This window comes from Onychomys torridus, chromosome 8, assembly GCF_903995425.1.
Source record: "Onychomys torridus chromosome 8, mOncTor1.1, whole genome shotgun sequence".
In the NCBI taxonomy this organism is placed as follows: Eukaryota; Metazoa; Chordata; class Mammalia; order Rodentia; family Cricetidae; genus Onychomys; species Onychomys torridus.
The window spans coordinates 63,772,182-63,823,091 of record NC_050450.1 but is presented as its reverse complement, the minus strand read 5'-3'; the positions used below and the strand labels follow the sequence as shown (position 1 = coordinate 63,823,091).

Genomic DNA, 50,910 nt, shown 5'->3' with positions numbered 1-50,910 from the left:
CTTCTTCGGCATGCTTCGACAGCGAAGAGAAGGGGCTCTGGTCTCACTTGTCTGTTTCTTTGCCTCTCTCTGGCTCCATCCAGACCTCCAGGTCTTCACTCCATGTCACTACCAGATACCCCTCCCCTTCTCTTTTCCCTCACCTTTTCTTTCCTTCCTTCCATCCGTCCATCCGTCTGTCCTTCCTTCCTTATCTCCTCTCTTCTCTACACCTTTCTCTCTCTGGTCTTACCCATCTTTCCACATTCTCTCTCTCTCTTTTGTGGGTGCTGGGAATTGAACCCCGGTCCTCTGGAAGAGCAGCCAGAGCTCCTAAGCGCTGAGCCATCTCTCCAGCCCCCTCCTCTCTCTGGTTGTCTGTCGTTGTGACTGGACTCAGGGGAGCATACCTTCAGCCTATGTTTCTTGCATCTTCTCTTTGCTGCTGTCTGCTGTCTCCCTGCCTCCCTCCTCCTAAGCCCTTGCCCTTCATCTGTCTCTGGAGCTGTGAAGTCTCCCCAGGCTGGCCTCACTACCTCAGTTACAGCCACACCTGTAACCCATCTCTGCCTATCTTGGGGAGACTGTGTTTCACTGTTTACATCTTCTGCCCTGCCTCTGCCTAGCTGGCTAGGGTGTGCTGGTCTCCTAGCCTGTTCCCCCCACTCCTTCTCTCTCTGGCTTTAAGACAAGGCCTCCCTCTATAGCCCAAGCTAGCCTCAAACTCATGATCCTCCAACCCGCTCCTCTGGCTTCAGCTGCTGGGATCACAGGTGGGCACCACCATGCCTGACTCTGTCTTTTTAAAAATTGGGCAGCTATTTCACACCAGGGCCATCTGAGTCCCTGGAGGTATAGTGATGACCAACAGAGGGCTCATGCCAGCTCTCAAGGAACATTCATTCTGGTGGTAGACAGACAGGACACCTGACAAAGAGCAGACCAGGCTGCAGGTGGGACTAAGTGGTGAGGCTCTTCGCCGGCTTGAAGCCCTGAGTTCTGTCCCCAGTACTACAAAAAGAAACCAAATAAAAACAAATAACCCCTATTACCCATGACTCAACTACCCAGCTGATCCTACTGGGCACAGGAGTCTGCAGGCTGGAGGGCAAGCTGCTGAGTATCCCTGACAATTCCTGTCACTAAATAGGGACTTTGTGCCCCTCAGGAATTAGATTCAAGTGTTTAACCCATTTACTGTCTTTGAACAGCATTCGTTATGAGCCAGGCTAGAAGAGACAGAAATAAATAGAAGCAATTAAAAAACAAGACAAACAAACCAAAACCCTTGTGATGCTGGAGGGAGGCAACATCTGCTCAGCCTGGCATGGCCAGGACGGAGGCCCTGGTGTCCCATGAGGCAAGGGGACCCTTCACCTCACCTCTCCTCTCACACCGCCTTATATAGGGTTAAAACAGATCTGAGCAGCTGTGATATTTTTCTTTAAAAACTTATTTTGAGCTAACATTTGAAAAGGGCGATATTTTATGTAAAACTCTCAGGATCCCTAGCTTCTCAGGGGAAAAAATATCAGAAGATCTGGCCCCATGGGGCACATCTCCACCTGACAGGAACTGGCTGCCTCCCTTAAGTGGGGGCTGCTGTCTCCACGTCCTGGTTCGTCCTTGAGGCTGAGGTCAAAGTCAAGCTGCTCCTGCCTGACCACAAAGCTTACCCTGTGGTTCTGCTTATCCTGGAGAAAGAGAGGTCTGTGTTGTTTCCATCCAAATCAGGATGGGGGTGGCAATGGTGTTCACACAAAACGGGCAGGGGCAGCGCCCACCTTCGACATTCACAGGCCTCACCTTACCTCCTAACATCTCTGCTCTGCATCACTTCCTGAGTGGGCCCATCCCTCAGGCTGCCCCCTCTGCTGGCCTTCAGGGCCCCTCCCTCACAGGCTGCAGTGAGAACCACGCTTCATACTGCGGGCGGGGAGTCTGAGCAAGCGTGGTGTGATCCCAGCAGAAAGAGACGTGGGAGCCAAGGCGTTCTCAGCCATTCACAGCATACATTTATTAAGTGCTTACTGTGTGCCAAGGAGTATGTTGGGGGCTAGGAACAGTAAAGTGACAGGGAAGAGCCAAGGTCAGCTCATGAGTCATCAGTGACACTATGAGACCCTGGTGAACGTAAGAAGAGCACACCTTCAGGCCTCGCTCTAAGGCTTGGGCTGGCCTTGGACATGGCCCAGATTCTGACCTGCCTACATGCTCCTAGTAACAGAAAGGGATGCAATGGGCCTTTCCTTCCTGCCTCCCGTTGTTACAACACACAGGCACTCCTATGCATGTCTCAACACACACATCCCAGAACACACAAATCCCAGCACACACACACACACACACACACACACACACACACACACACACAAGGCCCAGCCAAGCAGTCATTTTAAAAGGTAGTATAGAAGGGCGACCCCAGGACTGGGACTTTAGACCTCAAGACTCTGGCCAAGCCTCTTACCAAGGTGTGAAAGACAAAATGGAAAAGTGAGCAAGAGAACAACTTAAGGCTCCACTGTGGGAGTTGTGAGGGGAGGGGACCGTGGTCAGTCACCTTGTCAGTGTCCTGTTATATGAAGGAGGGGGTGCCTCATTCCCTGTACTGGCTGCCTTTCTCCAGGGCACAACGGTTAAGTTTCTGCCTCACGAGACACACACTGTGTTCATTTGATTTAGCTACAGGTCCCCTTAGCCACACTGTGAGAACATGGATGCCTCCATTGCATTGGAGGAAAACGACACTCAAGCTTTCCGGGAAAATGACGTGTGGCTGCTAACCTCTGTGCTTCCCTCAGAGGACAGTCAAGGAAGAGACCCAAGGTCCTATCTTGGAGCTGTCCATGTAAGAATGACTCACTGCAGGGACCAAGGGGCACAGATGGTGGCTGTGGGGGTGGGACCACGATGCCTTCCAAGAGGACACCGACTCTCCAGAACACTCGGGAGGCTTACACCCTAGGGTGGGGTGAGTTAGAGCCATGAGGATACAGTCTCACCTTGACCCTTAACACAGGGAAGGGCTACAGCCGGAGGATAAGCAAGCTCCCCTGAACCACTCAGGCACTCTTATCCGTGCAGGCCGCCATGGTCTGTGTGTGAGGGAAGTAGCCAATACACTTAGGCAGGCCCTGGTCACTCCCACAGCCAAGGGACCTCCCTGCCTCCAAAGCCCACAGGGACCTACCCTAGTGCCCTTCATTGGGGACACTCATTGGGAACAGCACTGAGGCTGTGATGCCCCCCGAAGCCTGGCTCTGTGGAGACACTGCGGAGCTCTGAACAGGACACCCTCACCACAGGCTATCCTATGCTTGTCCCCACCCATCACCGTCACTCCGGATGGTGTATCTGCCTAGGTTCGCACAGGCTGACAGGAAAGGGCAACAGATCCCACTGAGCAGGGCATCAAGCACTCAGGAAGCTGAGGCAGGAGGATGGCCAGGTCAAAGCCAATTTGAGAGACAAGTGTGATCCTGCCTCGAAGCAAAACAAGAAGATTCCCATTCCTCTAGTTGGCTGAATGTGTTTGTGCTACTGTCTGGGACAGCTGTCCATATGACTGCAATACTGGGTATGTGTCCCTCCACCCATTTCCAGTGTCCACGGGGCCTAGCCCAGTCCTTTTGACTGCCCAGGCTGTACAAGACCACAAGAAGGGTTTACAAACAAATGTTTTTGTTTGGTTTGGTTTGGTTTTCGAATCAGGGCTTCTCTGTGTAGCTCTGGCTGTCCTAGAACTCCACTCTATAGACCAGGCTGGCCTCGAACTCACAGAGATCCACCTGCCTCTGCCTCCTGAGTGCTGGGATTAAAAGTGTGCTGTACACTGCCTGGCTATGTACAAGTTTTGACCAGAACTTCTGGGTGTGGGCATGGGGACTCAGAAAGTAGCCCCTAAGGGCCTGTGCTTTGTCTTTGACCTTAAGGAAGGTTGGAGCCAGCTGTGAACAGGCCATTCTTGATGAGTGCCTAGGCCACAAAAGGAAAGGCTTCCAGAGGTACGAGTCTCTGCCTGTCCTCACCAAGTGAAACCACAGGCCAGGCATCACCTCCTGTTCCCTCCACCTCCAGAGCTCACAGAACTAGGGGACAGTCGAAAAGGCTGGAGCCACTGGGGCCTCTGCCTCTGTCTAGCCTGTGCTTCTGTCCCTGTCTCACCGTACCTCTCAAGTCATCGGGGAATTATTCTTCCAAGTACCTATCAGTCTCACCCTTGTGCACATAGCTTGCCCCATACCTGAGGAAGCTTTGGCTCCAAGACACGGCGTGCACCCCTTCTCTGGGTTTTGCTGCTCCACTGGAAGGCTGGTACCCCTTGGACTGTTGCTTCCAATGGGACGTTCTGGCCTAGGCGGCCTTGGCTGCTTTGGTGACTGAGAGGCACGAGACTCCTTGTTCTCACTGTGAGCAAGTCACTCTCCCTCTCTGGAACTGTTTCTCCAACTGTTCACTCCACTCTAGGCTGCTGCTGTGACTCAAAGACACTAGGAAAACACGTGGACCTTGTGCCAAGTCAGGGCAGAATGGCCTTTGACTAGGGAGTTCCCAGCTCATCTAGCTTGCCACACACTGTTCCCTGCTGCTGGTTGACGCCTCTGAGCCTCAAACCATGTTGGCTCTGGGCTCTTTTCCATCTGAATGTCTGGTTTCTCGATCCTAGGATATTCCCTTAAATTGTCATGCTCAAAAGGTGTGGCTCCTCAGTGCTGCCAGGGGCAGCTCATGTCATGTCTAACCAACCTCAGTATGTCCCATGCAGGGAGGGGCTTTGTCAGGCAGGGATTCCCTCAACCTACTTTCCTCTTCGCTTGTGCATCTGAACTTGGGGGAGGCACCAGAATCAAACCAAGAAACAGGTGAGACTCACGGCCAACTGTCTTTCTGTTTTTTAAAAGATGTATCTCCTGAAACCCAGGTTGGCTTCAAACTTACTATGTGACCAAAGATGACTTCAACACTTGGTCCTGATGTCACCACCTCTCAAGTGCTGGGACAACAGGCATGTGCCACCATGCCCAGTTTTATTTGAGCATCAAACTCAGGGCTTTGTGTAATAAGCTAGGCAAACATGCTACCAACTGACCTATATCCTCACCCTGCCCTGAAGTCTACAATCTTAACACTGCAGAACCTTCTGTAAGTAGCCACTGTGTAACACACGCAGGATGGGCATGGTTCCTATGATTAGTCACCCATCCCTCAGCTGCTTCTCACAACCTTGTATGTGAAACTCGGTTACAGTTCCGGCTGAAACATTCTGTCCTTTGCCTAACTGATTCTGGCATTACCGGCTTGTGCCGTATTTCCACAGCTCTACCATTCCAACAGCAATGCATAAAACTTTCAGTTCTCCTTACGTCTTTGCAAACACTAGTGGGTTTTCTTTTAAAAAGACAGGGTCTCATTGTGTAGCCCTGACTAGCCTCAAACTTACAGAGGGTCCTCTTTGTCACCACATCTGGCGCTACATCCCTTCTCAACAGTGATGTTCACAAACACGGGGGAAAGAGCTGTGGGTTCCCCAAACCTGAATACTCAACATCTGACCAGAAGCTTTCCAAAAGAAAATAGCAGGGCATCACAAACCAGTGCTCTAAGAGTGTTTCTGGAAAATGCCAACTCAGTTCTTTTGGGAAACAGAGCCTAAGGCCTTGTCCGTGCTAAGAGTGAGCTCTGCCACTGAACCATGGGAAGCCACAGCGAAGGGCTTCCAACAGCTCATTGTTGTGGGGGTATCGTTTGAACGGATTGGAGCCAAGACTTCAGTCCGCTATTACCATAGAGCCTGGACTTGGCCGGGGGCCTGGTCTCTGTCTGCCCTCACCCCATCCTAAAGTTATTTAGCCTATGATTCTCCTGGACAACCCTTGGGGTTATGAGTTAACAGGAAACAGTAGAGATGAAGGCTTCTGGGTCAGCCTGTCCAGCTGGAACTGAGGGCAGATGGACGGCCCACACTTCTCCACAGGCCCCATCTCCCTGGACATGTCACTCAGGACAGAGCACCTAGGGGCAACTGGGTTTATCATTAGCAGACCATCTATAGTCTCACTGTGTAGCCCTGGAACTCTCCATGGAGACCAGGCTGGCCTCAAACTCTCTTCCGGCTTCACCCTTCCAAGTGCTGGGATTAAAGTGTGTGCTACTACAGGCTTTTTCTCTCTGGCAGACCCTCTTGTCCTGCCTTTTCCCTCTCAGTCTTAAAACAAGCACATAGAGAGGTCAACTGATGTGAGGGTCATCCATTACCAACAGGAAAGTGGATTTATTGCTTCATAAAAAGAATCCTGATAAAACTTGAGAAAACCATAGCCTTAAAAACTAACCCACCCCTCTTGTCACTCCAAGAGGTCTCAGACAGGATCTCTGGGGGGCTGTCAATGTAAGTGGGTTACTGAGCCAGGCAGGCCAGCTAGGCTTCTCCCACAAACAGCTCCAGTGCCCTGATAAGTCTGCCAGCAGGGGGCACTGTGACCACATGGCCACACACAAGGTCCCCATCATAAAGCAAGGCTGACTCTCCAGTCTTGAATCTGCCTCAGGCCTGGTCTGGACCTTTCTCTCAAAAGCAGGCCCTGGGGCTCCCCTCCTAGCATATATGCACACTTGTACACACACATACACACACAAACACACACCCGATTACTCGCTAGCCCTCTTCCCCACTTAGGCCTGACTGACTCTCCATGCCCATCAGCGGCGGCGGCCTTATTTCCACCCCAGAAAAACAGCTGTGTGTGGGTGGAGGGGTGCCTTTGTGATGTCACCTCGGTTCCCTTCGGGATGCAGGCGGGAACAAGGGTGGCAGTAGAGATGTATTTTCCCCCACTCTGTGGAACATGCCTTGCCCATGGCTCCCGAGGCTTTGTGTAACTATTCTGTCCTCCATCCCTCCCCCAGTCTGTGGCAGGGGGGCTTCTCCACAGGCCTTCAAGGAAAGGGCAGGCCAGGGACTAGTCATGGGGGTGGGGGGGAGTGGTGGGATTACAAAGGGGTTAGCACCAACAACAGGAAGCGGGTCCTTCCTTCCTCAGGCAGCCACAGACTGGCCAGGGGAGGTAAGGGGCCAGGCAAGGGAGTGCAGACGGTGTGGCCTTTGTCCTCAGGTAGGCGTGGTCGGTGGGCATGCAGCACAGGGACAGGTAGTGTGGGGAGAGGATGGCAGACCCCTCTGCTTTGGCAAGAGGCAGAATCCAGATCAGTGAGGGAGAGCCTGCTTGCTGGGGGCCCCCCTTGGCTCCAGGTACAGGTCCCATGGAGATCCAAGACCCCAGAGTCCCTGGGCCAGGCCAGCCTCGTTTCTGGCAGTGGGAGGCTCATCTTTCTTGGACCCTGTCCTGTCCTTCCACACCAGCGCTCCATTGGCAGGGCCAAGGCTTTGTGAGAAGTATGGGCTCCAGTGTGGTGAAGGGCAGCATCCAGGGAGCGCATGGGATCCTCTGGGGCGGGGAGATGGCAGCGGTCAGTCACTGAAGCACAGGCAGGAGGCCACAGCTCAGAGGCGGTGGGTGGGCACTACACGAAAGCCTCCCGGTTGGACGAGCCATTGACCTTAAGGTACAGTTTGCTGTCTTCTCTCCTCTGCTGAAGCTGCCTCTCCAGCTGGCGCCGGTAGCAGATCAGGTAAAGTGGCAGGCAGAAGCCTAGCATGCTCATGACGAGCAGACCCACGTTCACCTGGGAGGGTGGGGAGGGGGCTGGCATAAGGAGCTGTCTTCAACACGGGGGCAGCACCCTCCCACACTTGCGCAGGGTGGAAAAATAAACAGGAAGGTTCAAGAGGTCCTGGGGCTGTTGACCCACATTCCAGCATCTAAGTTCCCCAGTTCTCCACGTGAGTGACACTCAGCAGCCTTCAGAGATTGGGCTGGGCTTGGGACAACTCACAACATCTCCATTAGAATGCTGAAAGCCTGGGATCCACCCCAGAATCAGGTCCAGAGAGGCCATTTTTCTCCTGCCTGGCCACTGTCCCCACTAGGGACCCCTGGACTGGGTTCTGTCCAAAGCTCCCAAACTACCTCTTATCCTTGGGTCCCCCTTTCCCAGGAGCTGAACAGAGAGACACCATGACTCTTCTTACCCACAGAGGGTCTCCTCCAAGAGGACCCATCATGGCCAGAAACAGCGGCTGTTGCAGGAGAGCAAAGAGCGCGCTGACCAGAGACTGGAGTCCTGTGAGGCTACCAAACTGTGTGGAGGGGTACCTGTTGGGGCAATAAGACCCGTCACAGCCAGCACCATTCACAGGCTTCCCAAATCCCTCACCGGCCTGGCTCGGGTATGCTAGTAACTGGGGCTGCACCATCGGTGCCTGTGGGAAGAGGCAGGACCAGCCTCAGGATGGTGGGGTGCCGGCTGGCCCCTGAGGCTTCAGACTCTGGAGAAAAGCCTCTCCCATACTCAGACGTGCCCTCAGCCTGGAGGTGTAGGGCTGAGCAGAGTGGAAAGCACGGTGCCAGCAGAGTTTGAGGCTTGGGAAACGTTCCCAGGAAGCAGGTTGGAGGCTGAGCCTGGCTCTGCTGTACCCCCCTCTAAGGGCATTGCACAATCACAGAAACTCAGCATTACAGCTCTTCCCGACTCCCTCACACCCTGCCAGGGCAGCCACAACTTCCTGCAAGCCTGGGGCAAGGGGACAAGGTGAGGGACAGGAGCACCTGGAATAACCCCTGTAAGAAGCTGCTCAAGGGAGGGAGGAGTCTTGGGCTTAAACTTGGGGAACACAAGGCTCTGCTGCCCCCGAGGTATGAGGGAGGCCCTGGGCAAGTAAGAGCAGCATTCACGGTCACAGACGGAGGATGACAGAACCTGGGTGACAATTTGTGGGCCAAGCCCCGGGCAAGAGGAGCAGCTGTATGGCTTCTTGGAAAAGATATAGATGTCACTGCAGGCAGGCAGGGTTCAAGGAGATCATGCCCTGCAAACGGGCCCTTTGAAGCCCTGGGTGAGGACAGCCCAGCACTTCTGGGACCAGTTATCCATGTCACTGCCCCTACTGAGGACTATTTACACTTCAGTATTTAGCTTCCGGCAGCCAGAACCCAACCCTGGCCCAGTGAGCAGCCAGGGACAGTGCAGGACTTGGCTGACCAGCAACTCCCCCCCCCCTCCAGAGGCCCTAAGGCACTGACCCCAGCTGAGAGACTGACTTCCTGTTAAATGCCATGGCTTGTGGGCACCCAACTGTCTGCCTACGGACTCACCTGCTGTCAGTACGTATGACGGCCTTTACTGACACAGAAACCCTAGTGCTTGTCCCTGACACCAGATGAAACATGCCAGAAAGGTAGGACAGGCCAGCTCAGGGTCTCCATGCCACCAGCAGTTCCCTCGGGTCAGGACCACCACACCACCCAAAGCTTCCAGGACTTACACAGCAGCATATAGGCCTCCTACTGCAGAGTGGATGAATCCTCGCACAATGGTGTGCAGGACGAAGGAGAAGATCTGAGGGAGGGAAGCAGGAAGCGGGTGAGCAGGAGACCCTTCAGGACCCCCTCTGTCCTTTCCTTCTGGAGTTGGCTGCTGCCAGCTCACCATTGCAGGGTGCTTTTTTTTCATGGGCGGGGGGGGGGGGGGGGTTGGTTTTTGAGACGAGGTCTCACTGTGTATCCCTGGCTGGCCTAGGACTCTCCATGTAAACCAGGCTGTTCTGGAACTAACAAAGATCTGCTTGCTGGATCCCTCCACAGTGCTGGGATTAAAGTCATGCACCACCATGCCTGGCCCTTGATAAAACTTTTTGTAACATTAAAAAAAAAAAAAAAAAATTAGTAGTCACAGCCTGTTAACCATAGGCCTGCCTGTGTGTGTGCACATAAATAAAATTAATGTGTATCAGTGTTTAGCCTGAATATATGTACACGTGCTATGTACAGAAGGCGGCACCAGGTCCTTTGAAACTGGAGTTATAGACAGTTGTGAGTCACCATGTGGGTGCTGGGAACCAAACCTAGGCCCCTGTACACTGGGTGCTCTAACCACTGAACCATCTCTCCAGCTCATTTTTTGTAATTAAAAAAAATATTACTAGAGAGATGGCTCAGCAGTCGAGAACACTGCCTGCTCTTCCAGAGGACCTGGTTCAAATCCCAATGCCTACATGGTGGCTCACAACTGTCTGCAACTCCAGTTCTAGGGGACCTAATGCCTTCTGGCCACTGTAGGCACCAGGCGCTGCACTTGGTACACAGACTTATACATGTAGGCAAAACGCTCAGACACACACAAAAAGAAATGTTAAACTTTCTTTCTTTAAAAAATGACATCTAGGGGCTAGAGAGATGGCTCAGAGGTTAAGAACACTGATTGTTCTTCCAGAGGTCCTGAGTTCAATCCCCAGCAACCACATGGTGGCTCACAACCATCAGTAATGAGATCTGGTGCCCTCTTCTGGCCTGCAGGGACACATGCAGGCAGAATATTGTATACATAATAAATAAATCTTTGGGTTGGGGCTTTAGCTCAGTGGTAGAGTGCTTGCCTGGCAAGCACAAGGCCCTGGGTTCGATCCTCAGCTCAAATATATACACACACACACACACACACACACACACACACACACACACACACACATATATGTATATATATACAATATATACGTATATATATACATATATATACATATATACGTATATATATATATGATTCTTTAAAAAAAAAAGACATCTATTTATTTTAGGTGTGCAAATGTCACGGTGTGTGTGGAGGTCAGAGGGCAGCTTTCAGGAGCCAACTCTCTCCTTCCTCTGTGTGGGTCCCAGGATCAAAATCATCAGGCTTGGTGGCCAAAGTCTCTCACAGCTAAGCCACCTTGATGAACCTTGCATGAATTTTGTAGCCAGTTGCTAAACAGTCATTATGAAAAATTATATAAACTGACAACTAGCTGGGGGGGGGGCTGAAGAGATGGCTCAGTAGTTAAGAGCACTGGCTGCTCTTCCAAAGGACCAGGGTTCAATTCCCAGCACCCATATGGCAGCTCACAACTGTCTAATTCCAGTTCCAGAGGAACCAACACCCTCACACAGACACACATGCAGACAAAACACCAATAATAAAAACATTTTTTAAAAATTCAAAAAAAAAAAAAAAGAAAGAAACTAAGCCAGGCACGGTGGTGCACACCTTTGATCCCAGCACTCAGGAGGCAGAGGCAGGCGGATCTCTGAGGCTAGCCTGATCTATAAAAAGAGTTCCAGGACCGCCAAGACAATTACACAGAGAAATCCTGTCTCAAAAAACCAATAAATAATATAAAAATAAGAAGCTAAATTGACTGCCTTAAAACAAAGGCAACCGGGCGGTGGTGGCGCACGCCTTTTATCCTTTTATCCCAGCACTCAGGAGGCAGAGCCAGGGGGATCTCTGATCTGAGTTCAAGGCCAGCCGGTCTACAGAGTTCCAGGACAGGCACCAAAACTGCACAAAGAAACCTTGTCTTATAAAAAAAACAAACAAACAAACAGAAGGCAATGAATGATCAGAGTTTATCAATTCCTAATTCTTTCACCAGAATTACTACTGTTTGTTCTGAAGGTATCTTCCATATATTGTATAATATCAGCCATGGCGAGAGCATGCATGACAGCTTAAGATTCCCTTACCCAACCCTAAGAATCTATATTTATGTGAGGATTTTCCCAGAGGTCTCCCAGAGGCCTGGTGATCCAGGCCCTATCGGCAAGTGGCTGTCTTTCTCTGCCTCATAAATCTCTATCACAGGTTTTGAAAGGCCTCTTCCTGTTAGCAACCTCTGAGAAGGCCTTGTTAGTTAATGATCCCTGAGAGGCACTAGCCTGCCACCATAGGACCAGTCCTGTGTCCGTCCTTTGTTTCATTACATCCCTGCCATCGTGCAGTAGCAGCTAGGACCTGCTGCCAGGACTGGGGGTGGAGGGGCCAGGGCTACTCCTGGCAGCCTGGAAAGGTCATGCAGATGTGGATTTACACAGCCCTGTCTCTTGCTTGGCATGCATTGCTGCCTTTTCACAACTAGCCTTCCATGAGAACTGAACTAAACAAAAAGTGGACAACTGTCTGCAACTCAGCACCGTCCCTCAACTGGACAAGATGATCATGACAGGGGTCTATCAGTGTCTCCTCCCTGGAACTGGTTCGAGTCTCCCAGGGCTTACTCTGGTCTGCACACCCAGTGCCAGCACGTATGTGAGACAGTACCTGTGGGTGTGCACACCTGTGTGCACAACGTAGCTCAACACCTGGCACCTTGTAAACAAAGAGCCTCTTTATTTCCTCCTGGGGCTGGCGTGAGACATATCTGCATTTGGGCTACACCCACTGGGAAGCAATGTTATCAGGTGCATCCCTTCTCCTTGTAAACTTGGGACCAAATGGACTGCTAGAAACGTCTTCACAGACCGAAGGGTGGGGCCAGGCAGGTGCAAAGTCTACTTGGCTAACAAACTCTAGCAAGTTAGGCTTCAGAACTCAGAAATCTTGTGCAAGGCGACCATGATGGTACAATCTTGTAATCCCAGCATTTGAAGGGCCAAGGTAGGAAAATCAAGTCTGAGGCCAGCCTGGGCTACACAGAAAGACTCTGTCTCAAAAGACAAAAGAAATCTTGTACAGCTGGATGGTGTTGGTGGTGCACACCTTTAATCCCAGCATTTAGGAGGCAGTGTCAGGCAGATCTCTGTGAGCTCGAGGCCAACCTGGTCTACAGAGCAAGATCCAGGACAGGCTCCAAAGCTACACAGAGAAACCCTGTCTCAAAAAAAACACCGCCAGAAAAAGAAATCTTGTACAAAGGAAGTAAGCCTTTGAACCTTGACACCCAGCCAGGACCTGGGCCATTCTCTGTTCTCTCTAGGATAACAGTCATGTGGACACTGTTGTCTCTGCCACTAAGAAGGCTGGGATTATAAGCGTGTGTCACCACACTCAGCCTTGGCCAAATCTCTTTAGATATCAGATTTCCAGTGTCTGAAAAAATGCAAAACCGCATAGTTCCAGGAAACAGATGGCAGTGGTGCCTATGGTGTGCAAGGTGCCCAAGGACAGAGAAGAACAATGTGCCTTCCTGGAGTCCTAGGAAAGAAAACTGGTCTTCTCAGCTCACTCTCCTCTTCAGCCCAGAGTTGGGGAGTGGAGAAGGCCAACCAAACAGACCTCCAGCAGATGCTGGCAGCCGGCCAAACTGAACGAACTAAGTCACATGCATGTTTTAGCCTCTGCACATCCCTCATCTGTGTCCCATCCCCTACATGATCTCTCCTCAGACCTACCTGTAGAGGCAGATTAGGAATGAGGCAGGTCACCCCAAAGCCCACGAGCAGCACATTTGTAAAGGCAAAGGCCCGCATGGCGTTTGTAACCTTCTGGACCTGCCTGTCCCGTTTCTGCTTCTTTTCACCTCTGTGGAGAGAGAGCACACAGGGCTTGGGGTGGGGGTGAGGCTCCCTGGGGGGAAGGTGGGCCCTCTCCCAAAAGCCAGATCTCAGGGATCCCAGGATGTGGACTGATGCAAGTCCCATGGGCCACTCAAGCACACCTTAGACAGGCACTGGGGACACTCTCCGGGCTTCCCTCTCGCCCTCTCAGCTGAGCACAGGCTGATTCAGTGGAGGCTCTCACAGCCCAGAAGACAGCGTCACCCCGCAACCCTGCTCAGTGTCAGTGAGCTCAGCTGACGGCAGGGAGGGGGAGGAGCAGAGCGTGCCCCAGCGAGGGTGCTGCAAAGCCTCACTGCACCTGTATCTTGCAGGAAGCTGGTAATAGGCCAGATAATAAGCCAAATGAGGGAGCGAGTTGGTTTCCCCTTGGGGGGCAGGATGGGGTGAGGGAAATAAGTACCCAGCAGATGGAACCAGGGTAGCAGATAGCCTTCTGGCTCGAGGGCCTAACCTAGATAACAGCCTCTGTAATTATTTCCCTGTGGATTAACTCTTACTGATTCCAGCCACGCCACCCGCACTGAAACCCCCAGGGATGATCACAAGAATGAATGTCAAATGTTCAGAGGAAGGCAGCAATCCCCAGGCCCACCACTTTCTAACTATACCACCTCTGTAAGAAGACTTGAACACCGAGCCCTTGCCACCTCCATCTGTACAATGGGTACAACACTAACACATGTTGCACCATAGTACTAAAGCTGAAGTGAGCCATTGTGTGTTAAGTGCTTGGCATTGGGCCTGATACAATAAATAACAGCCTATCACGTGCTGGGAGTTGTAGAAGACAGCACTTAACTCACCCTCTGATCTTAGAGCCCAGCCCTCCCATAAAGCAGGCTTCCAGAGCCTTGTTTAATCTTTAGAATCAGCACATCATTAGCACACTTGGTTGGAGTAGCTTACAACGCAAGTGAACCCCAGCAGCAAGTGACTTTAAAATAACCCCCTTGTGTGGCTTGTGCCAACAACGTCAGTGCCAAGCTGGGGTCCTGGGTTTCCCTCTCCTTTCGTCTACCTCAGAAGCTCCCACACTTCATCACGTCAGACAGTTTCCATGGAGGTGGGGACAGTGGGTGCTGGGCTCGCCAGGGTCCTGAACACGCCTCTCACCACTCCTGTCCTAACACACAGTATGACCTGGTCATCTTTCTCTGGGGGCCGAGAGTGGGCTGTGGTGGTACAGAGTGGGCTGTGGCCTACGCACTGAGTGTTGTCTTTCTCCTCGGGCTCCTCAGAAGTATCTTCACACTCTTTTAGCCTCCAGTCCATGATGTAGCCGATGACAGGCGCAGTCAGCAGGCAGAGCAGCTGGAGCGCACCGAAGATGGAGGTGTAGAGGGCAACTGGGAAGGGAGATGGCATGTCATGGGAGCTCTGCACAGCCCCGGGGAACAGCTTGAGGGACTTCAGCAGGCTCTCAGAGGTCTGACTTGGAGCCCCCTGGTCACAGTGGGTTGAGGGGATCTACAGACCTTCTGAAATCAAAGCTAGAACAAAGGCTACTTTTCTGCTCCAAACCTCTACTGCTTCCCCTGTGACAGCCAGTGAAACCCAGTGTGTCACAATGACAACCCCCTCCCCCACACCACAATCCAGGAAGTCACTCTAACTTGGAAACCACAAAATCACCAATGCCCATGACCAGGTTTTATATGTGACCGACCATTATTTTCTGTCTCCAGAAATGGACCAGGAAGGAATCGTTCACAGGGACTCTAACGTCAGGGCTTCCCATCTCTCAAAGAGATTTAAAATCATCGGGGGTGGGGGACAAAAAGATAGTTGACCACTAAATGTTCACACCCCGCCAATTTAGTCAAGAGGGATGTTTGGAATTTGAGAATGGACGCCCCTGGGCTGGTCAGACAAGAGCTGCAAGGGGTGTCGCAAGGTTCCCCAACAGTCTCCTTGCTTACCGGTCGCCATCACTTCATCAAGAAAGCAAAGGTAGAAAAACAGAAAGGAGTGGTCAGTGGTATGAGCACAAAAAGACAGGAGATGGGCTAGAGCAGGCTAGACCAAGGCCCGGCAGTGCACACTCCCCTTCCCAGGAGACCCCCTAGAGCACCCAGTGAAGGCCTCGCCCACCCCAGCTCCAGAGATGGTTTGAGAGTCCAGCCCAGCTGGCATCCTCCTGACTGCTGGTTACTCATCACTGGCAGGCTGGTGAGTCAGGCCTGTGGCCCTGGCTAGGCACCCTGACGGGGAAGTGGCGTGCTGAAGACAGACGGTCTGGCAGAATCAGCTCTACCATGTGGCGCTGCGGGAATGCCGCTCTGTCACTGTTACCTCCTGCTGCACTCAGAGAGAAGGAAAGGTCAAAGGACCAGCTGCACAGTCATCTGACACCTCACTTCTCCCTAGACAGCCAGGCTTCTCCCCTCGCTGGCTCCCTGACCCTAGGGCAGCCCTTCCGAGCAGAGCCAGGGCTGTGGATGGTGGCTGCCAGAGACTGGGAGGGACAGAGCTCTCGTCTGCTAGCCTCTTGACTTCCTCTCCCGATTCCCTCTGCGTCTGGAAGCTGGTTTGTTGGTTTGTTTGTTTAAGGTCTCATTGTACAGTCAAACTGACCTCAAAATCATAATCTTCCTGCCTCAGCCTGTCTAGTACCTGAGATTACAGGAGTGAATCAGGATGCCCATTTTTTGTTTGTTTTTTCTAACATGGTTTGTGTAGCCTCGGCTGTCTTAGAACTCACTCTGTAGAATATGGTAAAACATGGTTGTTTTTCTGAGATGTAGTAGCCTAGGCTGGCATGGAACTTACTTAGTAGACCAGGTTGGTCTCACTGTATAGGGGATTCTCCTGTCTCAGCCAAGTATTAGAATTACCATCACACCAGCTGAATTTTTGGTCTTTTACTTAAATAAAAGTCTTTGGCTGGGACCAGCTTAGCAGGTGAAGATGCTGGTTGCTCATGGAGGCTGAACTGGGAGGGCGGCTTGAGAGTCTAGGCGAAGCAGCAAGCCAGACCCACCCAGATATATTCTCTTTAACCCAGGCAGGCCTCCAATTTGCTGTGTAACCTCGGATGACTTCGAACGTCTGATCTTCTGCTTTTGCCTTTGGAACGCTGGGGTTACAGGCATTCACTACCACATCATTTATGTGGTGCTAGAATGGACCCTGGGCTTCCTTCATGCTGAGAAAGCACTACCAAGTGAGTCACATTTCTAGTTCAAGACCCCACATTTTAAAACAAACCAGAAAGATTCCAGGGGTATAAAGTTCTGGACTAAACAAAGCTAAAACTAAAGGTCTTTTTTTTTTTTTTTTTTTTTTTTTTTTTTTTTTTTTTGGTTTTTTGAGACAGGGTTTCTCTGTGTAGCTTTGGGCCTTTCCTGGAACTCACTCTGTAGACCAGGCTGGCCTCAAACTCAGAGATCCGCCTGGCTCTGCCTCCCGAGTGCTGGGATTGAAGGTGTGCGCCACCGCCACCCGGCATGCTAAAGGTCTTTTTCTCCCGTAAGGACCCCGAGGCCACTACTGAGCCCCACGATGATTTTTGCCCGTTAGTCTTTCTACTTCCTCTCTCTGCTGGGGAGCCAGTAGGTGCCTGGAGCTTTTCCCTCTGTGAAAGCAGGCCTTCCTGTCCCTGTGGAAAACTGGTATTCGGCTCCTTGCAAGGACCGCGTTATCTTTCCCTCGGTAAAAACAAGTTAGCCAACAAAAGAAAGTGGCAGGCTGGTGGGGCTGCCAACAAAGAGGACTTGCCCAATGTGTTTGTCTGTCCTGCTTGCTCAGGATGACTAAAGCTGAGTCAGCCAGGCCCTGGGGAAGTACTGACTTTCTCTGCGAAGCAAAGCCCCTCGTCAGCTGAAGACCTGCGGCTGTTTTCCTGTGGGTTATCAGTTCTGTTTCCCAGAGTGAACAAGCCTCAACTGGATTACTGGTCCCTGGGAAGCCTGTTTCCCCTGGTTCCCAGGGTGGGACACTGGTCCTAGAATGGGCCTCCCCTGACCCATAGTCCTCTGCCAGGACAAAGGTCCTTCCCTCAGCCCCTAGGTTGTCCAAACGCCAAGCCAGTCCCTTCAGATCAGGGATGTGGCTGGGCTGGGCTGGGCTGGGCTGCTGTCTTCTGCTCTGGGCAGTGTTTTTGGTACAAACACAGCCCTCCCCACTGGCACTGGAAACACACACCCCACACCCTAAACACACGAGCTATTTCAATCCTCCCTCCTTAGCCCGGAAACCCTGATGGGGACATGAAAGAAGAGCCAGGCTGTCTGACAACACAGCCCTGGCAAGCCAACAGGGCCTCAGACACAGCGATTTCACAGCCCTACTGACCTCGCTCAACAGAGTTCCTTCAGTTGGTGGGGCTGGTGGGCTTCACTTGGCTGGTGAGGGCCATAACACTGCCATCCCCTGAGGGGTGCATCAAGACCAGGCGACACTCACCTGTCTTCTGGTCACCACTGACCAAGAACTCAAGGATGCTGTTCATGGCCCCCATGTAGAAGATGAGCCGCAGCTGTGTGACGCACATGGTGACCAGGCTGAGCAGCAAGATGGGGCTGAACACGCTGTGCATGAACGAGGGGGCTGCTGTGGGAAGAAGACACGGGGCTCAAGGCCAGGAAACGCGGCCCATCCAGGGCCTGGGGAAGGGAAGAAGGCCCCATGTGCTTACTGTGCGGGAGTGTCTGTAAATCAGGACAGGTGGTGCCTCTGCCCCTTTTGAGACAGGAATTCGTCGAGAGGACACCCAGACAGCCTCAGCCAATGACTCCCAATCAAGGGGCCCTGGGCTCTCCCTCCCCCCCCCATCTCCCCCCCCCCCCCCGCAGTCAATGAGGATGCCCCCACAGGTCTCTTGGGCCAACCCGGAAGGCGAGAGTCGGGCGTGGGGTGTACCTGTGGCATCAGGCTGGCACTTCACCTCCAGGTCGACAGTGGACAGGCACAGCTTGTGGCCCTCCTGCAGTGCAGCCTGTTCCTTGGCATTCCTCATGGAGCTGCCCACGCTCAGGCGGCGTCCCACCGTGGTCACCTGCTTGTAGAACTGCTTCCCTGTGATCTTGTGGTCGAAGCCCAGCCAGCTGAACTTGATCTTCACCCTGGAGGCCACAGGAAGGGGGTCTGCTGGTGCTGCCACCTGGAGACCCAGGCGGGGGGCGCGAGGGTAGGGCAGAGAGCACGCCCACTTACGAGTAGTCCATGTCCTCTGGTCCTGGGAAGGGCTCTAGCGGCCAGTTGAAGAAACAGTTGAGGAAGACCAGGCCGGAGCAGCCAGCCCAGACCACCAGGATGACAATGAAGGAGGCACCAGCGTCGTAGATGAGCTGTCAGGTGAGGGGGCAGAGTTATCAGTGGGAAGCTAGGATGGGCAAGGGAGAGTTTTCTGGGAGCTCCTTTTGTGCTGGGCTGTATGAAAAGGCACAATCCCGTGAGCTGAGCTGCTTGGCCGTCAGAAACCCTGCAGTCTGATAATCCCAACCTTTCTGTCCCTGGAATCCAATTTGAACCAAATGTCACCTTCTTCTTTTTTTTTTTTTTTTTTTCCGAGACAGGGTTTCTCTGTGTAGCTTTGCGCCTTTCCTGGATCTGGCTTGGTAGCCCAGGCTGGCCTCAAGATCCGCCTGGCTCTGCCTCCCGAGTGCTGGGATTAAAGGTGTGCGCCACCACTGCCCGGCTCTATTTTTTTTTTTGCTTTTGGAGACAGGGTTTCTCTGTATAGCCTTGGCTGTCCTAAAACTTGCTCAGTAGACCAGGCTGGCCTCGAACTCACAGAGATCCACCTACCTCTGCCTCCCGAGTGCTGGGATCAAAGGTGTGAGCCACCACTGCCCAGCTAAATGTCTTTCTTCCCTCTAGCCAGGGTTTCTCTGTGTAACAGCCCTGGCTGCAAATGTCACTATCTTAAGAGATGACCACTTTATCGCTGCCATGCCTGTCTCACAGGGTTACAGCGACAGTGCTGGCTAAGGCTGTTCTGCTTCTTCTAAGGGTTTTTCTTCTTCGTTTTGGGACAGATTCTCATGTAGCCCTAGCTGGCCTCAAACTCACTATGGAGTCTTGAACTCTTGTTGTTTTTTTGTTTTTGGTTTTTCAAGACAGGGTTTCTCTGTGTAGCTTTGTACCTTTCCTGGAGCTCGTTCTGTAGACCAGACTGGCCTCGAACTCACAGAGAACCGCCTGGCTCTGCCTCCCAAGTGCTAGGATTACAGGCGTTCGATGCTGCCGCCCACAACCACCCAGCTGGAATCTTGAACTCTCATCCTCCTGCTTCTACCTCCAGGGTGTTGGGATTACAGGCAGCCTAGTCAGTTCTGCTGTTGGGCTCATGGACTATCAGTCTAGTTCCCCAAGGACAGGAACCTGGCAGTCTCAGGCATGGATGTTTCTCTAGCCTTTAAGAATACACATGGTAGGGCTGGAGAGATGGCTCAGAGGTTAAGAGCACTGGCTGTTCTTTCAGAGGTCCTGAGTTCAATTCCCAGCAACCAGATGGTGGCTCACAACCATCTGTATTGAGATCTGGCACCCTCTTCTGTACACATAATAAATAAATAAATCTTTAAAAAAAAAAAAAAAAAGAATACACATGGTAGGTGCTCCAAAACACTCAAGAGACTGACCAACACAGCTCCTTCAGCTCCTCCATGGAAGGGTGCTTTGGCTAGGGTAGGTGTCGCCATTTTTTTTTTTAAACTAGGAACTGAACTTAGAGTCTTCTATGTGCTGGCCAAGTGTCTACCAGTAAGCTTTACCCACGGCCTTTAAAAAACTGTGAGATGGGCTGGAGAGATGGCTCAGGGGTTAAGAGCATTGGCTACTCCTCCAGAGGTCCTGAGTTCAATTCCCAGCAACCACATGGTGGCTCACAACCATCTATAATGAGATCCAGTTCTCTCTTCTGGCCTGCAGGCAGAAATACAGACAGAACACTGTATACATAATAAATAAATAAATCTTTAAAAAACAAAAAACCAAACCAAAACAAAAAACCTGTGAGACAAGTCAGGTGGCGGTGGTGGTGGTGGTAGCACATGCCTTTAATCCTAGCACTTGGGAGGTAGAGGCAGACAGATCTTAGTGAGTTCAAGGCCAGCTCGGTCCACAGAGCTATTTCCAGGACTGCCAAGGATACACAAAGAAACCCTGTCTCAAAAAACAAAAAAAAAAAAACCCCAAACCTGTGAGACAATCATTGACTAACTTGCTCAGGTTACCCTTAAACTTACTGCCCCTCCTGCCTCAGCTTCCTTAGTAGTTATGATTACAGGTTTGTGTCCCCAGGCCTGTCTTGATTGTCCTCGGTTCTCCCCAGACCCAGTGTGAGGGTCCCCTAAGTGTCCTAGCATGTAGCTGCCCAGCTCCCTAGGATGGAGCCCAGCATGTACAAATATACAGAAGACAGGGGCTGTCTGCTTCCTCCACCATCCAGGAGCAAGAGGAAGTTCACAGGATGGCTGGCCCGATTCCTGCCACCCACCACATGGACCCCGGGCTCCCAGCCTACATCTGTGGCTCCCTCTCATCATCACAGCACCCCATACCCCTAGAGTCAGCTTCACCTTGATGCCAGTGCCTCGGGAGGGAAAAGACCCTGGTGACACCCTGACAGAGCGACAGAACAGGGGAGACTGTGAGCCTCGGCTCTTCCTGGTCCCATGTGACTTCCACAGGCTCAGAATCCGGCCTGAGAGGGAAACAGCTGAGCTAACTTGGCAGACAGCAGAGCTCTGGCTAATGGAGAGTAACATCAACAGGCTGGAGACTCCCGAGACCGGAGGCCGGCTCACTCACCCTGCTGTCCCTTCCCCAACCAGCCTGTGGTCACACGCGGTAGCACACCACTCAAGCCCTCCCCTTCTGGGCCCAGTGGTTTTCTTTTCTCACTCCCGTGGTGCCAGGTGCATCCTGCCCAGGTGGGAGGGGCAGTTGAGGGGCCATCCCTACTGCCCATAATGATTTCTCCTGAGAGAGGCTGCAATGACCGAGGCTGGGAGAAAGCGTGAGTTGGAGGGGCGGGGTGACACTGGCTGACCACACCCTCACCTTGATTCCTGGGAAGGTAACTGCTGAGGAGGCGTAGGATCCAATCATCAAGGCAATAAACGTAGACCGCAGATCACCGAACATATTGGGCAGCTGAGGGATTGGATGGAGGGAAGAAAGGCTTAGGTCACAGGTGTGTCTCATCTTTTGACACTGTGACGCAACACTGTCATCTGCAAAATGCATACCGGAGAACTCTGCAATCGAGTTGACAGGCACGGCAAGGAGGTCTCGATTTAAGTAAGCTTAGGACTCTCTGTTGGGCTGCGGTCATGGCTGTCCTGGGCTGAGTCGGACTAGCCTGGGGGAGGAGGGCTAGCAATGGCCAGGCTTCCTGGCTCACTTGCTCTCCCTTTGTGGAATTCACAGCACAGCAGACTAGGCAATTGCCACTAATTGCAAGTTTTCCCTTCCCAGACAGAGATGGAGAAGGGGCAGAGGTGAGGAAGAAATCCGACTCCAGAAGACAAGACACGGCATTGACGTCTGCACATTCCCTGCCACACCTGACACAGACCAGGGCCCTTACCATATCTGCCACGTTGAAGCAGAGCAAAGCTGTGAGCCTCAGGCACCCCTCAAAGGGAAAAGGCCCGTTAAAAATAAGACTCTATTTGGGGAAATGAGTGTCATTTTATAAATAAAAATATCAGAGTCCCAGAAAGGACCAGATGTCAGCAAAAGCTGCTTTCGGTTTTGAGAGTGTGTTTCTGGAAGGCGCCCATCACAATCCTAACAAGACAGGTGGCTCCTCCATTCCCGCCTCTGAGTTTTTCCATGTAAGTAGAAGATTCTCCCCAACTCTTATTCTAGCCTGGGAGTCACCTGGCAGGCACCTCCAGAAAGCCAAGATTAGGAAGGCCCAGGTCTGTTTTTAACGTGAGCACCCTGAGTATGGTACAAAGCAGGAGCGGGCTCATCTGAAATGATTTCAAGGCCAAATTTCAATGACTCTCAGGCCTGGTAAGACACCACAACATGAGCTGGAGCTGTGGCTCAGCAGGTAAGAGCACCTGCCCTTGCAGAGGACCTGGGTTTGGTTCCCAGCACTGACAGGGTGGCTCATAGTCATTCTTAACTCCAACACCTTCTTCTGGCCTCTGTGTACTCCACACATGTTATACATACATATGCACATATGGACAAAACGCTCATACACATAAAATAAAATATCTAAAAATGGGGAAAAAAGTATAACTTAACTTAAAAAAGTGTAAATGTTGACTGGTCTTTGGTCTTTTGGGGGGCCCGCCACCCAGATCCCAAATAAATCACACATGGAGGTTTATTCTTAATTATGAATGCTCAGCCTTAGCTTGGCTTGTTTCTAGCCAGCTTTCCTTAAATTATCCCATCTACCTTTTGCCGCTGGGCTTTTCCCATTCTCTTACTTCTGTAAATCTTACTCTTACTCCGTGGCTTGCTGTGTAGCTGGGTGGCTGGCCCCTGGAGGCCTCCTCCTTCTCTGGCTACTTCTTCTCTTTCTCTTTCAACATATTCTCTCTGCCTGCCAGCCCCACCCATCCTTCTCCTGCTTTGCTATTGGCCATTCAGGTCTTTATTAGACCATCAGGTGTTTTAAACAGACACAGTAACACAGCTTCACAGAGTTAAACAAATGCAACATAAACAAAAGTAACACACCTTAAAATAATATTTCCCAACACCACCACCCTGGGCTGGTGAGATAGAGCACAGGGAGTAAAGGCTTTTGCCAGCAAGCCCGACAGCCTGAGTTTGATCCCAGGATCCACAAGGTACCAGAGAACTGATTCCCAAGTCATCTTCTGACCTCCCAGAGTGCTTCCCTGCCTCCACAAAATTAAATGAATTTAAAGTGACCAATACACAGCCATGGACAGACCCCAACACACAGGACAAGGCACACCCTCCCCACAGCTGGGCTCCCATCTCAGGAGCCTGTACCATATCTTGAAACAGTGCCACTGGTGCTGGGGACATTCTTTGAGAGTTATGTCCATGTATCTCACTTAATTCAGCCAGTGTGTGTGAGCCTAAGCTAGGCTCCTTATTCCCTCACTTCCTGGGATCAATTTTGTTTTTATCACTGTGACTGAAGTCTGAACACAGAGGCACACACACAGAATCCCAGAACTCAGGCGGCTAAGGAGAGAGCATCTCAAAGTTCTAGGCCAGCTGAGGCTCATAGCAAGACCCTATCAAGATGAAAGAAGGCCATTCCTTGCTACTAAAATGGGGGTAGTTGGGATGCTATGCCTGTCTCTCATGATTTCTGCCTGTTTTGTTTTGTTTTGTTTTGTTTTTGCTCACAAATAAATAAGCAATGAACATTACCAAAAAGATTTTAAGGGGCTGGAGAGATGGCTCAGAGGTTAAGAGCACTGACTGTTCTTTCAGAGGTCCTGAGTTCAATTCCCAGCACCCACATGGTGGCTCACAACCATCTGTAATGAGATCTGGTACCCTCTTCTGTGCACATAATAAATAAATAAATCTTAAAAAAAAAAAAAAGATTTTAAATGTCTATGCTCCAAAATAGGCAGAAGCAGATCACTACAAGTGTGATGCCAGCCTGGTATACAGTTAATTTCAGGCCAACTAGGACTACTATGTAAAGCAAGATCCAGCCTCAAGAAAACAAAGGGAAGAGGTTGGTCATAACATTGCAAGCCGTTAATCCCAGCACTTGGGAGGCAAAGGCAAATGGGTCTTGGTGTTTGAAGCCAGCCAGGGTTACAGAATGAGACCCTGTCTCAGTAAGATAGATAGATAGATAGATAGATAGATAGATAGATAGATAGATAGATAGATAGATAGATGATACGACGGATGGATGGATGGATGGATGGATGGATGGATGGATGGATGGATGGATGGACAGACGGAGTTCAGTGGGTAAAGGCACTTTCTACCAAGCCTGACAACCTGAGTTCAACCCAAGACTCACAAGGGAAGGAGAGAATCAACTCTCCAAGCTGTCCTCTGACCTCCAAAAGGGCAGGGCATGCTCACACAGACCCACTATGGTGGCCATTCTAAGAAGATGTAACAAGAGTTGGTGAGAAGCAGGAGGAACTGGAGCGGGTGTAAACTTCCAAGAGGAAAATGAAGCTATATCTGTTTTGGAAACAGTTGGTTTTTCAGACAGTTAAAACAAAGTAATCACATAACCTAGAAATTCTACTGCTAGGTACATTCCTAAGAGAAATAAAAGTATGTTTAGGACAGCATTCTACATAATAGCAAAAGAAATAACCTAATGTCTATCCAGATGAATAGGTAAACAAAAGGCAATATACACATAATTACAAAAAGGAGAGAAAGCAAGTAACACATGCAACCATAGGAGCAAACCTGGAAAAAGAGTAAGCTAAGAGAAGCTAAGCACGGAAGACCCCACTTGGGCTGGAGAGATGGCTTCTTCCAGCACCTACGAGGTGGTTCCAGGGGATCCGATGCCTTCTTCTGGCCTCCATGGGCACTGCATGCATGTGGTGCACAGACAGACAGGCCAGCAAACCCCTTTACAGATTAAAAGAGCAATGTTATTTGTGTCCATGTATGGGAAGTCCCAAGTTGACAAATCCAAAGAGACAAAGGGTTGAGTAGTGAAAGGCAAAGGCCAGAGACCACAGAGAATGACCAGTGGGTACAGGATGACTGGGGTGATAATGCAGTTGATTGAAATGATGACTACACACCTGTGTGAATACACTAATTAGGAGCACTGATTGTGCTCCTGCTATGTGAAATGAACGGTATGTGAATTATAGGTCAGCGATTCTTTTCAGAATATTAGTAAGGAATTTGGGGGGAATCACAGGACTAAAAAGGAACATTAACAAATCTGTAAGTTTTATGGTATGAGGCCAGGGTGACCAGCCAAGTTTCCTCCCAAATTCTTCACACTCCAAAAGCTTTTTCTTGTCATTCTAGACTTTCTGGGAAGGGTGAGGTGGGACAAGTGAGGGGTATGAGAGACAAAAATGTGACATGGCTAAGTGTGCACAACACACCCAGGTGAGCATGAAAGGTAACTGTGCTTGCTGCACTCCTGCCTGGAAGGGACGATGTGGTTCAAGGCCACCCCCAGTTCCCAAAGGCATGCGTTCAGGTAGCAAAGCACGTTTGCAGGCAAGGCAGCCACGGAGCCGTGGGGGAAGAACTCAAAAGGTGAGGCTGCCTATGTGGAAGGAGGAAATACACCTGCAGGGGATTCTAGGCCGGTCAGGACACATGGAGAAAGAGAAGAGCAGCGGAGGCCAAGCGACGGTTCTCCCCCAGGCAGGATGGAGCTGGGAAACTTTGGCATGAACTCATGCACACACAGCTATTCTGCCCTTCGGGAAAATTCCCCACATCACAATCGGCCCCTAGCAGAACCTCTTCAATAGAGCTAGGAAATGCCCCAAAAAGCAGACCACATGGTGGTTGGTCCTTTTGTCTGTCTTCACCACAAGCCTGCCTTAACCCTCCCCCAGGATAGAGGTTTGAGGTGAGCATGCAGCCCTGCTTTGATCTCCTCACACTAGACTCAGGACAGGGACAAAAGAGCTGCTCACCTGTTCCTGAGGAAACCATTTACCCTGTGCAGGATCCACGGCATTAGTTGAGCTATCCTTCCTATCTACCTGCCTGGAACATTTCCTTTCCTGATTTGCTCTTTTGAGACAAGGTCTCCCTATCTTGCTACCCAAGTCTCTCAAAGTGCTGAAATTCCTGGCATGGGCCACCACACCCGGCCTCCTACCTGGAACAGTGTTAACAAACGGAGAAAATTCATATTATTTTGGCCAGTATGCCATTCTTTGAGCAGCACAGAGCCTCAGGGTAAACCACATTAGACAGCCTCCCGCCAACATCTATATCTTGTATTTTCAATTATGAATATTTTTCCTAATTAGAAAAGGAATGCATGTCTATTGTAAAACATTTGGAACAACAACAACAAAAAAGACCAACTTATGGGAGCTGGGTCTTTCCTCCCACCATTTGGGTCCTAGGGATTGAACCTGGGTCATCAGGCTTGGCAGCAAGCACCTCTACCCACTGAGCCATCTCACCAGCCCAACATACTGTTTTATAAACTTTTTCTTTTTCTTTTTTTTCTTTTTCTTTCTTTTTTTTTAGGTAGTTGCACTATGTTGCCAATGCTGGTCTTGAACTCCTGAGCACAAGTCATTTTTCTGCCTTAGTCTTAGCTGGGACTACAGGTGTATACAACTTTCTCTGTATAGCAGCTCTGGCTGTCCTGTAACTCACCCAGGCTGGCCTCAAACTCAGAGATCCACCTGCTCTGCCCGCAGAGAGCTGGGATTAAAGGCGTGCGCCACAGCCACTTGGCTTCTTTACTCCCTTTTTCTGGGTAGTATTATGTTTTATTCTATGTGTATGGGCGTTTTGCCGGCATGCATGTCTATGCACCACTTGCATGCAAGTACCCAAGGAGGCCAGAAGAAGGGGTCGGATGCCCTGAAACTGGAGTTACAGGTAGTTGGGAGCTGCCCTGTGAGTGCTGAGAATCAAACCCAGGTGGGTCCTCTAGAGAAGCAGTCAATGCTCTTAACTGCTGAACCATCTTTCCAGCCCCTATACCCTGGTTTCTGGTTTTGTTTGTTTTTAAGATAGGGTCTCATGTAGCCCAGGTTAGCTTCAAACTTGCTATGAGGGGCTGGAGAGATGGTTTTCTGCCACCAGCTCCCTAAGAACTAGGATTACAGGCATGCGTCACTAACTTTTCCCTTCTAACCCGATATATTATTATAAAGTGTTTTCTAAAACTACTTACTGTTCCTTTCTAACTCAATCTGAAATGACTGCCCAGTATTTCCTTATCCAAATGGTCTATAATTTAGGAAACTATGTTCTGGTTTTAGACCTTAGGTCCTTTTATATTTATTCATAAAAAGATTCAGAAACCTGGAGGTGGTAACACACACACCTTTAATCCCAGCACTCAGGAGGCAGAGGCAGGTGGATCTCTGTGAGTTCAAGGCCAGCCTGGGCTACAGAGTGAGTTCCAGGAAAGGCTCCAAAGCTACACAGAAAACCCCTGTCCCAAAAAAAAGGAAAGAAAATATTTCGGTCAATTTTGGGGGGTGGGGGGAAGTACTGGGACTGTAATGAAAGGCCTGTGCACATTAGGCAAATGCTCTATTACTGAATAGATCTCCAGGCTTCCTTTTACTTGTTCTTTTAAACAGGGTCTCACTAATTCATCCAGGCTGGCCTTGAACCCACTCTGCAGTCCAGGCAGGCCTTTAACTTACAACCTCCAACCCCAAGCTCCCAAGTCACTAGGATTACAGGTCCTGCACTGCTAGGCCTAGCTAATTTGCCAGGGTCTTAAAGTACTACTTGTGATGCCCTTGAACTCATCACGATCCTTCTGCCTCTGCCTCCTAAGCAGCTATATCACAAGTTTGAGCTATCACACTCAGCTCCACGAATAGTCTTAGGGATGAGAATAGTGCAGGTGCCTTGCATCTCTTCAAGGACAATCCCCAAAGGAAGAACTGTTACAGAAAAAGGAACTATTCGTTCTATACTTTCTAGGGATCTATAATACTGACTAAGTGCCTTCCAGAAGAGATGTGCCAATTGATACCCCACCAACAGTGTGTGTACCTCCAACCTCAGCCACTCCACCAACATTCTTGTAAAATGTGCTTGCCTGGTATATGCCAGAGCCCCACATCCAATCCTCAGGACCATGCACTCAAAACACACACTTAGCTGCATATATGGATGAAATTAACTACTGACAGTTGATCTGGAATAATCTGGATAGTGGAATAAATGAAACAAACAAACAAACCCTGCTTATGCCCTTCTACAAAGATTCTTTGTATATTAAAGACAGGCATGGTCTGAGAGCATCGGCTTCGTGATAAGCACGTCCTAATGAAACGTATTATTTTGTATACTAAAAATCAATAAAAATAAATCAAAAAGGAAGTCATTCAGTATGTCGACATATTGTAAGTATGCTTTTCTTTATAATCTAATTTCCTCTTAGTATATAGGTATATTTCTGTACTTTTTTTTGGTTTTTTGAGACAGGGTCTCTCTGTGTAGCTTTGGAGCCTGTCCTGGTTCTTGCTCTGTAGACCAGGTTGGCCTCGAACACACTGAGATCCACCTGCCTCTGCCTCCCGAGTGCTGGGATTAAAGATGTGTGCCACCGCTGCCCGGCGGCCCTTTTTCGTACTTTTTAAACAGAAAAAATTAACAAAAAGCCATACTTGAACTAGGTAATCAAGCTGGGTATAATGGCACACTTCTGTAATCCTAGCACTTAGGTAGTGAAGACAGGAGAATAAGGTGCACGAGACCCGTCGGGGTTAAATGAGTTTAACTCTGTTTCAAAAACTTGGGGAAAGGGAGAGAGCAAGATAGTCCAGGTGTGTTTGGCTTAGGGGCCACCAAGGACCACCGAGGACCACTCAGGACCACCGAGGACCACTCAGGACCACCAAGGACCACCGAGGACCACTCAGGACCACCAAGGACCACTGAGGACCAGAGGACCACTGCGCTTGTACTGGCTGAAACTGCTCTGTAAAGAAGACAAGGCTGACCTTGACTAATGAAAACCAAGGCATAAACATCCCAATAGAGCGCTCTCAAGAGGGGAAGGCCCAGAAAGGGAGGGTTTCCCTGTGGTGTTGGTTACGTTGAACCTAAGTGGTAGCACTAAATGTGTTTCTCCCTCAGCCTGGGGCCTTCTCCCCTTTCCAAAGCTGTCCTGCCTGATGGAGCTTTCCCTCATTGGCTGGCTCGGGGCAGCTTGCTCAGATTTCATTCCCATTAAATAGTATGTATACTAAACAGCAACTATTTTTAGCACCTGCTTTCCATAGCATCTTTAAAACCCTGAGAGCAACCGTCTAAACGCTCCTTGTCATGTTCATTCAGCGCTTACAAAACTTTCCGAGTCTAAGCTGGGCACGGTGGTGCACACCTGGAATCCCAGCCCTCGGGAGGTAGAGGTGGAAGGATCAGAAATTCCCGCTCATCCTCGGCCAGCGTTCGTTACCCGGGACCCTATCTAGGACCAAAACATTGAAGAGTCAAAGGGCTCCCTTCCCTCAAGCTAGTAAAGGACAGATACTGCTGCCAACTGGGAAGCTGGAGGCGTGCTGCGGTGCCAGGTGCCGGGGAAACACTCCACAGTAGCGGCTTCCTGGCACCCAGGCACACTCACAGGTAGGGCAGGCAGTTCAAGGCCCTCTCCCAGCTCTTGCTTTCCTCTCACCGTTACTTTGCTGGCCCTGCTCTGCCGGGCAAAACCTGTCCTCCACGCCTGGGCTCCCGGGCCTCATGTAGGCCTTCCCTCGGCCTGATGACTCACGCTCCCTCAGTCCCTCAGCTGTACCATAAACAGGCCCAGCTGTGTCACATTCCCAGTGGGGAAACAGCAGCTGCAGGCCACCCCTCCCCTGGTGTTCAGGCCACTGGACAAGAATCCCTAGAGGCCACAGCCAAAAACAGTTTGGACCATCTTTCTTAGGGACCCTTTTGTCACAGGAACCCTCAGGGGAGGCCGTGGGGTGACACTCCTTGTCATAGCCAAGGCCTCCTGAATCCACTCACCCTGGGGATACACCCTGACTCTCTAATGAAGTCAGAGCCAAGCAGTGGGTGGGGGCTAACATTTCTAGGTCTATGGTTCTTTACAGAGATGACTCTTGTCCCCAGGTGGCTGGTATACACACCCTGAGCTCAGGAAGGAGCCAGTCTATCTTGTCCACACTATCTAACCAGGAGCTAGTCTGGACAAGCAGACTCGGCAAAGCTGGGGCTGTTCTCTAACTGAGACAGGCAGGCACCCCTCAGCACACATCACCGGGAAGGTCCTTGCGGTCACCTTTCTGCTTCACTGGTGCAGGGGTGGGGAGGGAAAACTGCCCTCTCCCAGCCGCCTCCCGTTCCACCTGCCAGGCCCGGATGCCTGCTGACACCCCCACTGCCTCCTGTCAACCCTGGCACATGTCACGTGGAGAAAATTCATGAGGTAGAACCCCTCTGATGGTCAATTTTTCCCAGGTCAATGGCCATCAGCTGACTGCTTTGGCTCCCCAAGGTATAGATGGAAGTAGGAAATCAGAGGCTACATGGGCTCTGGTACTAGGAGAGTCCTACCTGCCTGGCACCTGGGCTCTCCAGGTAGGGAAGCAAGTGAAACCATGCCTGGCTGTAGAATGGGGCTGAGCAGGAAGACTGCTGGACTCCCACTCGCTCATAGGGACCATTTGCTTCCACACCTCCCTGGGGTCTTTAAGAGAGGGATGTGTATTCTGATCTCTTTAAACTCCAATCTAATTCCCTTGGGTTCATTTCTTCCTTGGGTTTAAAGCCAAACTTTAATAAATAAAATAGGAAAAGCCCACAGAGAGAGTTTTTTTTTTTTTTTTCCTGAACATTTTGTAACCACTTTTCTGTGAGGGTTTCAGACCAGAACTCCCCATCCCGCCCACGCTGACTAGGGTCAGGGTAATGAAGTGGAAAAGATATGTTCACAATTTTGGCTGCATCTGCTCCCATCTCTAAGCAACCCAAGCCCTGGATTGTGGGGTGGCGGCCCAAAGACGCCACCTCAGCTGCCGGCCGGTGTTTGTGCTTTGGCCGATGGAGCGAGCTAAAGGGCTGTACAAACTAGAGACTTTAAGCAAACAGACTAGAGTGTGCCGACCAGATGTCCAGGGGAGGCCAAGGCTCCACACCACGGGGGTGTGCTTGCACCAGTGAACAGGCGTGTACCTCCCTCAGGGATGCCCATGCCTCGTGCTGCCAGACACCTGGGAGAACCGGCCCTGACTGTCAGGTCCTCTGAACCTCCACTCTGGAGGAAGGGAGGACACAGTACAGACCCCCAGGGCTCTGTGAGGGTGGAGGGTAGGAGACGAGAGTGGGGGTGGGGGTCTGTGAGGAAAAGGCATTTTGCCAACTTGGGGCCCCTTCTCCACCGATGGGTGTTAACAGCCCACAGCCCAGGTCATACAAAGCCCCTTGGGGCCTGAGAAAGTCCCCACATGAGGGTTTCCCTGACAACACATCCCCCCCACATTCCCGGGTTATCAAGGAGCCATTCTGTTTAAAATTAGCCCTTGTAGATTTGATTTAGGGAGTTCGAAAGGCAACCTTGAAGACTCCTTTGTCCCCAAAACGAAAACACAGACAGGGACACAAACAGAAAGTGTCATTGTGCTGCAGCGCTGAGGCTCTGGGAGCTGGTCCTGACAGTTCTGCTTTTTAAAGGCCTGGGCTCTGTCAGAACCAGATTCAGCTCCGCTCAGCAGAAAGCCAGGGCCCTTGCCTAACAGCTGGAGTCTGTCCTCAACAACCCGCTTCCTATTCCCTTTCAGGGTTTAGTCTCATGAGAGATCAGGTCCTGTGGGAAGCCTCATGGGACAGGGGAATGCCCAAAGAGAGCCCTCCAGCCCCCCCACCCCAGGGGGTGAGGTGTGGAGGTGATTACAAAGTACTTAGAGGGCTAGCCTGGACACCCAGAGGGTACTGGGGGGGGGTATCTGTGGGGGGCATTGACCCTCTACCCTTAGGTGGAAAACAGTGGAACTTCTTAGAGCTTCTAGACTGAAGGCTGGCAAATGTTTTCCATAAAGAGCCGGACAGTAAACTTTTCTGTCTTTGTGGGCCATATGGTCTCTGTCATAACAGCCCGACCCGCCACGGCAGCATGGAAGTGTCCACAGACAGCACGTGAGAAAACCCACATGATGTGTGGTTCAAGCAAAACCTTGTTTATAAAAAATGGGCAGAGGTCTGCACTAGGCCTGGGGCAGCAGTTCACTGACCCCGGCACTCTAGATAAAGATAAAGAAGTCAGAGGACAAGTCCTACAGCTCCCTTGTAAGGATGGATCCCTCCTACCAAATGCTTTATACAGTACCTGCTCACCACCTAGCCAGGTACCTGGAGTGGGTGGGAAAGCCAGGAGCTACCAGAATACACACACACACACACACACACACACACACACACACACACACACATGATGGAAGTAACCAATGTGCAAGCCAATGCCCCTGAACAGAACATATACACTGTTTGCTTGGGGGCTAAGTGCATAGTTTTCCTGGAGCCTATTCGTGGACTATATGGAAACAGCAAGCTCCCACAGGATCTCTTAGAAGGGACCCCCCATGCGGTGCTTTTCATCTATTTGTCTTTTGCTGTTACTGTTTGAGGCAGGGTGGCCCTGCACTTCTGATGTAACTGAGGATAACCTTGAACTTCTCCTGATCCTTGCTCCTCCCAAGCGTAGGGACTGAAAGAACATGGTATCATGTCTAGCTCTCCTTTTTATTATTTCCGGGGTACAGAGTGCAAGGACTCATTCTGTAGCCCGAGATGGCCTCAAAGTCACAGCCATTGTCTCACCTCTGCCTCTGAGTGCTGGGGTTACGGGTGTGTACCACCACACCCAGCTCTTTTTATAAATGCAGTGCTGGGCTTGGTACCCAGAGTCACGTGTGTGTGCTGGGCTAGCACTCTGCTGCTGAGCCCCACCCCAGCCCAGATTTACCCCATGTCTCACGATGATGGCTAAGCATTGCCCTGCACGTTGACGCCTGAGCTCAAGTCCCAGGACCACCTCAAAGTTCTATCCCTGAAATTCCGATCTGCCCTAATAGATGCCCAACATGACTGAAGTAACAAGGGCCAAGGGCGATGCCAGGTTTTGATGCTTCATCTTGATTAAAAAAAAAAAAAAAAAGGTTAGTGGTTTTCATGCTGTCCAGGAACAAACAGAACCACACATGACTCCTGTTTCACGTTTACACAACCCAGTGGGATTTGTGTACTTTTCACAGTGTGAACATACTTCTTCTCACTGTTCCAACATTTGTCTTCCTCTGGGATTATGAGAAGGGAGAATATATCTATGTTGATTTTAAATGTATCTGATTTAAAAAAAAAAATAGGGTTGGGGATTTAGCTCAGTGGTAGAGTGCTTAAAAGGCCCTGGGTTCAATCCTCAGCTCAAAAAAAGATAAAAAAAACCAAAATAAATATGCCCCAACAGGGAGGTGGAATGACTGAGCACCTGGGTCTGTGTGCCACCCACTCTCAGACACCCACACCCAGGCTCACCACACACGCTGCCTACCCTGAGCTTTTTTTGTTTGTTTTTTGTTTTTTGAGACAGTGTTTTTCTGTGTAGCTTTGGGCCTTTCCTGGAACTCACTTGGTAGCCCAGGCTGGCCTCGAACTCACAGAGATCCGCCTGCCTCTGCCTCCCGAGTGCTGGGATTAAAGGTGTGTGCCACCACTGCCGCCTGCTGAGCTTTTTTTACAGAAGAGAATGCACTGAACTTTCCTTGTCCATGGACATAGGCCCAGATGGGTAATCCTCTATCAGGGCAAGCATAGGAAAAGGGAATGGGAAGATGTGGGCCTGCAGGCAGGTCACAAAGATGCCAGCACCTCTCCAGGCTCTTTTATCAAAGGACCAGAAAGGTCCCAGAGCTCTCAGGGTAAAATCTCAACAAAAGGCCTCTCAACAGCTTGACTCCTGACTCAAACGTAATGGGAAATCAGAACCAGAATGCAAACAGCAATGGCGGTAGTGTATCCCCAGACCTTCTTCAGAGGCAAACTGAGTCAGTAGATGTCCCTGCTGATAGCAGCCTGGCCAGGTAAGTCTGCAGTCTTCCCTTGGGGAAAGATGTTTCTATTCCTTCTTTAACTTCCTTCAGCCATTTTGTGGCATCCGGGTGGGCCTGCCAAGAGCACACTCCACAGTCCAAGAAACAGTTCCATCTATCTGGCCAGACATCTGTGCCCTAGCCAAGAAGAGTGTCACAATGTTGCCACTCAGTTCCAGGCACCTGCAAAGGTTGGGGCTGGGTGGTTCCAGGGCAGGCTTGTCCACAAATAGCACTGTTAGCCAGAGTTCCTGGAGAACCTCGAGACAACAGCCATGGAAGATAAGAGAACAACATGGGCAATAGCCTTTGTGTTCCCAGCTCCTGTCTTCTCTGACAGGGACTTGCTCCTTCATGCCAAAGGCAAGGCCGGAGGCAGCTGCAAGTCACCCTGGGAGTCACACCTGCCTGCTTTAGAACCAATGAGAATGGCTTTGCTGTCGGGCCACAGAACCCACGGCCCTTTACTGCTTGGGACATCCAAGCATATAAAGGAACAGGAAAATGGGACTTGGAGACCAACAATATGCCTCAAATCCACCACTTCCTCAGCCAAAAAACGTTCCTTGACAAACCAATACTCACTGTTAATGACGTGAACGTCATGCACATCCCCCCAAAGCCATTCAGAGACAAGGCGATGAAGATGAGCACAGAGAGGGCTGTGGACAGACAGAAAGCCGTAAGTATTAGGGGAACAGGGGGGCAGTGTTCCATACTGAGAAGGCTACAGAGGAGCTAAAAATAAAGGACAGGCCATCAGGGGTGAGCGACGCCTGGAGAGCACTCTCTTCCTCACCCTCCTGCCTACCCCGTGGAGCTTGAGTTCTAGAAAAGTCGTGCACCCACCCTCTTTCCTGTTAACCTGGCAGCCATCAAATGGCCCCCTGAAAGCTGTTCAAGACAACAAAACCCCAGGTTCCTGAAAATCAGCAGATGAGCCTGGCTCAAATGTTAGTGAAATTCAGGTCCTATTTTGGTGTTTTAAAAGCCCTTAAACTCCTTGGCTGGGGATGGGAGCCAGGTGTTTCCTAAGCTGTTCTCAAGGGCTGGCCTAGGCTGCCATGAAGGATCGGCTCAGCTGGGTGTGGTGTATCGTGCCTGCCATCCCAGCCTTCAGGCTGAGCCAGAAGGACCTACAAGTTTAAGGCAAACTTGGACTTAGTCTCAAGTGTCCAAGTGCTGGGGAGAGATCCTCAGTAACAGAGCACTTGCCTGGCAATTGCAAGCCCTGGGTTCAATTCCCAGGACAGAAACAAAAGAGAGGAGGAGATGGCTCAACCCACCATCTCTGCACTATGGAAGGCTATGTCCTGTAGCTGGCCTGCTCCATAGAGCTTATCTCTCAAGTAGCCTCAGTGGGACTACCACCAGGGACTGGGTTGGTGGCTTGGGGATGAGACAGGAGACTCACAGACCCTGAGAACACCTCTCACACTTCTGCTTGGGGTGATTATTCTCTTACTAGCCATTCGGCTGAAAGAGCTAAATCCTAGGCAACACACCACCGAAAGCTGCCCCGGCCACCCATGAGCCAAGTGAGTAGAGGGCTAAGAGGTATCCCTTTTGGCTTGAACAGGGATGCCTAAGACAGCATCCAAGAATAGGTGGGCAAGGGAGCACCCGTGGATGGCAGCACTTCCCCCAGCGTCTGGCAAAAAGGGAAAGGGCATACTCACAGTCTGGACTGCTTGCTCCATATGCAATCAGCAAGCAGGAGACCGCAAAGCAGGCACTAAAACCAAATAGAAAGTGTACTGTTGAGACTACGTTACAATTGCTGTTACTACATAGTTATGTGGGGGGCTTTACTGTGTCACTTCAGAACATTTATAATCACTACTTAACAGTTCTAGGGAGACCAGGGAAGTATGCCTCATGAGGCATGCAAGATCATCCAGGAGGGTGATGGTCTCTTAGGATTTGTTTTCAGTGCCGAGAATTGAACCCGGCCGGGTCTTTTGTGCTACACAAGTGCTCTACCACTGAGCTGCGGCCTCAGCCTCATTTCATACTTGTTAAAATTTCATTCATTTTGCTAGGCGGTGATGGTGCATTCCTTTATTCGCTGCCCTTGGGAGGCAGAGGCAGGTGGATGGATCTCTTGGGTTTGAGTCCAGCCTGGACTATAAAGCAAGTTGCAGGACAGCCAAGGCTACACAGGAAACCCTGCCTCAAAAAACAAAAAACAAAAAACAAACAAACAAAAAAAAAAAAAAAAAAAAAAAACACTTCATTTTAATTAACTGATTAACTTTATTCTTACTTTTTTTTTTTCAGTGCTGGGGGTAGAACCCAGGGCCATGCATGTGTTGGACAAGCACTCTACCCCTGAGCATCATCCATAACCTTTATATTTAAAGCACATAGTATTAAGAATGGCATACGTGAGCTCTAACTCAGTTGTAAAACACTTGACCAGCATAAATTAGGCAGAGTTTAATGAGCAGCAACTCTCACCAGCCCCTACACACACACACACACACACACACACACACACACACACACACACACACGCACACACGCACGCACACATGCAGAGAAGGAGGAAGAATGATACATATATACCTAATCTACATTTGTGAAACTTTTTCACGAAACTTTTTCCTTCCTGGAACGAGTATAAGACCAAAAGTCTTTGGAAACCAATGTTCTTCTCTACTTATTTTACTTGGGCGTGTATAGACACACACGTGTTGGTGTGTGTATTCCATGGCATGAGTGTGGTGGTCAGAGGGCGACTTGCAGGAGTCAGTTCTCAAGCTTCTACCATGAAGGTTCCAAGGACAGAACCAAGGTCGTCAGGCTAGGTAGCAAGTGTCTTTACCTGAAGAGCCAGCTTTTTGTTTTTGTTTTTTCGAGACAGGGTTTCTCTGTGTAGCTTTGTGCCTTTCCTGGAACTCACAGAGATCCACCTGCCTCTGTGCCCCGAGGGCTGGGATTACAGGTGTGCACCACCACCGCCCAGCTCTGAAGAGCCATCTTGATGGCCCCAAAAACTAATGTTAAAGACCAGACAAGCGAGTTTGTGTCATCACAGATGGGCGTGAGTTCTGTGGCTTGCATGTAGAACTACTGATTCTACACCAGAGAGTGTAGTAAGCCTGCCTCAGGCAGGTATTTAGGGAGCCCCAAGGTGCTCCTGATAGCACATTCCAAGGCTGCCTACACCAGGGAATGAAGCTCAGGGTGTCACCTATCCTTATCCTGCCTCCAAGGAACTCATACTGACCTGCCCAGCAACCTGAGCTTCCTTGGACCATACTTGTCCATGATGATGCCCAGAGGCAGGGTGATGGCACTGAGCAGGAAGGAACCCACGGTGAACGCCAAATTCAGAATCTCATCTTGGGCCTTGCAGCTGAGCCAGCCATTCACCAGGATCACCTCCTCATGATCTGGCTCTGCGGTGCTCCCAACGGTGCCATTGGTGACATTCTCTGTATGTAAAAAGAAAGAATGTGGTAGGCATTCGCAAAGACCTAAGAGGTAGATGCACCTTCAGAACTGTACCACTGAGAAAGCCAAAGCTCGGTCTGAGAGCCTTGAGGCTCCAGCAACTGACAAGATGGGGCTTCTTCCCCCAGACCCCCTCCAGCAATAATGCAGATGTTTTCAACATTTGTAGAAATCACAGACCAACCCAGGCAGTGGTGGCACACGCCAGCACTTGGGAGGCAGAGGCAGGTGGATCTCTGTGAGTTCGAGGCCAGCCTGGTCTACAGAGTTAGTTCCAGGAAAGGTGCAAAGCTACACAGAGAAACCTTGTCTTGAAAAACAAAAACAAAAACAAAAACAAAAAAAGAAGAAGAAGAAGAAGAAGAAAGAAATCACAGAACAGTCAAAGAATCCAACAAAGAAAGCCACTCCTCAGAAAACACAGAGTCTCGTCCACAACTTCAAGGGCTTCGTGTGTCCCTTGACACCAACCATTAGACCCGGATTAGGATTCCCATTCTAGAATGATGGTGAATTCCTATTGTCTAAGCAGGAGGATCCAAGGTTGAAAGTCATCCACAGACGATGAGTCTGAGGGCAGTCTAGGCTACATGAGACCCTGTGTCACAAGAGAAAGGTGGTGGTGGGACAGGATGGCTCAGTAGGTAAAGGCACTTACTTGTCCTAGAACTCACTCTGTAGACCAGGCCTGCCTCTGGCTCCCAAGTGCTGAGACTAAAGGTGTGTGCCACCACTGCCTGGCAAGAATCTTTCTTCCTCCTGCTGGTCTCTCCAGAATACCTAGGTTTTCCACAGCCAATCTGAGCAAACTGGATGAGCCTCTTTGCCTCTGCTTCTAAATCACAGCACAAGGCACGTGACAGCTTCCACCCTAGACTTTCCATACCTCCAACCACCACACATTATAATTCAGAACCAAAGGGTTGGACTTCTTGTTTTGTTTTTGAGGTAGTGGGGACTGAACCCAGGTCCACGGGTACATAAGGCAAGCCCCCTAACCCTAACCACCTAGCTGCACTCCCAGCTTGAGTTTTTGTTTTGTGAACAGCACCCAGTTATTTTCCCTCATTTATTGAGATGCACCCTTCTTATTTCTCTTACTGGAGCCATTGTGTTGCTGGCCACCCCCTCCCATGGCCATGCCCACCCACGCCCACCCCTCCCCATGGCCACCCCCACCCATGGCCACTCCCTCCCATGGCCACGCCCACCATGATCACCCCCTCCCATGGCCACGCCCACCCATGACCACATCCAGAGCCTGCCCCACATCCAGGAGGCACATGGATGCCCCTCCAAGGTTCACCCAGATCCAAAAGAACACAAAAAGGGAGGGAGAAAGAAGCACCGCCCTAGCAGGAGGGGGTGGGGCCAGCTGGGAACAGGGTGGAAGGGCTCCTCGCTGGCACCCACTCCTTCCGTGATGCTGACTACTCCTGCAGAAACAAGCCACTGTTTAGCTTAGAGGCTCCACCAAGGAGGCAAAGAAACTTGGTCCTCGGATTAACTGCCTGCCTCCCAGGTGCAGCCCTCTGCTGCCGGGCGGGACTGCCCAGATGAGGGCTACAAAGCCTTCCCAGGCCTCTCAGAGCCCCCCAACTGAGAAGAAAGCACTTGGGGTGACTAATGGCGTATGACAAGCTCTGACCAATAAGCCCTGGTAGGGGCATGCAGAGACTAGGATGGCAGGACCTGACCCTGGGTTCTAACTTCCCTGCATTGTATAGCCTTATAGGTGGGACTTGATCCAGATCTGTCTTAGCTGTGACAGATAATATAGTGGATCGTACATACCTCTAGAGCTCTGCGGATGAGCCCAAGAAAAACCAGCTAGCATTCTAGAGCTCCCCACGGGCATGCAAAGTGTTTGGTAAATAAACTGTTATTGCTAGTGTCAGTTGTGCTGGGGCTCAGGATGGGGTGATTTAACAGGATGGCAGCTTCTCACAGTGGAAGGGACACAGTGCTGGATCAACGTGTGATGGCGTGAGTGTGTGTTTAGTTGCCCACTGGGCTGAGTCTGAGGCTCCACACTGTCTTCTGGCTACTGTGTCCGTTATCTCAGCGGGCCCTTGCCACAGTGGTAACAATGAACCAGATTCCAGTGGCCAAAGGGGTCAAAAGGGGAAGGAAATAGGACACGTAGAACCAAGCTGATGACAGAGGGACTTAGGATAACAGAGCCACAAGTTAACTGCCTGAACTCACAAGCAAAACCTTTCAGGACCGACTCCCAACCCTGTCACTTTGAACCCCCTTTCCAAGACATCTTCCACACTGACAGCCATGGCAAACAGGGTTCTCGGGCCCATTGGTCCCATGTGTTGCTGTGTTGGGCAGGTGTGAGGCAGGTCCTGGAAGGGAAGTGATGGTTTCGGGTGTCAGCCCTGCAGAACAGGAACCGGACCTGCAGTATGAGGAGCGGGCCTCCACCCAACAGTGAGCATTTCTAGGCAATCCTGCAGGTATGACAGCCAGCACAGATGAGGTAGAGTGGGCAGCTGGAAGGAGAGCACTCCAGCCTGAGAGACCTGACTGTGGAACTCAAGAACTCTAAGTGCCATGCGCACTCTGACAACACGGAACAGGGGAGGAAGGAGGCTGTGGGGGCCGGGGGAGGCCGGCCCAGTGGCTCCCAACCACTGAAACGACGACAGCTTCAGAGGACGCAATGCTTCCTGACCTCCAATGGTGCCAGGCACACATGTGGTGCATATAAATACATTCAGGCAAACATCTATACACATAAAATAAAGTAACAATAATTTTCTTTAAATCCTAAGATGGGCCAATAGATGGCTAACAGGTAAAGGCGCTTGCTACCAGACTCGACAACTTGAATTCAATCCCTAGGACTCACATGGTTGAAGCTAAGAACCAACACCTGCAAGTTGTTCTGACTTCCACATGCACACGGCAGTGCTCTCGCTCTCTCTCTCTCTCTCTCTCTCTCTCTCTCTCTCTCTCTCTCTCTCACACACACACACACACACACACACCCCGCAGCTCTCTCTCTCTCTCTCACACACACACACACACACACACTGCAGCTCACACACAGACCGTAGCCCTCATACACATACACAATAGCTCATACACACACACCATAGCTCACACACACACACACACACACACACACACACACACACACACACACTGCAGCTCTCACACACACACCACAGCTCACTCACACACACCACAGCTCACACATACACACAGACACATAACACACACAACTAAATGTAATTTTAAACATTTAAATCCAAAGGCACCCTCAGTCTCCTGACATGGTAGAGGTAAGGACGAGGATGAACACCTGAAGTTATCTGATGATCTGTTCAGTCTACAACTAGGCACAGGGCCTCTGAGGAGAGGGGCTGAGGTAGAAGTAAGGGGGGGCCTGTCCTTTCCTCCTTCATGCTGGAGTCATGATACCTAGGGACCAATGCTTCAAGCCGCCTCTATCTGTTCTTAAATCCTTGCCAATGGGGCCACTAGGCCTCTGCTTATCTCCCTCCAGAAAGTGATGTCTAGCCACAAATTATCGGGGGTCGGGGGACCAAAGAGCCTCTTTTCTCTGTCTAGGGAGCAACTTGAGTGTCCCTTACATGAGACTGAACCTTCAGGAGTCTAGAGTTCTGTTAGCAATAAACAGCCCACACACACTATCTTGGTCCCAGCAGATGCCCAGCCATACCCAGGCCGCTCCAGTTTCATCTTCTCCCACCTGGCCACAGGAAGCCGGGAGAGGGACAAACAGATATGTACCTAGGAAGTGTCAAGCCCCAAGGGGTCCCCTGCTCAGTCTAGAGTGTGGCCATCGCCAACTCAGCTCAGGCCAGCCTGTTTGGGTCCTGCCTGCACCTGTTATAAAACAGGTGCCTCAACCGTGGGGTGGTCAGAGCAGCCAGGACTAGCCCAGCCAGGGAGGGCTTAACAAGAAGACAGGCAAGAAACTGGTGTGCCAGAGCGTGTGCCGAGAACAGGGCTGCCGGGGCCGGGAAGAGAGAACAATGCCCTGTACTGTTGGCTCCAATCAGAAGACTCACAAACAAAATCTTAACAGAGGAGGCAAGAGAGTTCTGTGACCCCACTCAGGGCTCCCCTTGGCTTCCCTAGGGCCAGAGAGAGCCCTCCCCTCACTCCAGGCAAACAGAGGAAGGAACTCCAGAACAGCTCCCTGATGGTGCCCAGCGAACAAAGAGGCACATGGCTGGAGACGGCCTCTGCTGTTCCTTAGAGGTTCTTCCTCAGGCTGGTGACCCAGCCCCTCCCCTCCATGGTGCTGACCCCAAGGCCAGCCCTCCTGAGGGTACCTGACCCAGCATCTCCTGCCTCTCTCCCATCCTTAGTCTATCCGGCAACAGGAAGCAGCATCTCAGCGCAGCAGGGGAGATGTGGGTGAGAGGTCGCTTAAGCCACCGAGCAGGCAGGACACAGGACACAGTCGGAGCACCACGGGTCCCAGCAGCAGCAGCAGCAGCAGCCGCCGCCGTGGGCAGCCCATGTACTCTTTCCTTGGGCCTCTGAGTACCCTTCTCACTCTGACCCCATAATTCCACAGCACTGCGTGTGGAACTGCAGAGCAGGTGCAGGTCTTGAGGAAGGTCTTGGGGAGCCAGGCTCACAAGGCGTCCGTCTGTCTGTCAGAGCCCGAGACTATGATTATGCTGTCCTCCTCGTGGGTCAGGGGCAGTCTGGAAGGCTGAGACAACAAAGGTAGGAAAAGGCTGGGCCCCACCAGACACTCTTCCTATCACCTAGTGAGCAGGGGGCTGTTCCACTGCTTTCCCACAAAGCCACGGAAAGCCAACCCATGCCCGGCAGGACCTTCACGAGACACTAAGACAAAATAGGCGAGCAGATGTCAGGGAGGGGAATCAGGTCACGGGAAGGGTAAGGCTGGTGACGCAGACAGGGTGCTCCTTCTGTGACATTTTCTGAGGCTGTGGGTACCAGCTCTTTAGCCGTCTTACTGTTTCTTTTGGGAATTTTTCTGAAATCGAAATAAACTAGGGATGAGTTATAGCTGTAGCTAAGCGCGAAGGCGATCACCTGGTACAAGTGGAGCCCTGGGTTTGACTCTTAGCACTGAGAAAATAAATAAAACAAACTAACTGGGGTGAGAGAAGTAAAAACAAGCGCAGTCTGGTGGCACACACCAGCACTTGGGAGGCTGAGGCACTTCAAGGCCATCCTAGTCTACAAGGACCATGAGTTCAAGGCCAGCCTCAGCTATATAGTAAGGTCCTGTCTCAAGAAAAAATAGAGACAGTCATGCTCATAAGCAATAAAAGTCCCAAGAGTTAAGTTTCCAAATGCTATCCATCACTGGCTTGTAGGTATGGATAAAAGCCCGTAAAAGGGAAGGCCTTGGAGTAGCACAGAATTCTCCCTGTCCACGTCTCAAGTCTGGCTTTGTGCTGCTTCCCCGGGGGACAGCAGCCCCTCTGCCCTCAGAGGCCCAGAGTCTTGTTCCTTGCTGTCAGGGTGAGAGGTCCTACCAGGTACGGACTGCCGGTAAGAGCCAAGACCAGAGAACTGAGGCTGGGGAGTAAAGTACCCCTGTGCAAACAGGAACATTAGTGTCTGGTCCGCAGAATCCGTGGAAAAGCTGTGAGCTCTGGGCTCAGCAAGAGATCTGCCTCAATGTATTTTTAAAAGAGGACAGGGACCGAAGAATCCTGGCATCTACTTGCACATGCACTCATGTGGCCATAAATGTGAGAGCATGGACATGAACATGCACAACAGGGGTCCATTTTCATGTGCAGGGCTGGGCTGAACTCCTCTAGCAGGGGCCATGGAGATTTCCATCTTCATAGTCCTCATTCCGCCCACACCCAGCATGTGGCAAGCCTTCAACTGTTAAAGAGCCTCAGAAAGGTTCACTGAATTCTAGCAGTCCGCTGCCTCCCTGGCTTCCTCTGGCCTTGAGAATTAAATCCAGTTTTCCTTGCCTCCCGACCCTTCCACCTGCCCACTCATCTCCCTGCCGTACCAGCCTTTTCTGTCCTCCCTTCTGAGGTGTATGGCATGGGTCTCCTCCTGCTCTCCCCCATCAGCTCACCCTTCCTCACCCTCTAGGCTTCTGCCTTTAGGGAGACCTCCCACCTGGGGACAGCCAGATCCCCTCTACCATGGTCTCATTCCCACCACCCTCCACTCTATAGAGTCTGTGTGTAAAGACTTGTTTTTGAGGAACCCCTAGTCCCGCACCTCGATAGGGTTTATTAAGCCAGATGTGGTGGCACACACTTTTAATCCCAGCACTTGGGAGGCAGAGGGATCTCTGTGAGTTCAAAGCCAACCTGGTTTACATAGTGAGTTCCAGGACATTCAGGGCTACATAATGGAGACCCCGTCTCAAAACAAACAAAAATAATGTTTACTGAATGTGTGAGCTAAAAAGAAGAAACAATATTCACAGATACCCGTAGCCCAAGCTGCCCCTGTCAAAACCCACTAAAAGGCCAGGTGTGTTGGCACACACCTTTAGACCCAGCACTCAGGAGGCAGAGGCAGGTGGATCAGCCAGCCCAGTGGACACAGTAAATTCCAGGCCTGCCAGAGTTCTATGATGAAACTCTGTCTCAAAAACAAAACAACAACCAAAGCTCCACCAAAGAACAAAAGAGAGCTGGGCAGTGGTGGTGAGTAACTAGTCCCAGCACTTGGGAGGCAGGCGGATCTCTGTGAGTTCAAAGCCAGCCTGGTCTACAGAGTGAGTTCCAGGATAGCCAAGGCTACACAGAGAAACCCTGTCTTCAAAAACCAAAAACCAAACAAACAAACAAAAAAGAACAGAGAAAATGAAGAAAGAGGTCATGGCAGGTGAGCAGCTACGGTGGTCATAAGGGGGCCAGGGGACCCAGCTTGGGAAAGCCCCACTTTTCCCATACTACACCCCCAACTCTCCACACCAGGAAGACAAGAGAGGTCTCTAGTTGCCATTACCAGGTGAGTAGTTACAAAACTCACGAAACGCCCAGCCCAGCTCCCAAGCACTAGCCCGTCCCTGTGACAGGCCAAGCAAATCTGTGGGGCAACAGAGAGGCAGGGAATCCCTTTCCTTTTCCCACAACCATCGAACTGGAACCCAACACCACATCTGTAGCCAGATTCTGGCTAGAGTCCCAACACAGTTCTGAAAACCTTTCAACGGGTTCAGGCAAATTTCCCCTGGTGAACAAACTCATGCCATCAATCTTAAAAACAACAAAAAGCTGAGATTCGCATCTCAATCAGCTATATGCAGGTCAGCTCTTTAAAACTCTAAAGCAATCAGCTCAGCCGTCCACCAAGGTTGACGATGTTGAGCCACAGAGCAGATCTTGACCCCAACCTTGCCAGGCACTCCCAGTTAAGGAAGCACACAAGTTTCTGGTCCCAAAAGTCAACAGGTTGCTCAGACTCCAAGCAGCAAGGAGGCTAGAGAGATAAACTTCATGGAATCAGCAGGCTTTCCCCGCTGAGGATGCTAGGTCAGCGAGTTTGCCAGATAATCAGAAAAACCAAAATCAGACAGGAGCAAAGGCACAGGATAAGAAGTTGATGTTCAACCCATAGTCCTGACCCTTCCCCTTCCCTCTGGCTCACAGGAATGACCTGTCAAGTCACCGGGCACGTGAATACCGACTCAGCGCTATGTAGGCACCGGCTCTAGAAGGGAGAAGGGTTCACCAGGAAAGCAATTTCCAACCCTGTGGTGCCCATACCGTCCAAGAAATTGTGTAAGCGGACAATTTGACTTCACCAACACCACGAGTCAAAAAAAAAAAAAAGAAAAAAAAAGGAAAGAAAGAAAGAAAAGAAACTCTGACCACAACAGTCCTCTGGTCTGATGAGATACTAAAAGTGTTGTCTGAAGATGATGGATTTTTTTTCTTTTTGTTTTAAACTCCCAATGCACCCTGCAACAAAGAGAGAAAGAGCCATACACCCCTACCTATTTCTTCCCAAGGGGCCATTAATTTCCTAACATCTCTTAAGCAGAACAGAAAGCTTGGTCAGGGAACAAGGTCTGACTCTCTCATCTCAAGATTTCTTGCTGATGTGGAGAAACACCCGCCAAGAACCCTTAGGCTATTAGGAAATATTTTTGAGTGCTAAAGGCTAAAGGTTGGTTATAAACGATAGACTTTCTGCCCTCTCCCAGATGGCCTTTGAATTCTGCCCTCTCCCAGATGGCCTTTGAATTCCCACCCTTCTCCCGCCCTTCCCCTCTCCTGCTAAGCTCTGTACACTAAGGCTCCTCTGGGCAGGTCGAAGAAGGGAAAGGAAAATTGACTCAGAGTTACAGGCAGCGGGAGCGGGTCCAAAGCTTTCTCTTCCTGCTAAGAATGAGAGGCTGGGTGATGTAGTGTAGGTTTGTAATCTCAGCACCCGGGGGAAGGAGATGAAAGGATTACAAATTAAAGGCTAGCCTGGGCTACATAGCAAGATACTGTCGCAAAAAGAAAAGAAAAGCGGGGCGGTGGTGGCGCACGCCTTTAATCCCAGCACTCGGGAGGCAGAGTCAGGCGGATCTCTGTGAGTTCAAAGCCAGCCTGGTCTACAGAGTGAGATCCAGGACAGGCACCAAAACTATAGAGAAACCCTGTCTCAAAAAAACAACCAAAATAAAATAAATAAATAAAAGGAAAAAAATCTCACACACCCCACCACCACCACCACCACCACCACCACCACCACCTTTAGAGCAGGGTGGTGGTTCACAGAGAAACAAAATAAAACAAAACAAAATCACCTTTAGACGTGGCACTTGCCACTGAGTTTGTCGACCTCATGAACACTCACATGGTGGAAGAAAAGAACCATCAACCAGGAGTCAGCCTCTGACTCTCCACACAGTGCTCTACCCCCACCCTACCCCACCCCAATGAATAAATACAAGAAGATAATTTAAAGGAAAAAAAAAAAAAAAACTAAAACGGCTCTGTAAATAAAAAGGCATGCTAGCAGTGACCTAAGGAGTCAGATCTGGGCCGCCTCCATCCAAATAGACTCAAGTAGCAGGTGGGCCACAGCAAAGACAAGAGGAGGGAGAGGTTAGTAGTGCCTGGACCCTGATGGGCTGACTCTCCTGAGCTGCGGCAGTCAGGGTGGGGAGACAGTGAAGGAGGAAGGGTTGGGGATGAAGGGCTACCCTCCGCCCATCTTCAGACTGCTAAGGGCGCTAACCCAGCATCCTTTTCCTCACTGTTCCCCTTCCTCTTCCTCTCTACTATGTTTTGGAAGCCACTGGGATGTTCTCACAGTTCAGGAGAGGAAATGGCCTTTGGAGAATCATAAAGCAGCAAAAATAGACAAGAAATTATATCTTGGCAAGCCCTTAGGAGACTCCATAATGGCCAGACTTAAAAACATGTACATCTAGATGAACCTTCCTTCGGGTGGAGGCGAAGCCACTTCCTCTCTCTTGCTGCACCCCGGCCTATGAATCGAGTTCCTCTTTCTCATACATGTTTACTGCAAGGCAAGCGACGCTGCAGGCCCTAGAGGGCTGGGAGGCTAGCAATGTTCCTGACTGCACGCAGAGTCCTGAGTCTATTACTCTGCAGCTAGGACAAATGGAAGACTGGTCCCAACCTTAGTTTCTCCATCCACAAACGGGTACTATGATAATAGGCACCCAGAGAGTTGGACCAGGATCAAATGGGCCTTTTGGCAATCGGCGGCTTGTGCAGCAAACGGGCATTGCCTAGTTCCTCACCACCACCCACCCTCTCCCAAAACCCCACTCTAGGAACCTGCCTCTGACCAATGCATCCTTCTCACCTGGCTTCGTACACAGGTAGGAGTAAAAGCCCTCCGACTTGAGCATGATGAGCAGCGAGCCCCATCCCAGGAGGACTGCCGAGAAGAGGAGGTTTTCCAACACAGCCGTGCAGGCCATCCACCAGCGGCGCCGATGGGCAGTGGCCAGGGTGGGCGCCATGGTGCGGTGTGGCGGCAGCGGCGGCGGCCCGGCTCCGGCTCTGCAGACACCTGCGCATAGACCTCAGCTTCAGCGGTGGCTCTACCCAACCCGAGTGGCCGCTGGCGCACAGCGACCAGACTGTCAACCCCCAGCAGCCCAGGCTGTAGGTGCATGCCGCAAAAGAATCGAACCCCAGCCCTGTCCGGGACCTGGGCCTCCCTGAACCCGCGACTGGCTGGTACCACTACCTTCGGCCACGGTGGGGCCCTGCGGGCCAAGTGGAGAGGCTTCTCACTCAGTTCACTCGGAGGTAAACTGAGGCATGGCAGCTGGGAAGGGACTAACGCATGCTCAAGGACGTGGAGCAGCTCCTGGCCCCAAGCAAAATTGAATAGCTAGTGTGGGGGCCGCAAAAGGAAGCAGTTTGCCGTAAGGGCACCTGAACAGAGGCACACCTGAGAGCTGCCACTCCCAAGGACCGACAGGCTCCCGCCCGCCTGCCCGCCCGCACTGAAGCCCCTTCCCTAGAGCTTGTTCCTTCAACCACAAGATCAGCGCAGGGAGCTCCGGAACGGCCCGCCCACGGCGCATTTATTGGCGGGACCGCAAAGGAACTGCTGCGCCATTGGCCAGTGTCTAGGTCGCTAGGCGCTACCGCCACGCGAACCCCGCATGGGAGAGGCGAAGCCGGTTCAAACCGGCGGCGCGAGCCACCCGCGCGACCCCCGGGCCGGGCTGTTACCCTAGCGATTAGCCGGTTCCCATAGAAACAGATCCCGTCCCTCCATCCTCCTGCTCTCCCTTTACGTCTCCCGCCCGGTGCCTTCCTCGGACAAGCATGCACCTTCCCTCTAACCCCGGCCTGCGAGCCGTCTCGGGTTCCCGCACCCTCGTCTGGGGCCCGGATCTCGGGAGTCGAGCTCACCCGGCTCCTAGCGGTGTGTATCGGGCCCGCCCGGCGCCTTTTCTGTCCCCTTTATTTCCAGCCCTTTTATTCCTACCCTAAGATGAAAAACACTGCTGCCCGTTGATTGGCTGAGTGGGGCTGGAAACAGGCGTTGGCCAATCAGCAGCTACCCGCCCGCCCCCCGGCGAGTAGAAGCCGGTTCCGGCCGGACTTGGAGACAAACAAGAGGAATGGGGGGGCTGGGGGGCGGCTTGGGCAGGCCAGGCTCTACCCAGTGCAACTGGAGTGCCCCTCGACCCGGAGCCCCGGCGGGCATCGCCCCACACCCTGCTCGGAGCCCTCTTCCCGGCCAAATCCCTGGGTCAGCATTTCAGGGAGTCTTGGTCCACACTGAGCTGGGCTCCAGCACCGTGTCGCTCGGCCCGCCGTGTGGACCCCGGTCCCCACCCGGAGAGAACCACGGTTGGATGCTCCTGCTCCGCGAGCCATCGCTGCCCTTTTGTGCTGCGCTGCCCGGCCCGCTCCTCGGGCTCTGTCTGCGGGTTCCTCGCTGCCTTGCCCCAATTGTCCTATCCAGGCGCTGTCTGCGGGGGTCGGAAACTCGCGACCCCGGCGGGTCCTGGTGTCATGTACCGCATCCCTGCCAGATCTCCTGATTCACCGGCCCCTTGCCCTCAGGTTGTCCTCTGCCTGGTCCAAAGTTGGTGTCTTTTAAGAATCTGTGGTCAGGTTTTAGGACCGAGACGTCCCTGGTCATCCATCCAGACGCCACCGTCCCCATCCGGTGCCCGTTTTTCTGGGTGCCCTCGGAGACCAGTGTTCAGACCGGTCACCTTGGTGCGTCCTGCCCTCCCTCCTTGCCTTTTCCCGAACGTCTGTTTCGTGTGGCTGACACACTCACTCCTCCACCCCTCGTGCTGTGGGCAACTCCAAGTAGCTAGTCTGTCTGGCTTTAGGGAGCGCTACGGGTTCGCTAGGGGTCTGGAGGGCTCCGACCTTTCTGTATCATCACCAGAATTGCACTGCCCTGAGGACCTGCCGGTGCGGGAGGGGAAGCCTCGGCTCGAGCGGTTAACCTTCCACTATGTCTCCCTGACCAGAGGCCCTAGCCTCCCCCCGGAAAACACAGCGTCCCTCAGAGTCTCCATACTTGAAGAGCTGACTTGCTTTAGGGCTGTGGGAATCCCCCCAAGCCTGGCTCTGCTTCCCTCAGTTCAAGTGCGCCCCCTGGTGCCCTGAACCTCCGCCAGCCGTCCTGCCAGCCCATGCCCTCCCAGACTTGGTCTAGGCTTGTGGGTGGGTTTTGGGGGTTCTGATGACCCACCGTGCAGAATCCCACAAGCTCCAAGGTGGACCTGCCACCTGCAGATATACTCAGCCCTTCAGTCCTTTCCCTGAGCCCTCTGCTTGAGGACTTTCTCCAGACAGATCTCTAGAATGTTTTTCTTAAAATTGTGCCCCCACCTTCTTCCTCGGATAATAGTACTCTTTTTTTGGTGTCTGTGTGGGGGGCGGTGTTGAGAAAGGATCCCGCTATGTAGTTCCGGCTGTCCTGAAACTCACTATGTAAACCATGCTGGTCTCTGCCTTCCGAGTGCTGGGTTAATATCATCTAAAGAAGTTAGACACTGTGAACTTACCTCTTCAACAGAAAGGTTAAATAATCTACTGTGAGTCTCCCCTTCCCTCACCCCTCCCCCTCCCCCTTCCCCGTCTCCCATTGCATCAGTATAGCCAGGCATTCCGTTTATCTAATCTGCCCATTTCTGTCCCTGGGACAGAACTATTCATCCCAGCAATCTCTGCATCTCATATCCACCTCGCAGTGAATTGTGGGAAATGTAAACCTGACCTTGATAAACCTGACCTCATGCTAGATCCTGCAGAAAGTCTCTACCATTTGTTCTGCCAGATAAAGTTCAAGTTCCCCAACTGACTCACCCATGCCGCTTCCTACACAACAGCCTTTTGCTCCTCCTGCTCCCGGGTGCTCCAGTCCCGTGGAACTGCTCGGGATCTTCTCTCACTAGGGGCCCTTTAGTGGGCAGCACCTCTTCCAGGAAGCCTCCCCTAGCCACACTCTGTAATGCCCGTAGCTCTTCTTGATTGATGTCTGTAATGCTTCCTAATATGTATCCCCATTTTCCTCTCACTGGAAACTCCTTGGGGGCAGAAATGTCTTAGTCATTGGTACTTCTAGCCCTTCATTCCAAAGTAAACTCAAGCCGCTGTACAGTATGAGTTTGTGGGATGGAACATGAGCAAGGGAAAAGTAACAGGTTCTAGGATACAAGATCAGGCACCACGGGAGGGTTATGGTAGTGATGATTACCTTTTATTGATAGCTAGACTTTTCTAGGTGCTTTGACACCCTCTGTGTCAACCATCCTAGATATAGCCAGTATCCTTATATTCCAGATGAAAGACTGAGGATTTAGGTGGTTTTCCCAAGGCAACGTGAGAGAAGTCACTGTTGAGATGGCCCAGGTCCATCTGCATGAAACTTTTTGTTTCTAATTTGGGAGTGCCTAAACTAGACTAGCAGGGCCCTTGACA

At 51.3% G+C, this 50,910-nt stretch overlaps 1 protein-coding gene across 9 annotated transcripts; it reads right to left on the bottom strand.

Annotated features, from left to right (window-relative positions):
• Nucleotides 1–6,217: 6,217 nt before the first annotated feature.
• On the bottom strand, nt 6,218–49,146 carry Slc43a2 (solute carrier family 43 member 2). Of its 9 annotated transcripts, none has more exons than XM_036195959.1 (15): nt 48,449–49,146; nt 47,306–47,515; nt 37,299–37,506; nt 35,746–35,801; nt 34,652–34,728; nt 21,414–21,506; nt 18,561–18,694; nt 18,267–18,469; nt 17,811–17,957; nt 15,326–15,337; nt 14,614–14,752; nt 13,239–13,368; nt 9,362–9,435; nt 8,069–8,192; nt 6,218–7,662 (listed from the first exon to the last, which is right to left on the bottom strand). In XM_036195959.1, exons 2-15 carry the CDS (start codon nt 47,463–47,465, stop codon nt 7,501–7,503), a joined length of 1,719 nt encoding a protein of 572 aa, XP_036051852.1. In that variant the 5' UTR covers nt 47,466–47,515; nt 48,449–49,146; the 3' UTR covers nt 6,218–7,500. The 9 variants fall into 9 exon arrangements, with proteins under 9 accessions (XP_036051852.1, XP_036051848.1, XP_036051850.1 ...); XM_036195955.1 differs by lacking the exon at nt 48,449–49,146 and adding an exon at nt 48,373–48,438; XM_036195957.1 differs by lacking the exon at nt 48,449–49,146 and adding an exon at nt 48,336–48,409.
• Between the last annotated feature and the right edge of the window lie 1,764 nt (nt 49,147–50,910).

What these genes read in the sequence shown, in the direction of transcription:
- Slc43a2 (XM_036195959.1), bottom strand. Translation starts at nt 47,465, where the DNA reads ATGGCGCCCACCCTGGCCACTGCCCATCGGCGCCGCTGGTGGATGGCC. An exon ending in TTACCTTCCCAGGAATCAAG is followed by an intron (nt 18,695 to 21,413) that starts GTGAGGGTGTGG and finishes CTCACCTGACAG; the next exon opens with CTCATCTACGACGCTGGTGC. An exon ending in CCAGAGGACATGGACTACTC is followed by an intron (nt 18,470 to 18,560) that starts GTAAGTGGGCGT and finishes TGTGGCCTCCAG; the next exon opens with GGTGAAGATCAAGTTCAGCT.